Source organism: Tachypleus tridentatus, chromosome 1 (assembly GCF_004210375.1).
Source record: "Tachypleus tridentatus isolate NWPU-2018 chromosome 1, ASM421037v1, whole genome shotgun sequence".
NCBI classification, from domain to species: Eukaryota; Metazoa; Arthropoda; class Merostomata; order Xiphosura; family Limulidae; genus Tachypleus; species Tachypleus tridentatus.
In genome coordinates, this window is record NC_134825.1 from 114,738,694 (window position 1) to 114,798,130 (window position 59,437).

The 59,437-nt window shown below is 33.7% G+C and overlaps 1 protein-coding gene across 1 annotated transcript; it reads right to left on the reverse strand.

The window, feature by feature from the left end:
- Positions 1-2,626: 2,626 nt before the first annotated feature.
- Positions 2,627-27,707, reverse strand: LOC143258712 (uncharacterized). Its single transcript, XM_076518189.1, has 5 exons — positions 27,226-27,707; positions 20,881-21,111; positions 13,044-13,179; positions 9,520-9,649; positions 2,627-2,994 (listed from the first exon to the last, which is right to left on the reverse strand). Exons 1-5 carry the CDS (start codon positions 27,636-27,638, stop codon positions 2,909-2,911), a joined length of 996 nt encoding a protein of 331 aa, XP_076374304.1. The 5' UTR covers positions 27,639-27,707; the 3' UTR covers positions 2,627-2,908.
- Positions 27,708-59,437: the final 31,730 nt, after the last annotated feature.

The window sequence follows — 59,437 nt, forward strand, 5'->3', positions numbered from 1 at the left end:
TGATCTATCGCAGTCTTTTTACATAAACGAAAGTGAATTTTTAATAATACAAAATTAAAGTAAAAATGGTTTCAATACATTAATTATTCAGACAAAAATATACAAGTAATTTTGAATCGTCCATTTTCCCAAATAATAGATAGGTTGAAGACTTAAAACATTAAACATTACATAAACTACGTAACTTAAGAGATAAAAAAATAATTTTTCCAAATGTTTTTTCAATAATGTTACCTACAAAAGTGTAACTACACATTAATGAATTAATAAAACACATTAATATAGTTAGATCTTACCAAATAGTCGATACGGACATTTTAAAATATACCACAAAAACAACAACGCTATTTTGAACGGGTGTGCAATAAATTTATATTCTTGCTATAAGGGCATATTTTTATGATTAATATGAGTACATTGTAACCAATGATTTGTAATGGTGGTTTGTTATTAAACAAAAAGCTTGTTTGTTTATTTGTTTTTGAATTTCGCACAAGGCTACTCGAGGGCTATCTGTGCTAGCCGTCCCTAATTTAGTAGTGGAAGGCAGCTAGCCATCACCACCCACCGCCAACTCTTGGGCTACTCTTTTACCAACGAATAGTGGGATTGACCGTCACATTATAACGCCTCCACGGCTGAAAGGGTGAACATGTTTGGAGCGACCGGGATGCGAACCCGCGATCCTCAGATTACGAGTCGCACGCCTTAACACGCTTATCCATGCCGGGCCAAACACAAAGCTACACAATGGGGTATCTATTTTCTGCCCACTACAGATATTAAAACTGAATTTTCCATGTTACGAGCCTTCATATTTAATGGAGGCCCCGCATGGCCAAGTGGTTAGGGCGCTTGATTCGTAATCTAAGGGTCGCGGGTTCGAGTCTTTGTCACACTAAACATACCCTCCCTTTCAGCCGTGGGAGCTTTATTATGTGACGCTTAGTCAACTATTTATTGATAAAAGAATTCGCGGCGGATGGTGATGACTAGCAGCCTTCCCTCTAACTATACTGCTAAATTAGGGACGGCTAACGCAAATTGTCCTAGCGAAATCCAGAAAAGAAACAGACATATTAGACATTTAGCCTCCTATGGGACGGGCGATTTATAATGATCAATCAGTTGTTAAGTGTTAGTATTTTACACGCATCACAAACGCAATTTACAACTTAAAACACAAGTTACACACAAGTCGTGTTTGGCATACACATCTGCTTCGTACGTTAGTAACATAAAATGAACTGTTAATACAAATTTAAAACTATATTTGTAATTATTACGATAGAACAATCACATCTGAATTTATCGCATATTCTTAAATTGCTATTATTTAACAGCATTATCTGTTTATATCTACGACAAGGCTTTAAGTACTGTTATTACATAACGTGAGTGAAACCTTAGATTTTGATTTATATTTTGTACAAACACGTGTCAGGCCATTTGATACGACGTGTATATTTCAGTAGTGTATGAAGGAGAAGGAATATATAATGTGTTATTAGTTTGAGCAACAGTAAAGTTTCGAAAACACCCAGATGGATCACGAAGTGTGCAAGGACCCTAACGAAGACGTCTGAATAGGTTAGCGAGAAGTTGGCCAAACAAGTTGCAAAGGGTCTCAAAGTGTTACTAATATAATTAATTGAAGCCATGACAAAGCAGATCACTCAGTACGACGACAGCGTATGGTCTCTAAACAGTCAAACAGGTTCATGAAATGACCAGTAGTGTGCAATCTTATCTACTAAAAAACAACATGTTTTCAGTTGAGAGCGCGTGGGTTGGTCAAACAACACGTTGGCACACATCTTGTTCACAAGTGATTAACACATCACACTGTTTACAGGATCGAGTAACGGATTTAACGTCATATAGGATCAACATCCCATGTAATTTTACATAGAATAAAATTATCAGATCATGAGCCTTGAGACTGAGACCCTTCTAACCCCTACTTAAATACGCCACTGTATGTTTAGAGCATGGCCAGGACTAGATAAAACCTCATTTTTCACGAGCATGTGTAGAGTCTGTAGTAAGTATTTAATGAGATTTTGTGGACAAGAACTCAGAAGGAAGTATTTTTATATCAAGTCACATGACAGTCGCTTTATATAAAATTAAGTAAGGGTGTTAGTTACGTTGTTTGAAAACTGTAATTAAGATTTATCACAGCTGAAATACTAATTGTTATGAGCAGCGTACGTTCTTTCGTTCTTGACAAGAAAAGCTCGTTACTTATTTGAGCAGGTGATGAACTTTTTGTTTATTTTTAATATTCAAAAGTACCTCTACCTATAATTATAAGCGCACAATACCATAGTTCTGGACATGAAATTTTGTACGGTTATGTATTAAATATTATATATTTTCAGTGATTCGTTATTTTATTCATTCAAATCATCAACCATGGTTTGGTCCACCACCAATTTTAGTGAAGTATCTGCGAGGTTCAATCAACAGATTAGCCAAGTTGTGGGTTTCAGGGGGAAGTGCCTATGAAACTATATATATATATTTTTTTTAATTGAAGCTCAAAATACTTACATATTATTTTAACGAAATAGAAATGAGCTATTTTGTTGCTCCATAGTTACAAATAAATACATATAATGAATAATATTTATTTATTTATTTTCCATCTAACTAGCGCTGGCCTTAAGCACAAGCAGTATACCACTTCATATGAGAGAAAACGTAAATATACATTTCATACACGGAACAACCAGAGAAAGCGCATTTTCGCGCAACGCTTACATTTTGGAATACACTTTATATCAGCGAGTTAGTCACGATATTTAATAACTCATTAAGAAAATATACATCATCAGAGTAACAACAAAAAATCTTAAAGCTGATCCGTCGTGTGAACCAATAGCAATTCTCGTCTCATTATTGGTCAGTCGTATTCAGAACCAATAGTGATGCTCATCTCATTGCCGACGATCAAGGTTTTGTGGTACCATATGTTGGCGTCGATTACAACTAAAAACGTAGAAAAATTAAAAATGAATAAATTTTATTAGTAAGTATTCAGTATCAACAGAACACATAGACGCACATATTTATATAATCCTGCGATTATTAGTTATACATGTATCAAAGCAATGTTTTTGAGATATGCGTAACGGATTTCTTCACTTATGTTACTTTATGAAAACCTCATCTCGTCAGAAAATACTTTAACTCGATAGTTAGCTTGTTTGTTTTTAATTTCGCGTAAAGCTACACGAGGGCTATTTGCGCTAGTCGTCCCTAATTTACCAGTGTAAGACTAGATGGAAGGCAGCTAGTCATCACCACCCACTGCCAACTCTTTGGCTACTCTTTTACCAAAGAATAGTGGGGTTGACCGTCACATTATAACGCTCCCACGGCTGAAAGGGCGAGCATGTTTGGTGCGACGGGGATGCGAACCCGCGACCCTCAGATTACGAGTCGCACGCCTTAACACACGTAGCCATGCCAGGCCTTAAACCGTTAGATTCAACTGAAAGGGAAAATTTATATGCAAAAACGACGATGACCGAAGAAGGTCGAAACGTTGTTCGCTCTTCTATGTAAAATATTTTCTCAACCCAAACGAGCCGTTTTTGCATATAAATTTCTCAACAAGTGGGTTTCTCGACATCACTGAAAGGGAAAATGTACTTTCCATGCGTTAGTTAGACTTATGCGTTAAGTTGTTTTAAACCTAGTTTGATGGTTGGTCGATTAGATCATCAGAATCATCACGCTCTATAACACGTCCTTTTAGACTGTTAGAGTAAGAACCATGTTACCGAAGGATAAATAACTACATAGAACATTGGCAATATATCATCACTTCGAAAGAAGCAAACACTTGAAAAATCTCTCTCTCTCTAAATATATACTGTATTGAAAATAATTATGGAAACAGAAGACAAAGTGAATATATAATGGACATTACACATGATAAGAAAACATATTTTGTATAAAAAGTAAGTGTTGCCTAATGCGTTGTTATGTTAACATGACATAATGTGACTAGGTGTCAGACTACCAATCCAAACCACTAAAAGGTTTATATGACTACAGGTAGTAACATAGTTTTTGAGTCTGAAACTTGTGGTGAACACAATGGATTTCGTGAAGGAAATCACACACGACAAGTGTATATAAATCAAAGTTTCAGCTGAAGAAATCTACTCTAAGCCTAAAATTCTGAAGGAGGTCTGTGACACTGGCACTGTTGACAATAAAAGTGACAAAAGAAGAAAGCCAAACGATCAAGTGAGATAAAGTTCTTGAAGGTAAATTATCTATGTTACAGACGACGATCCAGATGAGATCTTGTGAATAATTTTGCTGAAAAGTACAGGTCTTCAAAAACAATAAGATACACATTTGTTCAAGATGGCCACAATGAACATAGGTGTTCGGTAACAAAATTAAAATACTAAAAGAGACATGGTAAATATCCTCTTTACATGAGAGATTAAATTTGATCTGTTTTGCAATAACCAACAGCATCTGTTTGAAGGCAGACTATCGATCGGTATAAGAGTCAGAAAACGACATCTGTAGTGGAGGTTAAGAATTACTCAATACAATTGTAGAGCTGTATCTCACTCAAGGATGTCGAGGGCTTTAATGGAAACAAAGGTGTCCTAACTGCTGACAGGTACAGGTAGGTTCTGATTCACCATGTAATTTCTTTAAGAACGTCTCATTTAAGTAAACTTTCATCTTTCAACATGAAAATGTCCACAGATATACAGCCAAAGAAGTGAAATCGTACTTGGAACGTAAATAGCACGAAGGAAACGCTCACAAAGACGCTTTGGATATTTGGAGTTACGTGGACGCTGAGAAATTTGAATGGTACTCAAGTAACTTGGATGAATTGTGGGATGTATCACAGGGCACTTGAAATAACATTTCACAATTCTTCGTGAATAAACTGCATGGGAATATAGAATCAGATTGTCAAGTTTTGTATAACGCAAAGAGCTCACATACCATATATTAATGTTCTGAACAATTTATCATTGCACATTTTATATCATCATACACTGTGTTTAAAGATTACACAAGACACTTTAAACTCTCTTACATAACGGTAATTTTGTTTTGTATAATTTGCGTTATATGCCCACTTTGTTGCACGTTTCCACGTTTATTTTTATTACTGTAGATCTAAAGGAAAATATGAAATATACGTGTACCTCAGGATTTTCATTGGATTCGTTTTTTTAAGTGTTAAAAATATATTCTAATTAATTTTTTTACCATTTTATGACGCAGAACTAATTATATTACAGTTAATTATTGTTGTTTGACCTTTGTTCCAATCTCATTAAAAACAAATGAAATGTTATAAATAAATATATATGATAATTTCTTATAAATATCAGTCTTATATTAATTTAGCACAATGTTCTCCTTCTCAAAGTATTGTTTCTCACTCTAATTCCGCTCCAACAAGAAGGATACAGTGAAATCTTCTTTACAGAAGTATCTCTAACAGGACCGGGTTAAAAAAGAGCCTATCACTTTCATCCTTTCAATGAAACTATTCAAATGATCTCTTTCTAAGAACTATTGGTACTTCAGTATTTATAAACGTTGCTCTATTAGGTATGTAATAAATAAAGGACACCACGGACGCCGAGTAAGTAAGACGTGTGTTTTCTCTCCTTTTGATTTCCCAGTATGTAGTTCTCGTTACTCGGACCTGCCGTGCCACTCACGCCTTCTGTCCCGCCGGTCATCGTCGACGGTCTACCACCTCACCTTTCGCCTTTACAAGTAGCTACGTTTATCGCCCAAGCTAATCCCGGCGCTTCCATAGACCCCTCTAGAACACGGTTCCTTCGCCGAGGAGGTATTCTCCTTCAACCGTCAACTCCTGCCGAACTTTCATACTTCTGTGAACCGTGGAACACTGTAATTAACATCAGACGCTCTCCGACAAAAAACCCAACGAGCCTTTTCACTGTTTTCTTGAGAGGTATACATCCTTCGATACATCCGTCCGAGATCAAAAACGCCATAGAAACTCAGACAAAGACTGAAACATACGCCGTGCATCGTATATTCTCAAAATCTACCAGACAACCTACTAGCTTCATGAAAATAGTAACCACCACCAAGCATGTTGCCGATACAATTCTACATAATGGTTGTTACTACCATATTTTTCATTTTAGTGCCGAACGCCCCCGACGTCGCCCAACTAATCCGAGAACACCCAAACAACATGAATACGTTTCGCAACTTATAACATCAACTAATACACCTGCCGACCGATCTGAATCAAACCACTCTGAGCCTCAGAAGACTAATAACAAGTCGTGCCAGACCACACCTCTCATTCCAAGTTCCACCACCTCGACCCAGATACAAACCACGCGACCAACAACTAAAGACGCCTCGGTTCAAACCGAATCCAAGTCCACAAACACCAAGTCGTCATAATCTCAAATTAAGGGAAGACATAAGTCCGTCCAGACCAGTGTAGAACAGCCAAGTCCAGAAACATCACTTGAAATGTCACCTGAGAGGTTACTAGAACATCAACGTATAGATATAGCTCGAGCAACAATAAGGCGCATATTTATCACAGAACGTGCTAACCCGACAGTGCCACCATACCCAAACTTTGCCTCTCATTATCATCGTGATTATTATTATTATTATTTTCCCTATGATTATTAACCTAGACTTTCATTACAGCTACCCTCGGGCACGATCTGGGTAGATTATTCGGCGCCCAGGTCGTGAAAGTGGGTTTTCTCGGGGTACTTCCGTTTCCCCCCACATCTAATTCTTAAGCATTGGATCCATTGATCCTCGCTTGGGCATTTTGATCCCTGAATTGGCCCGTTTGTTTGTTGTTCATGTTATATCCGGCCTGCTTCTCGTCGTATCTTTCCGTCTCTCTTTTTGGAAGGGGTTTTCTTGGCCTTCGCTTTGTTGCCTACCATGCTTACCAGACAAGCATTTACATTAGTAAAATCACATCCATTAATCTGTCTATCCGTGTTATACACTAACGTTAATATTTTTCTAATTTCCACCAGGTGCGGGGTTGAAGGAGGACTGTTTAGTCCCCAGGGGATTAAATCTTATACCTGAACACCAGCCGCATTTGTGTGTGTGTGTAATAAAAACAACAACAACAGATTATAGGTTATTTTGGTTATCAACAACAACAACAGATTACAGGTTATTTTAAAATTTTAGCCTAGTTGCTTCTAAGTTTCAGGACTAAAATTTACAGGGTACTCAACGTACATTCTCAATGTTCTGAAAATATTGTAATACAAATAACATGAAGGGTGAAAATACATTTTAAATATAAACACATGTATGTCTTTTTTAAATCAATAAAATGTTATAGAGATAATTATTACAAACAATCGTAACAGCTGTGCCTTTCTTATGCAAACTGTTACTCACCCTCTTTTTTTGACTACACTGTTACTTACTTACTGTGTTTCTTGTCTAAACTGTTACTTACTTACTGTCTTTCTTGTCTAAACTGTTACTTACATACTGTTTTTCTTGTCTAAACTGTTACTTACTGTCTTTCTTGTCTAAGCTGTCACTTACTTACTGTGTTTCTTGTCTAAACTGTCACTTACTTACTGTGTTTCTTGTCTAAACTGTTACTTGCTTACTGTCTTTCTTGTCTAAACTGTTACTTACTTACTGTGTTTCTTGTCTAAACTGTTACTTACTTACTGTCTTTCTTGTCTAAAGTGTTACTTACTTACTGTCTTTTTTGTCTAAAGTGTTACTTACTTACTGTGTTTCTTGTCTAAACTGTTAGTTACTTACTGTGTTTCTTGTCTAAAGTGTTACTTACTTACTGTGTTTTTTGTCTAAACTGTTACTTACTTACTGTCTTTCTTGTCTAAACTGTTACTTACTTACTGTCTTTCTTGTCTAAACTGTTACTTACTTACTGTCTTTCTTGTCTAAACTGTTACTTACTTACTGTGTTTCTTGTCTAAACTGTTACTTACTTACTCTCTTTCAAGTCTAAACTGTTACTTACTTACTCTCTTTCTTGTCTAAACTGTTACTTATTTACAGTCTTACTTGTCTAAACTGTTACTTACTTACTGTCTTTCTTTCTAAACTGTTACTTACTTACTGTCTTTCTTGTCTAAAGTGTTACTTACTTACTGTCTTTCTTGTCTAAACTGTTACTTATTTACAGTCTTTCTTGTCTAAACTGTTACTTACTTACTCTCTTTCTTGTCTAAACTGTTACTTACTGTCTTTCGTGTCTAAACTGTTACTTACTGTGTTTCTTGTCTAAAGTGTGACTTATTTATTGTCTTTCTTGTTGAAACTGTTACTTACTTACTGTCTTTCTTGTCTAAACTGTTACTTACTTACTGTGTTTTTGTCTAAACTGTTACTTTGTTGCTAAACCGGTGCGCAATTTGAAACAGAAATACACCGACAAATACTAGTCCATATTGGACTATACATTACTTGGGACTCAGCACATGAAACAAAACAGAAACTCAACATACTAAGAAACCAAATAAACACAGCCATAAAACTTTGCTCACCAGATAGAATTAACGTCAAATTAGACAAAATAAAACAATAATTTAACCACTTGAATAAGTTTCCTCCACAAACTGTAGAAAACATTATACGCACACACCTATACAAAAAGTCACCTTCACACGTTTTCCTACACTGCAAATCAAATAAACACAACATAACCGTAGAAAACACTTAAATACTAAATAAGGAAACAAACGCAAAATGAAAGAAGCCTTATACAACAACTCAAGCCCAAAATAAACCAATACAAAGGAACACCTTTATACCTATATTATAAAATATATTCAAACATCTAAGCACGCCATCTACATTCCTACACTCAGTTACACAACCCCCTTCAAACATGTGGTCAGTTAACGATCAGTTACCTCTTTCTTTCTTTGTGAACCTGACGATGACCGAAGAAGGTCGAAACGTTGTTCGCTCCTCTACTTGAAATAAAATTTCTCAACCCAAACCAGCCGCTTTTCCATATATATTTTTCTCTTCAAGTGGGTTTTCTCTTGATCATTGATTTTATTAGCTTAATTGATTTGGGTTTAGCATGCTTCTGTAAAAGCAGGAACTGTAGTCCCGCACTGGTACAGCAGTAAGTGTGCAGATTTACTACGCTGAAATCAAGGGTTCGATTCCCCTCGGTGGGCACAGCAAATGGCCCGATGTGGCTTTGTTAAAAGAAAAAAAACTCACACACCCAGAAAAACTGTAAATAGATACTATGAAATCTACACTATTACCTTTTTTTATTCTGACAAACCTTATGTTTAATTCATGACAAAAGGCTGATTTCTACGTTAATTTTACCAGCTATTGTTTGGCATCCTTTTCCTAGTCACGTGAACTTTGGGATGCATGGCTGTTGGACAGCCAAGCCGGTTTCCTAAATAATCTTTACTACGTGTACTTAAATTAAACAAAAAGAAAATTATCCGATTATTGCATCATAAAAAAACATACTTATTTCTCCCGACTCGATAGTGACTTCCAACGTCCTGCACTCAGTGAAACATTCTGGAACTGGTTCTAGCGTCCACAGCTTCCGTCCTTTAATCTGAGCTTGCCAAGAGGGGTATAGGACGTGATCGATCTTAAAACAAAATCAACAGAAAATTGTTGTTACAAATTCATGATTTTGTAACTTTAAAAACAAACAACTCTTACGCTGTCGTAAGGAGTGAAAAATATATATGGAACTTTGGCAATAGTTTCGCTTCCTTCAACGTGACTATAGAAACCTAATTAAAATAACATTAAATAAATTTGGCATTGAATTTATTAGGGGAAGTACCAAGTAGCACGTGCAATAAATACCAACTGAATACTTTCGAATTCCTTTTTTGAAATCATTTTATCCGTTGGAAAAAAAAACTAAATAGCGAATTCATGGTGTAAGTCAATAACTATTGTGATACCAAAATAAGGCTAGACATAGCCTGCTAGTTAGCGTACTCGAATTATGTCTTTGAGAACTTGTAGCTTGATTACATTCAAGCACATCTTCGGAATTTAAAGAAAATTTCTACTACAAGTTTTAGGGAATATTTATGTTTGAGTTTGAAATGTCTTTTTAACAGCGAGCTAGTGAGCTTTAACTGTTATGTTCTGTGAAGGACAACACCATTAGTTGTATAAATGTATCCTTTCACGTTTTGTTTGTTTTTGTTGAATTTCGTGCAAAGCCACACGAGGGCTGTCTGCGCGAGGGGTCAGTAATTTTGAAGTGACAGACTAAAGAAAGTTTTTTTTTTTTAATTTCGCACAAAGCTACTCGAGGGCTATCTGTGCTAGCCGTCCCTAATTTAGCAATGTAAGACTAGAGGAGAGGCAGATAGTCATCACCACCCACCGCCAACTCTTGGGCTACTCTTTTACCAACGAATAGTGGGACTGACCGTCACATTATAATTATAACGCCCCCACGGCTGAAAGGGCGAGCATGTTTGGTGCGACCAGGATTCGAACCCGCGACCCTCAGATTACGAGTCGAACGCCTTAAACCACCTGGCCACGCCCGGCCGTGACTAAAGAAAGAAAATTAGTCACTACCTCCAGACCTTGAGCTACTCTTTGTCAATTGACCATCATATTATAACGTTCCGACGTTCAAAAGAACGAGTACAAGTCGAATAACGAAACCACCAAGCCATGCCAGTTAAAAACAAAACAAATATTTTGTACAATTTATTCTATGGTAGCCTCCTCTTCAAGTCCCTAATTTTACAAAGTAAACATATTGTTGTAACTGTAAGCTGGACAAGAAATAAATAAATAGAATATTGTGTTCTTTATTATGTGAAACGACGAACAACAAAAACGAACTGCTGACGTTCGGACGAAGAATGAAACGTGAAATGTCTTTTACAAGAATATCTCCAACAGGCAGGGCCTTCGTTATTATTGTCTCTAATATTAACAATCAATCATTTTTTGTAAATTAGAAATAAAAACGTGCGAGTAAATGAGCGCAATAAAATATTCCTATATTTTCAATTTTCACTCGTCATTCATGTTATTAAGTTCAAAGAGTCCAGAATGTTCAATGCATATTTGTGTGTGTCTTCTTAGAGCAAAGCCACTTTGGGCTATCTGCTGAGTCCACCGAGGGGAATCAAACCCCTGATTTTAGCGTTGTACCAGCGGGGGACATTCAATGGATATTCTCTAACGAATCTTATATTTGCTATTTAAAAAAAACAACAATACCTAAATGTTAACGTTAACATAATATACAATCAATCTGATGATTATGAACCTAAAGTTTAACATTTATGTGATCTATTATTATTTGTGTATGTATAATAATGCTATATTGAAAAAGAGATCAGTTGAACGGTTGTAATGGAAGATTTAGAGAGAGAAGTAGTCATAAAACAGGTACGTTGGTTCTATCCGCCATCAAGAAATCATACTACAAAAATGTCCTCGACATACGAGGGCTGTTCAAAAAATACGCGGACTGACGTCATAAAACAAAATGTACTTTATTTAGAAGTTACAGGTCTGGGACTCCTTCAAAGTACTCTCCTCCCCAACGCACACACTTATCCCAACGGTGTTTCCACTTGTTGAAACAGTCCTGGTACGCTTCTTTTGTAATGTCCTCCAGCTCTTTCGTCGCATTTGCTTTAATCCCGGGAATCGACTCAAATCTTCTTCCTTTCAAGGGTCTTTTGAGTTTGGGGAACAAGAAAAAATTGTAAGGAGCAAGGTCAGGTGAGTAGGGGGGGTGGGGAAGAACAGTGATCGAGTGTTTGGCCAAAAACTCACGAGTTCTGAGGGCTGAATTTCGCAGCAACGCGGTGCATCTTCAATTTTTCGGTCAAAATCTCGTAACAAGATCCAACTGATATCCCACACTCTTCAGCAAGCTTCCTGACAGTCAGACGTCGATTTGCCCGCACCAGGGTGTTGATTTTGTCGACGTGTGGGTCGTCAGTTGACGTGGAAGGACGTCCAGGACGCTCATCATCTTCAATGGACTGTCGACAATCCTTAAAACGTTCATGTTACTTGAAACATGCCGTACGCTTCATAGCAACGTCACCGTAAGCCGTGTTAAGCATAGCAAAAGTTTCAGTCACAGATTTTCCAAGTTTAACACAAAATTTCACAGCAAGTCGTTGCTCCTTCAGGTTATTCATTCTGAAATCCGCCAAACGAAAAAATCGCACTTCACTTAAAACCGCGTAGCTAATACACAAATGAAGATATCTGCAATCGGGAAATGGCGTCGTAATCAGCTGATCTGTGCAAACCTAGCGACACCAAGCGGATTCCCCTGGAACCAACTGGAGCCGCGCAATTCAAACAGTCCGCGTATTTTTTGAAGTGCCCTCGTATGCTTAACAACTTACTTATACTTTATTAAACTTAATAGATGTTTGATTTTTTTCTTTATTAAGACAGCATGTCTCTCTATCAACCAGAAACAAAATAAGGTTTTTTTTTGGTGGCAAGCAACAAAAACAATTCCAGTAATTTTTCCGAGCAAGTTTTGCACACAAAAGTGTCAAGTCTGGAACCTGTAAGTTATTCAAATATGCAACCTATATGATAGTAATACATATATATACACATCAGAATTTATGAGTAGCCAAAGATATAAAGAATTTCGGAATGACTGTACTACCTTACCACTAACGGTCACATACACTAATTTGTTACTTCGTTTTTGACTCCTACATCTTATCATGCGACCTTTCTTTGTTGTCTGAAGATATTGTTTTTGATCTTCCAACCTGGCGGAAGGTTGCTACAGTTACTGTCCTTGTCAGAATCATATCCGATTTTAGAGTATAGCTACAGCATCTTTGGTCTAGACAGATGGACTTGCCTCAACAAGTCTTAAAAAACAAACTGTGATTGCACCCAAGACTCAGGTTTCGTGATAAACTATTATATGATTAGTTGTTGCAAGTCGTTGATGATCAGATACCAGACACTAATACAACAGAAAGAGTTGCTAGACTCAGGGTACTTACATGCATATTAGCGCCATACCCTGGTGTTCCTATAAAAATCCAGTCCAATGTACTGCCTTCCGAGTTTTCTGGCAGAAAATATGGTCTATTATAATACTTACGTAGTGTATTCGCTACGAGAGGATCACAGTTACCCCTGGAATGAAAACAAGCAATCCACTTATTTAGAAATCTTCTAGACTAGGCTTTTTCATTTTATGAGAAAATGAGTGACGATTTTAGTAAGGTACAGTTTTTTTATTTAAATACATAATAATTGTTATTTGTTATTAAACTCAAAGCTAGACAAAGGGCTATCTGTGCTCTGCCTACCACAGGTATCGAAACCCGGTTTCTAGTACTATAAGTCCACAGACATGCCGCTGTGTCACTGGGTGGGGTGGGGTGGGGTGGGGGTGTCAAGAGTGGACAACAATGAAAGTTGCTCAACAAGTTACTCTGGCCAACGAAAAATTACTCGAAAAAAAATCACTCATCAGAAGTAAAGAAATTAAAAACCTATTTTTCACATGATGAAATGTGAAATAATTATAATTATAATGTGTATAATCGATTATTTATAATGTCACCCCCCTCATAAAAGGTGTACAATTTTTATGTTCTAAAAATCCGAATGTTCTTGCTTGGGGATATTAAAATATGGTCTGTTTAGTTATTGGTAACAAAGACTGCAGATATTTATTCCTAAAACATTAAAGATAATACTTTTGTATGGAAAACATACCAATGACATGTGAAAATCAAACTATCATTAGTTCCTTCATTAGTCAGTTTAGTTGTTTTGTTTTTTCAATGCAGTATACTTTATCACCTATTCACTAAGTAATCTCATACATTCAAGTAAGCAACGTGGAACAAGTATATTTGTTAGATATAGAGAAGAAACCCACAGCCGTCTTGAGTAGATAAGAGGTATGTGTGTGTGTGTGTTTTTTGTGTTCAGATTATATGTGTGTGATTAAAGACTCTACACATCCAAGCTAATAACAGAACACGACTTGGCTGATCACATTATTCAAACAAACAGGCTACTTAAAATGCTGTAACGTAAACATTAGCTCTTATCTCGAACGAGCAGTCTGTTTGTTGTCACAAATGAAAATTTCAGGTGGACCAGTAACTCCCTCTTGGATTTTGTCTACTAACGTTACTAAGTAACGAGATAGGAGTTGATTGATTACACGTTTAAGCCTAAACCCAACTGCAAAACCACATACAAAAACTTATATCTCTGAGAGTTGAGAGAGAAGAAAAAATACTTGTTGCAACATAATTAATTAATTAACAATAATTTCAAACTAGATTGCACCAAATAACTTCGAAACAGTACAGAGAGAAACGTTGTCTAGTAGACAAGTTTGAAAAAATACACAGAAGAATATGCATTCCACACAAAAACTTGTATCCAACCAATTTCAGGGTTGAGAGAGAAAAATACTTGTTGCAACATAGCTAATTAAATAATAATAATTTCAAGCTAGATTTCACCAAATAATTTCGAAACAGTGCAAAAAGAAATGTTGTCTAATTGGCAAGCCTGCTTTTAATGAATGATATATATATACATTGAAATGAACCTAAAAGTGGCTAACGCAACTTTTTTTGCAACCTATTCAATTAAATAACAATGATATGAAGCCAGATCACATTAAATAAGTTCTACACAGCGCAAAAAGGTATGCCGGATAACAGCCAAGTCTGCTTTTAATGAATAATATATACATTGAAATGGACCCAAAAATGGTTAAAATGAGCTTATTACGACATTATAAAGATGTATCTACCCCTTCCCCGTTAAAAATGTATTATGCCTAATACTAATGTCTAATAACAAGTTCTCGGCCCGGCATAGCAAGGTGGGTTAAAGCGTGCGTAATCTGAGGGTCGCGGGTTCGCATCCCCATCGCACCGTGAGGGCGTTATTATGTGACGGTAAAAGAGTAGCCCAAGAATTGGCGGTGGATGGTGATGACTAGCTGCCTTCCCTCTAGTCTTACACTGCTACATTAGGGACGGCTAGCTTTGTGCGAAATTTAAAAAACAAACTGATGACAAGTATAATTAATTGTTATTGGGTTTGTGGCGAACGCTAGAGAGTGAGGCGTTGGAAGGATAAATTTATAATTTCTTGTAAATATTTAAATTAATATTAATTAATTTATAGAATAAAATAGAACGCTTTATTTAATAAGAGTAGATTATAAATATAGTTTGCATAAACGTAGTACAGTAATTACTACTACTAATAATATCAGCTTAGACTTAATGGTTATTTGTAAATACCAGAAGTACATCATTATTAATGTTGTGCCTTCAGTAACATTTGTTAACACCCACTTCTTTACATTAACAAGAATCCTAAATAGCTACGGCTTTTGAAATTCTGTTAGGCAAGATTAGAATAAATTTATTATTTTATTTTATTAGCTATATTTTTGTGCGCCAGTAATATCAAACATGAGGTGCGCCTATATCCGATTCGATTTTATTGAATATCAGAACATCTACCAGTTTACCCTCAAACTGAATTTTTTAAAAACCAGATTAAAGCAAATTAAGAGACCTTGGATGCGGTCATATATATCAATCAGAGGGTTTAACTTCCTGATCAAAAACTGTAATTAGATCTCAAATCGTTCAAGAGATAACAGAACTGTGAGTTATAAGGCTGTACTTTAAAAACATTCTACGAGGCGCTAAACTATGGCTATAAAACTAATAGTTATTTCTTTGAATAAAACGATGGACTGTTGTTTAGATAATTCTAATTTTTCCTTCCAAGATAAACGAGATTAAACGTTTTTCAGCCTCATTTTAATTTCCAACTAGACCTAAGCCTGTTACAGATTAAGGATGGATCAGTGTTACAGTCTTACACGTTGGGTTTTTTGAAAGCCGCTACGTATTTTCTCCAATTTAAATTAGGAAAATTTAGTCTTATATTTGGTGAAATGTAGCTTAGTGATGTAACCCAGAAGTGATGCTCTGGTGAATTATTGGCCTAGCATTCAGCAATCTTTATCATATTATTGGTATTTTTCGGGAAATTTAATTATAAAATAAAATTAATATAAAAAACAAACAAACAGAGAAGAAATATTGAAATACAAAAGTATTTTATTTTTTCGCCTATCATAGACACGCAACATTTGTGGTTACATTAGTATCTTTATTGCAACAATGCTCCTTGACATAATGGGTCGTTGATCTAAATCATGATTAAATGTATGTCCGGTTCACGTAATTCCGAGGAAGCAAACAAATACCAAATAGTAAGGTAATATATCACAACTTTCAATTTCAAAATAATAAAAAAATAATTTAAATTTCGTGCAGAGAAATCTACGAATTCACTTATCTTGGGCCTAACATCAGGTAAGCCTTTATTAAGTAAGATTTGTTTGTTTGTTTTGAATTTCGCACAAAGCTACTCGAGGGCTATCTGTGCTAGCCGTCCCTAATTTAGTAGTGTAAGACTAGAGGACCAACGAATAGTGGGATTGACCGTAATATTATAACGCCCCCACGGCTGGGAGGGCGAGCATGTTTGGCGCGACTCGGGCGCGAACCCGCGACCCTCAGATTACGAAGCGCACGTCTTAACGCGCTAGGCCATTATTAAGTAAGAGCAATAATAGATAAGGGTATAAAGATATAAACAACCTCTGTAAATTATGTGCGTTCTTAACTCTAGTTAGAGCTAAACATTACCGTGCTTAAAATTAATAGTAAATTCATTCACTAGTTAAGCTTTTACTAAGTACGGCTATATATAAAGATAAATTACGTCTGTAACTTGTGCCTGTTTCCTTTACTCTAATTTAGTTAGAGCTAAACTTTACCATAATTAAAACTAAGTAAGTTCATTTGTCATAGGCCTAATATTAATTAAGCCTTTATTAATTACGACTTATATTCAATAAAGAGATAAATTACCACTGTAACTTCTGTGTAGTCTTAAACTTTAGTTTAATTAGGGCTAAACTTTGCCGTGGTAAATGATATTAGTAAGTTCATTTGTCGTTGGCCTAATATTTGTTAAGCTTTAAGCCTTTATCAAATACGAAAGAGATAAATTACTACCATAATTTGACTAACATTGGTTAAGCCTTTGTTATGTATGGCTTATATTCGATAAAGAAATAAATTACGTCTGTAACTTGTACACGTTTTTTACTCTAGTTAGGGTTAAAGTTTACCGTAATTGAAACTATACAGGGTGGCCCTAAGTCCCTACCCATCCATATATCTTGTGTATCCATATCTTATGGATATCCTTGCGCTCATGTACCCACGTACTTGTCACAATGTATTCTTCAAGTGTAAATGGGTTTATATCGGCCATATTTCTCTGAAATAAAAGAAACAAATTTATAATACATGCGTAATTGAATATAAATATGGATGGGTAGGAACTTAGGGCCACCCTGTAAGTAAGTTCTCTTGTCTTAGGCATAACATTAGTGAAGCCATTATTAAATATGACCTTTATTCGATAAAGAGATAATTTACCATTGTAACTCGTGTATGCTTTTAACTCTAATTTAATTAAGGCTATATATTACTATGCTTAATACTCTTTAGTAAGTTCATTTGTCTTAGGCCTGACAGTAGTTAAGCTTTTATTAAGTACGGTTTATAGTTGATAAAGAAAAAATTACCCTTCTCCTTTTTGTACGTTTTCTACTTTAGTTAGGGCAAAATTGTTGCCACAGTTAATGATATTAGTAAATAAGGTAAATGTTTTTGTACAACCTGATATTGAACAAAATTACTGCGTAATATAAATATTACACTAAAGAAATGCAAGAGGGGTTCGATTCCCCTCGGTGGGCTGAGCAGATAGCCCGCTGTGGCTTTGCTATAAGAAAAACACACACACAAAACACACGAAATGCAAGAAGCTCTTAGGATTATTTACTAAAACTTCAACCTGTTATGTTTTTGATGGGACTAGCAAAGGTAATTATGAATCATAGCCAGCTACAAACTAAACAGTAATAACCACAACTGATTGCCCTAATATTTTGTTGTACTGAGGAAATGGTAGATGCTCCTGGAATTTGTTTTTATTATAAAACTATAACCTGTTATATAGTTGACAGGTATGGCAAAGCTAGTTAATCTATCAAATATATCCAGCTACAATCAAAACAGTGACAAATACATCTAATTGCTCAAAATATAATGTTTAAAATTTGCTCTTCAGTAAATCGTAATTTTTAAATGCATATCAGATAAATGTTTTTATTCAATGGAGACACTAAATTTAAAAAAAAATCAATATATATATATATATATTTCCAATTTCACTGTCTAGATATTTCATTATATACTTTCAATACATGGATATAACATAGAAACCATTGTTGAAAACGCATATCAGACAGGGGTTATTACTAGTTTTGTTCCGTGGGGGCATTATAATGTGACGGTCAATCCCACTATTCGTTGGTAAAAGAGTAGCCCAAGAGTTGGCGGAGGGTGGTAATGAATTGCTACCTTCTCTCTAATCTTATACTCCTAAATTAGGGACGGCTAGCGCAGATAGCCCTTGAGTAGCTTTGCGCGAAATTGAAAAACAAACAAACAAAAAACAAAACTACTTCGTTTTGTGTTCAGTTATGGATTATATAAGTATTACTTTATAACAAGTTACAGCTTTTACAGTAAGGAATATTTTAAAACAGGTACGACATTTCGATTACTGGTGTAATCATTCTGAAGTACACAAGTGAATGTTGTTGAATGTTTATTAATACACTAAACATTCTTTATCGTTAAAACTTGTGTAGCTGAGACTGGTCTCACTACTAATCGAAATATCGAACCATTATACCAATGACTGGAAAACTGTAGCTGTTTTAAATTATTCATTACTGTAAAATGTGCAACTTGCTATAAAATAAGTTTGATTTCATAAGAGTAATAATATATACTTATTTTATTGCTAAAAATTGGAGTAGATAAGTCACAATACTTTAATAATTACTAATATTATAGTTAGTTAGGATTTCATATTTTTATATTAGTTTTTAGGCTTATTTATATGAAATATATAAAATCTATTTTAACGATCTAAGTAGTAGTTGAAGCAACACCTCCCATTTTTTATATGTAATTTTTGTGTTATATAAAAAAGTCTATATTCAGAAAATTAGATTAGTTACATTGCTCGGGTGGTGCTAAAAAAATAAGCGATCAGATCTACTGGTAGAGACCTAATTCGCTGTTCACAGCTACAAAGTATCGAATAAAAGTAAATTTAAACGCATAAAAGCAGCAGACTGTAGCAGACGATTTCAGGCTAGCGGATAACGGACACTAATGACCTGAGCACGTGCACATTTTTCTTACTAAGAGCTGTTCACCATTTTTTTGAACTTTCAACTTTATTTAATACAACCCCTCCAGTGGCTCAGCGATATGTCTGCGGACATACAACGCTAAAATCCGGGTTTCGATACCCGTTGTGGGTAGAGCACAGATAGCCCATTGTGAAGCTTTATACTTAATTGGAAACAAACAGTTTAATACAAATTTCAAGAAGTAACTGTCACAAAAATGTTTGAAATCAATAGTTGTAAGAATTACGAATTCAAAGTGGTAAACTTAAAATATTTATAAGACCTCTAAAATCTCAAAGCCGATTCGAAATGAAATCCAAGATGGCGCAGATCACTGAGGGCGAGAAATTCAAAATTTTTATATGTTCAAAGATTTGAAATTTCTTGTACATTTATCGAGTTTTTTTCGTTGTCACTCTAGCTACGGCGGAAATATATACTTCCACAATTTGTATTCTAGCTTTCCTAGAAACGATATGACTAACAAACAGACCTACTATATAATTAGTAATTTCCTAAATATTTATGTTGTTGTTGTGCGGTCAGTTCCACGCTTCTCATGGAATATCCACGTTATACGTCCCTAGTTTTGACGTTATAAGTAGTCAACGCTGCCCGACGCCAAATCGTGGGCTACTTTAATCGAATAGTGGAATTTCATCATTATTTCATACGTTTAATGCATAAAAAAGCACGTGAATTAGTAAGCTCAGGAAGTTTGGTTTATAAATTCCCCCTACCGTTTAAAAAGTGAAAATATTTAAGGAAATAATTGAAGGGGAGCAAAGGAAAAAGTGCCAAGGTCTGTTCCAAATTCATCAAGTGTGTAATAACGGTACAAGTAATATTTACTTTTGGTATTTCGTGAGAAAAAACATTAGAAATATGATATAAAAATATGCAATAATAAAGTTAAAAGTAATAGAGATCGCTTCTTCCTTGTAGTCGAGGGTTCGAAGCTACAGACGTCGTCAATTTACGTGGAATGCGTCTTTGTTTTTTGAATTTCGCACAAAGCTACTCGAGGGCTATCTGTGCTAGCCGTTCCTAATTTAGCAGTGTAAGACTAGAGGGAAGGCAGCTAGTCATCACCACCCACCGCCAACTCTTTTACCAACGAATAGTGGGATTGACCGTAACATTATAACACCACCACGGCTGAAAGGGCGAGCATGTTTAGTGCGACCGGGATTCAAACCCGCGATCTTCGGATTACGAGTCGAACGCCTTAACACACCTGGCCATGTCGGGCCCATATTAAGCTGAAAATAGTTGATCTAATTAAAACCATCGTTGGCAAACATTTCTTAGTTGTCCTACCTATCCCAATCTGTAGCACTCTCGGCACCTCTTCTTCTTTCCATGGAAACGTATTATAAATACACCGTACATGTAATGTATCACTTAGTAAACATGGTCCATGGCAAACGCCATGTATATATATATTGACCTTATGCATTATTATTATTTATTTTTCAAAATATACTTACCAACCGACATACCATGGATTATTTTCGCCCTGCATCAAAGCACGATCCATTTCCATGGTGAAAACTTCAGAAAGATTTTTGAACTCTGTTTGGTAAGGAAAAAACTGACATTCTTGTTGCAAGCCTTCATATGAGTAGAGCGATTTAAAAAATGTAAAGTTGAATACTTCAGGGGCTGTCCAGTTGGTCATCGCGTCTGTAACAACAACTGGAATTCCTTTATATGCATATCTGGACAAAATAGAAAATAAATCCATTAGCGGAATAATCCCTATGAGGAAATGTATGTAAATACAAGTAATGTGTTTGTTTTTCAGAATTTTGTGCAAAGCTACACGACGAATATTTGCAAATAGGTGCTTATGATCGTGAAATGATATAATTTTGGTCAGAATGATCGTACATCTTGTAACAAATAAGATAATTTTTATAAAGATGAATTGCAAATACACTTAGTGCTGTAAAACTGATAAATTTATGTTATATCAAACATCTACATATGTAACTTGTATAATGAGACAGGCTCTGTGGACATCGTGAACGATTTATTACGACAGTAAATACTTTTATTACATACCTGTTAAAAGATGTGTAATTCAATATTTCACTTATCACAACAAAACCTTGCCAAACCATATATAGCAATGCGAAAATGTGTTAGGACAAGAGAATGTTTTGTTATTATTTCTATTTTCTAGTGCTAGTTCTTCTATATCATTATAGAATGTAAATTTCAACACTATAGTAATGCTTCACTGTTGATAATTGAATGAGCTAGGGTAAGGATACTTGACATTATTTACAATGTATATATACGTGTACCAAGGGCACATTGTAAGGGTTCTGTGTAAATGAAGATACTGATCAAATTTAGGGTCTAAAATAACTGTAATGTATTAACTATATATAAAAAAGAAGTAAGCATATGGTATTGATATATGCTAGAATAAATCAGTTTAAAAGCACTCAACAAATAAACCTTGATAAAAATAGTGTTTAACACGATATGTTAAGTTTTGTTGTCATACCACGGTACAAAACATGCGGAAAATTATCCGTGGACCAGCGAGTTAGCGTAAAAGCTTTACATAGTGTTGGCTGGACTCTCCAACAAAGTTCTGCAGACTTGAAATGTTCCCCACAAACATTGTTAAGTACAGTGAGACCAGGACAGGCAAATTTGAAAATAGGAAAGGAATAGATAGAACACCTAAACTCAATGATATTGATGGTAAGTATCTTCATTTGTGCAAAGCTGCCACTGATGTCAAGCATGAGACAAATGACCACGTACCAAATGACAGTAAAGTGTCCACATATACAGTATTCAGAAGTCTCAATAATAATGGAATATTTTGTTGTGTAGCAGTTTTAAAAAATCTTTACTTAGATCTTCAAATATTGTTAAGAGACAAGAAAAGGATATTATGGACAGATGAGTCCAAGTTTGAAATATTTTGGTTGTATGGCTGGCAGAAAAAAAGGTGTAAGGTACATGCTTCAATGCATAGCGCTTACTATGAAGCACAAGGGAGGCAGTGTAATGGTTTGGAGGTATTTTTCTGCTACAGCGACAAGAGATATTTGCATAGTAGATGGAATACTCGTAATGGACCAGCGCAAGTACCATCAGATACTGATTCATCATGGTATACCAAGTGGTTTGCATATTATTGGTAAAGGATTTTACTACCAAGAAAATAATGACCCCAAACATTCATTTCGCCTATGTACAAAACAGTTATCTAAGAAAGAAGCTGCTGGAGTCCATTCAAATGTTGCATTGCACCCCCACAGAAAACCAACAACTACAGACCCGATTCTAACCCAGTTGAGCATCAGGTCTGGGATTTGATAGATCAAAAACTTGACCAAATCAAACGTTACTTTCACAGAAACTTTATGGGGGTATATTAGAAAATTTGAAGTAAAATCCCAAAAGACACTTTGATTACATATGTTGCAACAATGCCTGTAAGATTGTCTGCAGTGAGAGGCACCACTGATGTTTTCCTGGAGAATATGAAGAACATTTTCCACTATGATGAATAGCTGCCCAAACATATACTGCACCACCTTCTGTGTGTTATTTGTGGGAAAGACAGTCTTCCCTCATCTGTTATCCAGGTAAACGACAAATACGAATTCTACCATCAGCTTTAACAAGCGGGAAACAGGACGCCTCTGAAAAGTGGAATACTACCAGTGCTCTGACTGTAAATTGACATGCTGTCTCGCCCAAGTAACGACGATGAATATCTGTTATATTAAGCATTTTTAAAATTGTAAAATAAAAAAAAACGATTAAAGAAAGAATGGAGCATAACTAACCTTAATTTCTTACTTTGTCACTTAAAGTATTAGGTATGTTGCATTTGTGAGTCCTACATTAAGTATATTGCATTTGTGAGTCCTACATTAGGAATATTGCATTTGTGAGTCCTACATTAGGTATATTGTATTTGTGAGTCCTACAACAACAGCTAGACGTATATGAGTTAATTTTTTTCTGAGTTTTATTTATGTTTTATAAATAAGTGAATAGTAGCCGTTTAATCTGTTATATCTCGATTCCTACTTAAACAATTGTTAACCTATCTTATTTATTAATATAACGTAATAAAAATTATTATATGAAAACTTGTAGCGTGTAACAAGGTCATGGGTAATTTATGTCCCTTTTACTTGGAAGATTTGACTTAAACTGGAAAATATGATTCATCAAACGAGATAAAATGTGAGTCAGATTATTTATATAACTGGAATATTTAAATGTCAAGGTAGAAGTTGTGGATATAATTCCAAGTGAGAAAATTTGAATTTTATGTCAAAATAGTCCAAGTGAGAAAATTTGAATTTTATGTCAAAATAGAAACTACGAATTTCTTGTTTAGTAGAAACTACAGAAGTCGTCTAAAGTGAAAAAAACAACAACAAAAAATATATATTTTAATCTAATGCTTAAATTACGTCTTTCCCCAAACCTGTAAGTCATAAGACGTAATACAAACCTTCTGTTAATCTGGCAACATAGCAATAAATTTCAATTAATTATATGAAGTAAGATGTTTGGCATTTTTTAATCAAAAGCTGAAACAGACCAAAGTCCAAGAATATTCGATAACATGGTTTCGGAAAGAATGCTGTTCTCTAACATGGGCCCCAGCATGGCCAGGTGGTTAAGGTACTCGACTTAATCCGAGGGTCGTAGGTTCGAATCCCCGTTGCACCAAACATGCTCGCCCTTTCAGCCGTGGGAGCTTTATAATGTGACGGTCAATCCCACTATTCGTTGGTAAAAGAGTAGCCCAAGAGTTGGCGGTGTGTGGTGATGACTAACTGCCTTCCTTCTAGTCTTACACCGCAAAATTAGGGACGGCTAGCGCAGATAGCCCTCGTGTAGCTTTGCGCGAAATTTCAAATAAACAAACAAATTTCTAACTTGGGTGTATTTTTTAACAAAATTATAAACCTCCCCTCTATAGAATGGATCTGTACTTTAGTTTTGTATAATGTAAATGTTTCGGAATAGGTGAAGCAGTTGCGTAGTTATTTTAATATGGGCATATAGTATGAAGTTTTGACTATTCTGTTTATTAGAACATTACGAGTTTTACACTATTTATAATTTTACATATAGTATGAAGTTTTGATGTATAACTATTCTGTTTATTAGAACATTACGAGTTTTACACTATTTATAATTTTACATATAGTATGAAGTTTTGATGTATAACTATTCTGTTTATTAGAACATTACGAGTTTTACACTATTTATAATTTTACATATAGTATGAAGTTTTGATGTATAACTATTCTGTTTATTAGAACATTACGAGTTTTACACTGTTTATAATTTTACTTTGCAAAAATATATATATGCTATAAAAGGTGCCGTATAAATGAGTAATGAAAATACTTATATGGTGAGCAGTAATTGTTAAGATGTAAATCTAGTATTTCAAACACACAGTTCTTGGTAAGTTTGTACTGGAATAAACAATGTTGTGCAACTAGAAAAGGTCATATTTCAGGTCAAGGAAAAAAGAATCCTCTTATATGCTGTTAATTACTCCCATCTTGCATTATAAGCAAACGGGAAACTAAAACAGGATTTTCAAACAACTTCTTCAACTGGTTTTTCCACTTAGATCTGAAACTAGTCACTTTACGCCCAAAGTATCACGTATTGAAAACGTAAGGACTATCCGCGATCTACGTAGAACAGAATTTGAATTTATTATGAAAGAATATTAAATAAAAGAAAAGTGTAGACGTTGTTGCATAGTTAACACTTAAGACGTAAACGTATTGCCAGTGCAACAGACAATTTCTGCACAAGACATGAATGTATTAACGTCATATTATTTTTAGGGAAACAAACGTTTTTGTACAAGACTTTAGTGTATTGGTCTAACATTTTTCTACGATTATTGCACAATACTTTAACGTATTGTTGTAATGTTTTCTTAAAATAAGCGTCTTTGGAAATGTTTTATCCAGAAAGTTGGTGAAATTTCCCTTTTAAAAACTTTAAACTGATACGTTAGGGACGTGTAGAATCACTTTCTGAATGTCATGAAAAACAACAACAAAAAACGTATTCAACACATATACTCGATTTCTGCTCAAAACTGTATTGCTGATCGCTTATCTTGAAAACTTTAGCACACTTAAAAATATTTTGAATACTACCCTAGTAGTTATAAAAAGGTCTGTATTACTTCAAAACAAAAACAAATATAAAAACTAAATTTACAAGTTTTTTTTCGTTGTGTTAAAAACCTGGAGAAGTGACAAAAACCTTACTCATATTGGCTCGGCATGGCCAGGTGGTTAAGCCACTCGACTCGTAATTTGAAGGTCGAGTGTTTGAATCCTCGTCATACCAAACATGCTCGCTCTTTCAGCCGTGGGGGCGTTATAATGTGATGGTCAACCCCACTATTCGTTGGTAAAAGAGTAGCCCAAGAGTTGGCAGTGGGTGGTGATGACTAACTGCCTTCCTTCTAGTCTTACACTGCTAAATTAGGGATGGATAGCGCAGATAGCCCTCGTGTAGCTTTGCGCGAAATTAAAACAAACAAACCTACTTGATTCGAAAACTTAGCTTACGAACTAATCGACCTATAAATATTCCGTTGAATCATGTAAATAATACAGTATTATTAGCATCATCACAACTACCACTTACTTATTAGATCAACTCCTCGATGTTAAGTTATGATACTTGTCAGTTGGAAAACATTTCACCTGTAGACCATTTTGACGCCGTGTAATTTTTACACAATGATCACCTTATCAGTATATTGCTACACTGGTTTTTTTAAAGATCAAATTCGGAGAAGAAAAACTTACTTTCCGAAAATGAACGAATTATAATTATCAATTATCATCAGATTTCTGATAGAGGTTATTATGCAATTGTAAACTATGATTTTGGTTTCGTTTGAATTTATTGCAAAGCTACTTGAGGGCTGAATCAAGTAGGAAACCTAGTAGAAATACTGATGGATACCAGGGAAGACTTCTTGAAAAATAAACTTACTGATATTAGCCTCAGCTTTTATAAGCTTTTTTAAACTCAGTAAATTAAGTTCCTTTTCATTTGACGATTTTGCTCTTTATAACTTATTACTTTATTTTATGATAATTAAAAATACAACTTTAAGTGATTTTATACAAGTCTGTTTGCTTAATATTATAGAAAAAAATTGAAATGAAAGTATTATGATCGTGTAAAAACTGTTCCGTTTGTTTGTATGTTTACAGTTAAGCACAAAACTTTACAATAAGTTATCTGTACTGTGTCCTCACGGCTATTGAAATCCGTATTTTAGAGCGAAATGTTCGCAAACTTGCAACTGACACCTAGAGGAACCGTGCAAAAACACGCAACTACATTGATAATATAAAATCTCATAATTCGTACCTAAAAAGAGAGTGTTCAATTGAAATACTAACAAATATGTCACTAATTTTTCGTTTAACATTTGAATGTTGGGGGTTCCAAAACACGTTCACCCTTTTTTGTTAGACGTTGAATAAAGTTATCAGCTTATGATCATTCACTTTCCACCTACAAAGTAAAGTGAGAACATAAACAATCCTATCTAAAAGATAAGACACACTTCTAATTATTTATTTACTATTTATTCTTAAAAGCAACTTTCACTGAAGTGATACTCCATTCAGGTATTATCTATAAATTTCCCGATATCTCTCCTACTTTCAACTTGCTTTCAACAATTTCTACTTTAACATACTTTCACGATCAAATTAAAAGCGTGAAGGTTTGTTTATAGAAAGCTAATAAATTATAATTCGCAGTTTACGGATTGTTACCTCGACTCGAATTCTAGAGGAGTCGTGTTGGATATTTTTTCCACGTGGGTCAGGTTGCGGCATATGTTACAGTCAACAGGTGGCATGAAGGCGTTCTGCACGGGCGCGGGAACATCCAGGGTGCACAGCTCGTTGCGAGGGTTGATATTTTCCACATAAAACCACAAACTGCTGAATCCTTCTCTTGTATGAAGACCGAAATAGAAGAACGTTCCCGAGGTTATCGCAGCAATTACAGCCCATACTGTCCAAATCTTCGAAACGGAAACTTTTTCCGAGTGTTTCTTTTTTGTAATAATTTCAATCGACTTCAACTTGTTTAGCTGACGAGGTGACACACCTGCAGCTAATACCCGATTTTGTATCTCCGCAAATACAGCATGAGGATCGCGCCCTTTCATAGTCTTCTCCATTACAAAAGTACAACTAGTTTTCCCTACCGGTTTGTTAATGCAACTCTTTCCCGATTGATCTCACATTTTAATGGGGTCAGCTCTACTTATAGGTGAACAGTATGCTCTGAAGAGTATGCTTGCGATGATAGCGCCCTCTATTGAGATAAAAACTTAAAGACAAGTTCCAAATTTTTATATCCTATATTCCTAGGTCATCTTCAGAAAGGTCGAAACGTTGTTCTCTGCTTATCAGTAAAAGTGTTAATACCCATACCAGCCGTTCTGAGATACCTTTTTATTTCAAGTCGGTTTCTCGTCATAAAGAAGTTACAAATTTGTTTTTGTTGTTTTAAGACATCGAATAATATATAATTTTTTTTCTTTTCCAGTTTAAGAAAGGTAAACTTAGAAATTAGAGCAACTAAACAGCGCATTTTCATCCGAACTAATGTTACTGCAAGTTTGAATAGAATTAGGTTTTTCCAAAGTTAGAGTTGAAATTTATATATGTAAAAACGGCTGGTTTGGGTTGAGAAAATTTATTTATGTAGAGGAGCGAACAACGTTTCGACCTTCTTCGGTCATCGTCAGGTTCACAAATAAAGAAAGAGGTTTGTTGTTGTTTTTTTTAGGATTTCGCGCAAAGCTACTCGAGGGCTATCTGCGCTAGCCGTCCCTAATTTAGCAGTGTAAGACTAGAGGGAAGGCAGCTAGTCATCACTACCCACCGCCGACTCTTGGGCTACTCTTTTACCAACGAATAGTGGGATTGACCGTCACCTTATAACGCCCTCACACCTGAAAGGGCGAGTATGTTTGGTGCAATCGGGATTAGAACCCGCGACCCTCAGATTACGAGTCCAACGCCTTAACACGCTTGGCCATGCCGGGCCTACTTTAATGCTAGTTTCGGCTTATGTTTTAATGAAACACTTTCCAAGAAGCTGTAAAGCGACACGTTGACTGTCCAATTAAATAAAAAAACTTCAGTTTGGTGTTAAAAGTCGTTTGTTTCTAGTAATATATTTGTTTTCGATGTGAGAGCAAGTTTATGTAATATGATGGAATATTTCACTATTAGGAAGTAGTAATATTTCTCAATAGATTTTTGTTTTGATGTTTTAAAGGAAAGAACACTGGGTGATCTGTCGTGTCTACCTCTGGGTTTGGTTTGTTTTGAATTTTGCGCAAAGCTACACGAGAGCTATCTGCGCTAGCCGTCCCTAATTTAGCAGTGTAAGACTAGAGGGAAGGCAGCTAGTCATCACCACCCACTGCCAACTGTGGGCTACACTTTTACCAACGAACAGTGGGATTGATCGTTACATTATAATGCCCCCACGAATGAAAGTGCGAGCATGTTTGGTGCGACGGGAATTCGAACCCGCGACCCTCGGTTACCTCTGGGAATCGATACCCAGATTTTAATGTTATAAGTGTTTTAATTTACGTCTGTCCCACCAGGATATATTTCGCTTAGACGTAAGACGTCTAAAGTGTGGAATCATTAAGGATTTTAAGCTTAAAAGTGATAAAGTGACGTAAGACGTCTAAAGTGTGGAATCATTAAGGATTTTAAGCTTAAAAGTGATAAAGTGACGTAAGACGTCTAAAGTGTGGAATCATTAAGGATTTTAAGCTTAAAAGTGATAAAGTGACGTAAGACGTCTAAAGTGTGGAATCATTAAGGATTTTAAGCTTAAAAGTGATAAAGTGACGTAAGACGTCTAAAGTGTGGAATCATTAAGGATTTTAAGCTTAAAAGTGATAAAGTGACGTAAGACGTCTAAAGTGTGGAATCATTAAGGATTTTAAGCTTAAAAGTGATAAAGTGACGTAAGACGTGTGTGGAAGACGTAAAGTGTGGAATCATTAAGGATTTTAAGCTTAAAAGTGATAAAGTGACGTAAGACGTCTAAAGTGTGGAATCATTAAGGATTTTAAGCTTAAAAGTGATAAAGTGACGTAAGACGTCTAAAGTGTGGAATCATTAAGGATTTTAAGCTTAAAAGACGTAAGATAAAGTGACATTAAGTTTTAAGCTTAAGTGACGTAAGACGTCTAAAGTGTGGAATCATTAAGGATTTTAAGCTTAAAAGTGATAAAGTGACGTAAGACGTCTAAAGTGTGGAATCATTAAGGATTTTAAGCTTAAAAGTGATAAAGTGACGTAAGACGTCTAAAGTGTGGAATCATTAAGGATTTTAAGCTTAAAAGTGATAAAGTGACGTAAGACGTCTAAAGTGTGGAATCATTAAGGATTTTAAGCTTAAAAGTGATAAAGTGACGTAAGACGTCTAAAGTGTGGAATCATTAAGGATTTTAAGCTTAAAAGTGATAAAGTGACGTAAGACGTCTAAAGTGTGGAATCATTAAGGATTTTAAGCTTAAAAGTGATAAAGTGACGTAAGACGTCTAAAGTGTGGAATCATTAAGGATTTTAAGCTTAAAAGTGATAAAGTGACGTAAGACGTCTAAAGTGTGGAATCATTAAGGATTTTAAGCTTAAAAGTGATAAAGTGACGTAAGACGTCTAAAGTGTGGAATCATTAAGGATTTTAAGCTTAAAAGTGATAAAGTGACGTAAGACGTCTAAAGTGTGGAATCATTAAGGATTTTAAGCTTAAAAGTGATAAAGTGACGTAAGACGTCTAAAGTGTGGAATCATTAAGGATTTTAAGCTTAAAAGTGATAAAGTGACGTAAGACGTCTAAAGTGTGGAATCATTAAGGATTTTAAGCTTAAAAGTGATAAAGTGACGTAAGACGTCTAAAGTGTGGAATCATTAAGGATTTTAAGCTTAAAAGTGATAAAGTGACGTAAGACGTCTAAAGTGTGGAATCATTAAGGATTTTAAGCTTAAAAGTGATAAAGTGACGTAAGACGTCTAAAGTGTGGAATCATTAAGGATTTTAAGCTTAAAAGTGATAAAGTGACGTAAGACGTCTAAAGTGTGGAATCATTAAGGATTTTAAGCTTAAAAAGTGATAAAGTGACGTAAGACGTCTAAAGTGTGGAATCATTAAGGATTTTAAGCTTAAAAAGTGATAAAGTGACGTAAGACGTCTAAAGTGTGGAATCATTAAGGATTTTAAGCTTAAAAGTGATAAAGTGACGTAAGACGTCTAAAGTGTGGAATCATTAAGGATTTTAAGCTTAAAAGTGATAAAGTGACGTAAGACGTCTAAAGTGTGGAATCATTAAGGATTTTAAGCTTAAAAGTGATAAAGTGACGTAAGACGTCTAAAGTGTGGAATCATTAAGGATTTTAAGCTTAAAAGTGATAAAGTGACGTAAGACGTCTAAAGTGTGGAATCATTAAGGATTTTAAGCTTAAAAGTGATAAAGTGACGTAAGACGTCTAAAGTGTGGAATCATTAAGGATTTTTAAAAGTGATAAAGTGACGTAAAAAATTTTAAGTGAATCATTAAGGATTTTAAGCTTAAAAGTGATAAAGTGACGTAAGACGTCTAAAGTGTGGAATCATTAAGGATTTTAAGCTTAAAAGTGATAAAGTGACGTAAGACGTCTAAAGTGTGGAATCATTAAGGATTTTAAGCTTAAAAGTGATAAAGTGACGTAAGACGTCTAAAGTGTGGAATCATTAAGGATTTTAAGCTTAAAAGTGATAAAGTGACGTAAGACGTCTAAAGTGTGGAATCATTAAGGATTTTAAGCTTAAAAGTGATAAAGTGACGTAAGACGTCTAAAGTGTGGAATCATTAAGGATTTTAAGCTTAAAAGTGATAAAGTGACGTAAGACGTCTAAAGTGTGGAATCATTAAGGATTTTTAAGCTTAAAAAGTGACGTAAGTGATAAAGTGACGTAAGACGTCTAAAGTGTGGAATCATTAAGGATTTTAAGCTTAAAATGTGATAAAGTGACGTAAGACGTCTAAAGTGAGGAATCATTAAGGATTTTAAGCTTAAAATGTGATAAAGTGACGTAAGACGTCTAAAGTGTGGAATCATTAAGGATTTTAAGCTTAAAAGTGATAAAGTGACGTAAGACGTCTAAAGTGTGGAATCATTAAGGATTTTAAGCTTAAAAGTGATAAAGTGACGTAAGACGTCTAAAGTGTGGAATCATTAAGGATTTTAAGCTTAAAAGTGATAAAGTGACGTAAGACGTCTAAAGTGTGGAATCATTAAGGATTTTAAGCTTAAAAGTGATAAAGTGACGTAAGACGTCTAAAGTGTGGAATCATTAAGGATTTTAAGCTTAAAAAGTGATAAAGTGACGTAAGACGTCTAAAGTGTGGAATCATTAAGGATTTTAAGCTTAAAAAGTGATAAAGTGACGTAAGACGTCTAAAGTGTGGAATCATTAAGGATTTTAAGCTTAAAAGTGATAAAGTGACGTAAGACGTCTAAAGTGTGGAATCATTAAGGATTTTAAGCTTAAAAGTGATAAAGTGACGTAAGACGTCTAAAGTGTGGAATCATTAAGGAGTTTTAAGCTTAAAAAGTGATAAAGTGACGTAAGACGTCTAAAGTGTGGAATCATTAAGGAGTTTTAAGCTTAAAAGTGATAAAGTGACGTAAGACGTCTAAAGTGAGGAATCATTAAGGATTTTAAGCTTAAAAGTGATAAAGTGACGTAAGACGTCTAAAGTGTGGAATCATTAAGGATTTTAAGCTTAAAAGTGATAAAGTGACGTAAGACGTCTAAAGTGTGGAATCATTAAGGATTTTAAGCTTAAAAGTGATAAAGTGACGTAAGACGTCTAAAGTGTGGAATCATTAAGGATTTTAAGCTTAAAAGTGATAAAGTGACGTAAGACGTCTAAAGTGTGGAATCATTAAGGATTTTAAGCTTAAAAGTGATAAAGTGACGTAAGACGTCTAAAGTGTGGAATCATTAAGGATTTTAAGCTTAAAAGTGATAAAGTGACGTAAGACGTCTAAAGTGTGGAATCATTAAGGATTTTAAGCTTAAAAGTGATAAAGTGACGTAAGACGTCTAAAGTGTGGAATCATTAAGGATTTTAAGCTTAAAAGTGATAAAGTGACGTAAGACGTCTAAAGTGTGGAATCATTAAGGATTTTAAGCTTAAAAGTGATAAAGTGACGTAAGACGTCTAAAGTGTGGAATCATTAAGGATTTTAAGCTTAAAAGTGATAAAGTGACGTAAGACGTCTAAAGTGTGGAATCATTAAGGATTTTAAGCTTAAAAGTGATAAAGTGACGTAAGACGTCTAAAGTGTGGAATCATTAAGGATTTTAAAAAGCTTAAAAGTGATAAAGTGACGTAAGACGTCTAAAGTGTAAAGGAATCATTAAGGATTTTAAGCTTAAAAGTGATAAAGTGACGTAAGACGTCTAAAGTGTGGAATCATTAAGGATTTTAAGCTTAAAAGTGATAAAGTGACGTAAGACGTCTAAAGTGTGGAATCATTAAGGATTTTAAGCTTAAAAGTGATAAAGTGACGTAAGACGTCTAAAGTGAGGAATCATTAAGGATTTTAAGCTTAAAAGTGATAAAGTGACGTAAGACGTCTAAAGTGTGGAATCATTAAGGATTTTAAGCTTAAAAGTGATAAAGTGACGTAAGACGTCTAAAGTGTGGAATCATTAAGGATTTTAAGCTTAAAAGTGATAAAGTGACGTAAGACGTCTAAAGTGTGGAATCATTAAGGATTTTAAGCTTAAAAGTGATAAAGTGACGTAAGACGTCTAAAGTGTGGAATCATTAAGGATTTTAAGCTTAAAAGTGATAAAGTGACGTAAGACGTCTAAAGTGTGGAATCATTAAGGATTTTAAGCTTAAAAGTGATAAAGTGACGTAAGACGTCTAAAGTGTGGAATCATTAAGGATTTTAAGCTTAAAAGTGATAAAGTGACGTAAGACGTCTAAAGTGTGGAATCATTAAGGATTTTAAGCTTAAAAGTGATAAAGTGACGTAAGACGTCTAAAGTGTGGAATCATTAAGGATTTTAAGCTTAAAAGTGATAAAGTGACGTAAGACGTCTAAAGTGTGGAATCATTAAGGATTTTATTAAAAGTGATAAAGTGACGTAAGACGTTAAAGTGATCATTAAGGATTTTAAGCTTAAAAGTGATAAAGTGACGTAAGACGTCTAAAGTGTGGAATCATTAAGGATTTTAAGCTTAAAAGTGATAAAGTGACGTAAGACGTCTAAAGTGTGGAATCATTAAGGATTTTAAGCTTAAAAGTGATAAAGTGACGTAAGACGTCTAAAGTGTGGAATCATTAAGGATTTTAAGCTTAAAAGTGATAAAGTGACGTAAGACGTCTAAAGTGTGGAATCATTAAGGATTTTAAGCTTAAAAGTGATAAAGTGACGTAAGACGTCTAAAGTGTGGAATCATTAAGGATTTTAAGCTTAAAAGTGATAAAGTGACGTAAGACGTCTAAAGTGTGGAATCATTAAGGATTTTAAGCTTAAAAGTGATAAAGTGACGTAAGACGTCTAAAGTGTGGAATCATTAAGGATTTTAAGCTTAAAAGTGATAAAGTGACGTAAGACGTGACGTAAGACGTCTAAAGTGTGGAATCATTAAGGATTTTAAGCTTAAAAGTGATAAAGTGACGTAAGACGTCTAAAGTGTGGAATCATTAAGGATTTTAAGCTTAAAAGTGATAAAGTGACGTAAGACGTCTAAAGTGTGGAATCATTAAGGATTTTAAGCTTAAAAGTGATAAAGTGACGTAAGACGTCTAAAGTGAGGAATCATTAAGGATTTTAAGCTTAAAAGTGATAAAGTGACGTAAGACGTCTAAAGTGTGGAATCATTAAGGATTTTAAGCTTAAAAGTGATAAAGTGACGTAAGACGTCTAAAGTGTGGAATCATTAAGGATTTTAAGCTTAAAAGTGATAAAGTGACGTAAGACGTCTAAAGTGTGGAATCATTAAGGATTTTAAGCTTAAAAGTGATAAAGTGACGTAAGACGTCTAAAGTGTGGAATCATTAAGGATTTTAAGCTTAAAAGTGATAAAGTGACGTAAGACGTCTAAAGTGTGGAATCATTAAGGATTTTAAGCTTAAAAGTGATAAAGTGACGTAAGACGTCTAAAGTGTGGAATCATTAAGGATTTTAAGCTTAAAAGTGATAAAGTGACGTAAGACGTCTAAAGTGTGGAATCATTAAGGATTTTAAGCTTAAAAGTGATAAAGTGACGTAAGACGTCTAAAGTGTGGAATCATTAAGGATTTTAAGCTTAAAAGTGATAAAGTGACGTAAGACGTCTAAAGTGTGGAATCATTAAGGATTTTAAGCTTAAAAGTGATAAAGTGACGTAAGACGTCTAAAGTGTGGAATCATTAAGGAATTTTTTTAAGCTTAAAAGTGATAAAGTGACGTAAGACGTCTAAAGTGTGGAATCATTAAGGATTTTAAGCTTAAAAGTGATAAAGTGACGTAAGACGTCTAAAGTGTGGAATCATTAAGGATTTTAAGCTTAAAAGTGATAAAGTGACGTAAGACGTCTAAAGTGTGGAATCATTAAGGATTTTAAGCTTAAAAGTGATAAAGTGACGTAAGACGTCTAAAGTGTGGAATCATTAAGGATTTTAAGCTTAAAAGTGATAAAGTGACGTAAGACGTCTAAAGTGTGGAATCATTAAGGATTTTAAGCTTAAAAGTGATAAAGTGACGTAAGACGTCTAAAGTGTGGAATCATTAAGGATTTTAAGCTTAAAAGTGATAAAGTGACGTAAGACGTCTAAAGTGTGGAATCATTAAGGATTTTAAGCTTAAAAGTGATAAAGTGACGTAAGACGTCTAAAGTGTGGAATCATTAAGGATTTTAAGCTTAAAAGTGATAAAGTGACGTAAGACGTCTAAAGTGTGGAATCATTAAGGATTTTAAGCTTAAAAGTGATAAAGTGACGTAAGACGTCTAAAGTGTGGAATCATTAAGGATTTTAAGCTTAAAAGTGATAAAGTGACGTAAGACGTCTAAAGTGTGGAATCATTAAGGATTTTAAGCTTAAAAGTGATAAAGTGACGTAAGACGTCTAAAGTGTGGAATCATTAAGGATTTTAAGCTTAAAAGTGATAAAGTGACGTAAGACGTCTAAAGTGTGGAATCATTAAGGATTTTAAGCTTAAAAGTGATAAAGTGACGTAAGACGTCTAAAGTGTGGAATCATTAAGGATTTTAAGCTTAAAAGTGATAAAGTGACGTAAGACGTCTAAAGTGTGGAATCATTAAGATTTTAAGCTTAAAAGTGATAAAGTGACGTAAGACGTCTAAAGTGTGGAATCATTAAGAATTTTTAAGCTTAAAAAGTGACAAAGTGTGGAATCATTAAGGATTTTAAGCTTAAAAAGTGATAAAGTGACGTAAGACGTCTAAAGTGTGGAATCATTAAGGATTTTAAGCTTAAAAAGTGATAAAGTGACGTAAGACGTCTAAAGTGTGGAATCATTAAGGATTTTAAGCTTAAAAGTGATAAAGTGACGTAAGACGTCTAAAGTGTGGAATCATTAAGGATTTTAAGCTTAAAAGTGATAAAGTGACGTAAGACGTCTAAAGTGTGGAATCATTAAGGATTTTAAGCTTAAAAGTGATAAAGTGACGTAAGACGTCTAAAGTGTGGAATCATTAAGGATTTTAAGCTTAAAAGTGATAAAGTGACGTAAGACGTCTAAAGTGTGGAATCATTAAGGATTTTAAGCTTAAAAGTGATAAAGTGACGTAAGACGTCTAAAGTGTGGAATCATTAAGGATTTTAAGCTTAAAAGTGATAAAGTGACGTAAGACGTCTAAAGTGTGGAATCATTAAGGATTTTAAGCTTAAAAGTGATAAAGTGACGTAAGACGTCTAAAGTGTGGAATCATTAAGGATTTTAAGCTTAAAAGTGATAAAGTGACGTAAGACGTCTAAAGTGTGGAATCATTAAGGATTTTAAGCTTAAAAGTGACGTCTAAAGTAAATTAAGTTTTAAGACGTAAGACGTCTAAAGTGTGGAATCATTAAGGATTTTAAGCTTAAAAGTGATAAAGTGACGTAAGACGTCTAAAGTGTGGAATCATTAAGGATTTTAAGCTTAAAAGTGATAAAGTGACGTAAAGACGTCTAAAGTGATAAAGTGACGGAATCATTAAGGATTTTAAGCTTAAAAGTGATAAAGTGACGTAAGACGTCTAAAGTGTGGAATCATTAAGGATTTTAAGCTTAAAAGTGATAAAGTGACGTAAGACGTCTAAAGTGTGGAATCATTAAGGATTTTAAGCTTAAAAGTGATAAAGTGACGTAAGACGTCTAAAGTGTGGAATCATTAAGGATTTTAAGCTTAAAAGTGATAAAGTGACGTAAGACGTCTAAAGTGTGGAATCATTAAGGATTTTAAGCTTAAAAGTGATAAAGTGACGTAAGACGTCTAAAGTGTGGAATCATTAAGGATTTTAAGCTTAAAAGTGATAAAGTGACGTAAGACGTCTAAAGTGTGGAATCATTAAGGATTTTAAGCTTAAAAGTGATAAAGTGACGTAAGACGTCTAAAGTGTGGAATCATTAAGGATTTTAAGCTTAAAAGTGATAAAGTGACGTAAGACGTCTAAAGTGTGGAATCATTAAGGATTTTAAGCTTAAAAGTGATAAAGTGACGTAAGACGTCTAAAGTGTGGAATCATTAAGGATTTTAAGCTTAAAAGTGATAAAGTGACGTAAGACGTCTAAAGTGTGGAATCATTAAGGATTTTAAGCTTAAAAGTGATAAAGTGACGTAAGACGTCTAAAGTGTGGAATCATTAAGGATTTTAAGCTTAAAAGTGATAAAGTGACGTAAGACGTCTAAAGTGAGGAATCATTAAGGATTTTAAGCTTAAAAGTGATAAAGTGACGTAAGACGTCTAAAGTGTGGAATCATTAAGGATTTTAAGCTTAAAAGTGATAAAGTGACGTAAGACGTCTAAAGTGTGGAATCATTAAGGATTTTAAGCTTAAAAGTGATAAAGTGACGTAAGACGTCTAAAGTGTGGAATCATTAAGGATTTTAAGCTTAAAAGTGATAAAGTGACGTAAGACGTCTAAAGTGTGGAATCATTAAGGATTTTAAGCTTAAAAGTGATAAAGTGACGTAAGACGTCTAAAGTGTGGAATCATTAAGGATTTTAAGCTTAAAAGTGATAAAGTGACGTAAGACGTCTAAAGTGTGGAATCATTAAGGATTTTAAGCTTAAAAGTGATAAAGTGACGTAAGACGTCTAAAGTGTGGAATCATTAAGGATTTTAAGCTTAAAAGTGATAAAGTGACGTAAGACGTCTAAAGTGTGGAATCATTAAGGATTTTAAGCTTAAAAGTGATAAAGTGACGTAAGACGTCTAAAGTGTGGAATCATTAAGGATTTTAAGCTTAAAAGTGATAAAGTGACGTAAGACGTCTAAAGTGTGGAATCATTAAGGATTTTAAGCTTAAAAGTGATAAAGTGACGTAAGACGTCTAAAGTGTGGAATCATTAAGGATTTTAAGCTTAAAAGTGATAAAGTGACGTAAGACGTCTAAAGTGTGGAATCATTAAGGATTTTAAGCTTAAAAGTGATAAAGTGACGTAAGACGTCTAAAGTGTGGAATCATTAAGGATTTTAAGCTTAAAAGTGATAAAGTGACGTAAGACGTCTAAATGTGGAATCATTAAGGATTTTAAGCTTAAAAGTGATAAAGTGACGTAAGACGTCTAAAGTGTGGAATCATTAAGGATTTTAAGCTTAAAAGTGATAAAGTGACGTAAGACGTCTAAAGTGTGGAATCATTAAGGATTTTAAGCTTAAAAGTGATAAAGTGACGTAAGACGTCTAAAGTGTGGAATCATTAAGGATTTTAAGCTTAAAAGTGATAAAGTGACGTAAGACGTCTAAAGTGTGGAATCATTAAGGATTTTAAGCTTAAAAGTGATAAAGTGACGTAAGACGTCTAAAGTGTGGAATCATTAAGGATTTTAAGCTTAAAAGTGATAAAGTGACGTAAGACGTCTAAAGTGTGGAATCATTAAGGATTTTAAGCTTAAAAGTGATAAAGTGACGTAAGACGTCTAAAGTGTGGAATCATTAAGGATTTTAAGCTTAAAAGTGATAAAGTGACGTAAGACGTCTAAAGTGAATCATTAAGGATTTTAAGAATCAAAGTAAGAATCATTAAGGATTTTAAGCTTAAAAGTGATAAAGTGACGTAAGACGTCTAAAGTGTGGAATCATTAAGGATTTTAAGCTTAAAAGTGATAAAGTGACGTAAGACGTCTAAAGTGTGGAATCATTAAGGATTTTAAGCTTAAAAGTGATAAAGTGACGTAAGACGTCTAAAGTGTGGAATCATTAAGGATTTTAAGCTTAAAAGTGATAAAGTGACGTAAGACGTCTAAAGTGTGGAATCATTAAGGATTTTAAGCTTAAAAGTGATAAAGTGACGTAAGACGTCTAAAGTGTGGAATCATTAAGGATTTTAAGCTTAAAAGTGATAAAGTGACGTAAGACGTCTAAAGTGTGGAATCATTAAGGATTTTAAGCTTAAAAGTGATAAAGTGACGTAAGACGTCTAAAGTGTGGAATCATTAAGGATTTTAAGCTTAAAAGTGATAAAGTGACGTAAGACGTCTAAAGTGTGGAATCATTAAGGATTTTAAGCTTAAAAGTGATAAAGTGACGTAAGACGTCTAAAGTGTGGAATCATTAAGGATTTTAAGCTTAAAAGTGATAAAGTGACGTAAGACGTCTAAAGTGTGGAATCATTAAGGATTTTAAGCTTAAAAGTGATAAAGTGACGTAAGACGTCTAAAGTGAGGAATCATTAAGGATTTTAAGCTTAAAAGTGATAAAGTGACGTAAGACGTCTAAAGTGTGGAATCATTAAGGATTTTAAGCTTAAAAGTGATAAAGTGACGTAAGACGTCTAAAGTGTGGAATCATTAAGGATTTTAAGCTTAAAAGTGATAAAGTGACGTAAGACGTCTAAAGTGTGGAATCATTAAGGATTTTAAGCTTAAAAGTGATAAAGTGACGTAAGACGTCTAAAGTGTGGAATCATTAAGGATTTTAAGCTTAAAAGTGATAAAGTGACGTAAGACGTCTAAAGTGTGGAATCATTAAGGATTTTAAGCTTAAAAGTGATAAAGTGACGTAAGACGTCTAAAGTGTGGAATCATTAAGGATTTTAAGCTTAAAAGTGATAAAGTGACGTAAGACGTCTAAAGTGTGGAATCATTAAGGATTTTAAGCTTAAAAGTGATAAAGTGACGTAAGACGTCTAAAGTGTGGAATCATTAAGGATTTTAAGCTTAAAAGTGATAAAGTGACGTAAGACGTCTAAAGTGTGGAATCATTAAGGATTTTAAGCTTAAAAGTGATAAAGTGACGTAAGACGTCTAAAGTGTGGAATCATTAAGGATTTTAAGCTTAAAAGTGATAAAGTGACGTAAGACGTCTAAAGTGTGGAATCATTAAGGATTTTAAGCTTAAAAGTGATAAAGTGACGTAAGACGTCTAAAGTGAGGAATCATTAAGGATTTTAAGCTTAAAAGTGATAAAGTGACGTAAGACGTCTAAAGTGTGGAATCATTAAGGATTTTAAGCTTAAAAGTGATAAAGTGACGTAAGACGTCTAAAGTGTGGAATCATTAAGGATTTTAAGCTTAAAAGTGATAAAGTGACGTAAGACGTCTAAAGTGTGGAATCATTAAGGATTTTAAGCTTAAAAGTGATAAAGTGACGTAAGACGTCTAAAGTGTGGAATCATTAAGGATTTTAAAGCGTAAGACGTTAAAAGTGATAAAGTGACGTAAGACGTCTAAAGTGTGGAATCATTAAGGATTTTAAGCTTAAAAAAAGTGATAAAGTGACGTAAGACGTCTAAAGTGTGGAATCATTAAGGATTTTAAGCTTAAAAGTGATAAAGTGACGTAAGACGTCTAAAGTGTGGAATCATTAAGGATTTTAAGCTTAAAAGTGATAAAGTGACGTAAGACGTCTAAAGTGTGGAATCATTAAGGATTTTAAGCTTAAAAGTGATAAAGTGACGTAAGACGTCTAAAGTGTTAAAGTCTAAAGAAATCATTAAGGATAAGCTTAAAAGTGATAAAGTGACGTAAGACGTCTAAAGTGTGGAATCATTAAGGATTTTAAGCTTAAAAGTGATAAAGTGACGTAAGACGTCTAAAGTGTGGAATCATTAAGGATTTTAAGCTTAAAAGTGATAAAGTGACGTAAGACGTCTAAAGTGAGGAATCATTAAGGATTTTAAGCTTAAAAGTGATAAAGTGACGTAAGACGTCTAAAGTGTGGAATCATTAAGGATTTTAAGCTTAAAAGTGATAAAGTGACGTAAGACGTCTAAAGTGTGGAATCATTAAGGATTTTAAGCTTAAAAGTGATAAAGTGACGTAAGACGTCTAAAGTGTGGAATCATTAAGGATTTTAAGCTTAAAAGTGATAAAGTGACGTAAGACGTCTAAAGTGTGGAATCATTAAGGATTTTAAGCTTAAAAGTGATAAAGTGACGTAAGACGTCTAAAGTGTGGAATCATTAAGGATTTTAAGCTTAAAAGTGATAAAGTGACGTAAGACGTCTAAAGTGTGGAATCATTAAGGATTTTAAGCTTAAAAGTGATAAAGTGACGTAAGACGTCTAAAGTGTGGAATCATTAAGGATTTTAAGCTTAAAAGTGATAAAGTGACGTAAGACGTCTAAAGTGTGGAATCATTAAGGATTTTAAGCTTAAAAGTGATAAAGTGACGTAAGACGTCTAAAGTGAGGAATCATTAAGGATTTTAAGCTTAAAAGTGATAAAGTGACGTAAGACGTCTAAAGTGTGGAATCATTAAGGATTTTAAGCTTAAAAGTGATAAAGTGACGTAAGACGTCTAAAGTGTGGAATCATTAAGGATTTTAAGCTTAAAAGTGATAAAGTGACGTAAGACGTCTAAAGTGTGGAATCATTAAGGATTTTAAGCTTAAAAGTGATAAAGTGACGTAAGACGTCTAAAGTGTGGAATCATTAAGGATTTTAAGCTTAAAAGTGATAAAGTGACGTAAGACGTCTAAAGTGTGGAATCATTAAGGATTTTAAGCTTAAAAGTGATAAAGTGACGTAAGACGTCTAAAGTGTGGAATCATTAAGGATTTTAAGCTTAAAAGTGATAAAGTGACGTAAGACGTCTAAAGTGTGGAATCATTAAGGATTTTAAGCTTAAAAGTGATAAAGTGACGTAAGACGTCTAAAGTGTGGAATCATTAAGGATTTTAAGCTTAAAAGTGATAAAGTGACGTAAGACGTCTAAAGTGTGGAATCATTAAGGATTTTAAGCTTAAAAGTGATAAAGTGACGTAAGACGTCTAAAGTGTGGAATCATTAAGGATTTTAAGCTTAAAAGTGATAAAGTGACGTAAGACGTCTAAAGTGTGGAATCATTAAGGATTTTAAGCTTAAAAGTGATAAAGTGACGTAAGACGTCTAAAGTGTGGAATCATTAAGGATTTTAAGCTTAAAAGTGATAAAGTGACGTAAGACGTCTAAAGTGTGGAATCATTAAGGATTTTAAGCTTAAAAGTGATAAAGTGACGTAAGACGTCTAAAGTGTGGAATCATTAAGGATTTTAAGCTTAAAAGTGATAAAGTGACGTAAGACGTCTAAAGTGTGGAATCATTAAGGATTTTAAGCTTAAAAGTGATAAAGTGACGTAAGACGTCTAAAGTGTGGAATCATTAAGGTCTATTTTTAAGCTTAAAAGTGATAAAGTGACGTAAGACGTCTAAAGTGTGGAATCATTAAGGATTTTAAGCTTAAAAGTGATAAAGTGACGTAAGACGTCTAAAGTGTGGAATCATTAAGGATTTTAAGCTTTTAAAAGTGATAAAGTGACGTAAGACGTCTAAAGTGTGGAATCATTAAGGATTTTAAGCTTAAAAGTGATAAAGTGACGTAAGACGTCTAAAGTGTGGAATCATTAAGGATTTTAAGCTTAAAAGTGATAAAGTGACGTAAGACGTCTAAAGTGTGGAATCATTAAGGATTTTAAGCTTAAAAGTGATAAAGTGACGTAAGACGTCTAAAGTGTGGAATCATTAAGGATTTTAAGCTTAAAAGTGATAAAGTGACGTAAGACGTCTAAAGTGTGGAATCATTAAGGATTTTAAGCTTAAAAGTGATAAAGTGACGTAAGACGTCTAAAGTGTGGAATCATTAAGGATTTTAAGCTTAAAAGTGATAAAGTGACGTAAGACGTCTAAAGTGTGGAATCATTAAGGATTTTAAGCTTAAAAGTGATAAAGTGACGTAAGACGTCTAAAGTGTGGAATCATTAAGGATTTTAAGCTTAAAAGTGATAAAGTGACGTAAGACGTCTAAAGTGTGGAATCATTAAGGATTTTAAGCTTAAAAGTGATAAAGTGACGTAAGACGTCTAAAGTGTGGAATCATTAAGGATTTTAAGCTTAAAAGTGATAAAGTGACGTAAGACGTCTAAAGTGTGGAATCATTAAGGATTTTAAGCTTAAAAGTGATAAAGTGACGTAAGACGTCTAAAGTGTGGAATCATTAAGGATTTTAAGCTTAAAAGTGATAAAGTGACGTAAGACGTCTAAAGTGTGGAATCATTAAGGATTTTAAGCTTAAAAGTGATAAAGTGACGTAAGACGTCTAAAGTGTGGAATCATTAAGGATTTTAAGCTTAAAAGTGATAAAGTGACGTAAGACGTCTAAAGTGTGGAATCATTAAGGATTTTAAGCTTAAAAGTGATAAAGTGACGTAAGACGTCTAAAGTGTGGAATCATTAAGGATTTTAAGCTTAAAAGTGATAAAGTGACGTAAGACGTCTAAAGTGTGGAATCATTAAGGATTTTAAGCTTAAAAGTGATAAAGTGACGTAAGACGTCTAAAGTGTGGAATCATTAAGGATTTTAAGCTTAAAAGTGATAAAGTGACGTAAGACGTCTAAAGTGTGGAATCATTAAGGATTTTAAGCTTAAAAGTGATAAAGTGACGTAAGACGTCTAAAGTGTGGAATCATTAAGGATTTTAAGCTTAAAAGTGATAAAGTGACGTAAGACGTCTAAAGTGTGGAATCATTAAGGATTTTAAGCTTAAAAGTGATAAAGTGACGTAAGACGTCTAAAGTGTGGAATCATTAAGGATTTTAAGCTTAAAAGTGATAAAGTGACGTAAGACGTCTAAAGTGTGGAATCATTAAGGATTTTAAGCTTAAAAGTGATAAAGTGACGTAAGACGTCTAAAGTGTGGAATCATTAAGGATTTTAAGCTTAAAAGTGATAAAGTGACGTAAGACGTCTAAAGTGTGGAATCATTAAGGATTTTAAGCTTAAAAGTGATAAAGTGACGTAAGACGTCTAAAGTGTGGAATCATTAAGGATTTTAAGCTTAAAAGTGATAAAGTGACGTAAGACGTCTAAAGTGTGGAATCATTAAGGATTTTAAGCTTAAAAGTGATAAAGTGACGTAAGACGTCTAAAGTGAGGAATCATTAAGGATTTTAAGCTTAAAAGTGATAAAGTGACGTAAGACGTCTAAAGTGTGGAATCATTAAGGATTTTAAGCTTAAAAGTGATAAAGTGACGTAAGACGTCTAAAGTGTGGAATCATTAAGGATTTTAAGCTTAAAAGTGATAAAGTGACGTAAGACGTCTAAAGTGTGGAATCATTAAGGATTTTAAGCTTAAAAGTGATAAAGTGACGTAAGACGTCTAAAGTGTGGAATCATTAAGGATTTTAAGCTTAAAAGTGATAAAGTGACGTAAGACGTCTAAAGTGTGGAATCATTAAGGATTTTAAGCTTAAAAGTGATAAAGTGACGTAAGACGTCTAAAGTGTGGAATCATTAAGGATTTTAAGCTTAAAAGTGATAAAGTGACGTAAGACGTCTAAAGTGTGGAATCATTAAGGATTTTAAGCTTAAAAGTGATAAAGTGACGTAAGACGTCTAAAGTGTGGAATCATTAAGGATTTTAAGCTTAAAAGTGATAAAGTGACGTAAGACGTCTAAAGTGTGGAATCATTAAGGATTTTAAGCTTAAAAGTGATAAAGTGACGTAAGACGTCTAAAGTGTGGAATCATTAAGGATTTTAAGCTTAAAAGTGATAAAGTGACGTAAGACGTCTAAAGTGTGGAATCATTAAGATTTTAAGCTTAAAAGTGATAAAGTGACGTAAGACGTCTAAAGTGTGGAATCATTAAGGATTTTAAGCTTAAAAGTGATAAAGTGACGTAAGACGTCTAAAGTGTGGAATCATTAAGGATTTTAAGCTTAAAAGTGATAAAGTGACGTAAGACGTCTAAAGTGTGGAATCATTAAGGATTTTAAGCTTAAAAGTGATAAAGTGACGTAAGACGTCTAAAGTGTGGAATCATTAAGGATTTTAAGCTTAAAAGTGATAAAGTGACGTAAGACGTCTAAAGTGTGGAATCATTAAGGATTTTAAGCTTAAAAGTGATAAAGTGACGTAAGACGTCTAAAGTGTGGAATCATTAAGGATTTTAAGCTTAAAAGTGATAAAGTGACGTAAGACGTCTAAAGTGTGGAATCATTAAGGATTTTAAGCTTAAAAGTGATAAAGTGACGTAAGACGTCTAAAGTGTGGAATCATTAAGGATTTTAAGCTTAAAAGTGATAAAGTGACGTAAGACGTCTAAAGTGTGGAATCATTAAGGATTTTAAGCTTAAAAGTGATAAAGTGACGTAAGACGTCTAAAGTGTGGAATCATTAAGGATTTTAAGCTTAAAAGTGATAAAGTGACGTAAGACGTCTAAAGTGTGGAATCATTAAGGATTTTAAGCTTAAAAGTGATAAAGTGACGTAAGACGTCTAAAGTGTGGAATCATTAAGGATTTTAAGCTTAAAAGTGATAAAGTGACGTAAGACGTCTAAAGTGTGGAATCATTAAGGATTTTAAGCTTAAAAGTGATAAAGTGACGTAAGACGTCTAAAGTGTGGAATCATTAAGGATTTTAAGTGATTAAAAGTGATAAAGTGACGTAAGACGTCTAAAGTGTGGAATCATTAAGGATTTTAAGCTTAAAAGTGATAAAGTGACGTAAGACGTCTAAAGTGTGGAATCATTAAGGATTTTAAGCTTAAAAGTGATAAAGTGACGTAAGACGTCTAAAGTGTGGAATCATTAAGGATTTTAAGCTTAAAAGTGATAAAGTGACGTAAGACGTCTAAAGTGTGGAATCATTAAGGATTTTAAAAAAGTGATAAAGTGACGTAAGACGTCTAAAGTGTGGAATCATTAAGGATTTTAAGCTTAAAAGTGATAAAGTGACGTAAGACGTCTAAAGTGTGGAATCATTAAGGATTTTAAGCTTAAAAGTGATAAAGTGACGTAAGACGTCTAAAGTGAGGAATCATTAAGGATTTTAAGCTTAAAAGTGATAAAGTGACGTAAGACGTCTAAAGTGTGGAATCATTAAGGATTTTAAGCTTAAAAGTGATAAAGTGACGTAAGACGTCTAAAGTGTGGAATCATTAAGGATTTTAAGCTTAAAAGTGATAAAGTGACGTAAGACGTCTAAAGTGTGGAATCATTAAGGATTTTAAGCTTAAAAGTGATAAAGTGACGTAAGACGTCTAAAGTGTGGAATCATTAAGGATTTTAAGCTTAAAAGTGATAAAGTGACGTAAGACGTCTAAAGTGTGGAATCATTAAGGATTTTAAGCTTAAAAGTGATAAAGTGACGTAAGACGTCTAAAGTGTGGAATCATTAAGGATTTTAAGCTTAAAAGTGATAAAGTGACGTAAGACGTCTAAAGTGTGGAATCATTAAGGATTTTAAGCTTAAAAGTGATAAAGTGACGTAAGACGTCTAAAGTGTGGAATCATTAAGGATTTTAAGCTTAAAAGTGATAAAGTGACGTAAGACGTCTAAAGTGTGGAATCATTAAGGATTTTAAGCTTAAAAGTGATAAAGTGACGTAAGACGTCTAAAGTGTGGAATCATTAAGGATTTTAAGCTTAAAAGTGATAAAGTGACGTAAGACGTCTAAAGTGTGGAATCATTAAGGATTTTAAGCTTAAAAGTGATAAAGTGACGTAAGACGTCTAAAGTGTGGAATCATTAAGGATTTTAAGCTTAAAAGTGATAAAGTGACGTAAGACGTCTAAAGTGTGGAATCATTAAGGATTTTAAGCTTAAAAGTGATAAAGTGACGTAAGACGTCTAAAGTGTGGAATCATTAAGGATTTTAAGCTTAAAAGTGATAAAGTGACGTAAGACGTCTAAAGTGTGGAATCATTAAGGATTTTAAGCTTAAAAGTGATAAAGTGACGTAAGACGTCTAAAGTGTGGAATCATTAAGGATTTTAAGCTTAAAAGTGATAAAGTGACGTAAGACGTCTAAAGATTGGAATCATTAAGGATTTTAAGCTTAAAAAGTGATAAAGTGACGTAAGACGTCTAAAGTGTGGAATCATTAAGGAGTTTTAAGCTTAAAAAAGTGATAAAGTGACGTAAGACGTCTAAAGTGTGGAATCATTAAGGATTTTAAGCTTAAAAGTGATAAAGTGACGTAAGACGTCTAAAGTGTGGAATCATTAAGGATTTTAAGCTTAAAAGTGATAAAGTGACGTAAGACGTCTAAAGTGTGGAATCATTAAGGATTTTAAGCTTAAAAGTGATAAAGTGACGTAAGACGTCTAAAGTGTGGAATCATTAAGGATTTTAAGCTTAAAAGTGATAAAGTGACGTAAGACGTCTAAAGTGTGGAATCATTAAGGATTTTAAGCTTAAAAGTGATAAAGTGACGTAAGACGTCTAAAGTGTGGAATCATTAAGGATTTTAAGCTTAAAAGTGATAAAGTGACGTAAGACGTCTAAAGTGTGGAATCATTAAGGATTTTAAGCTTAAAAGTGATAAAGTGACGTAAGACGTCTAAAGTGTGGAATCATTAAGGATTTTAAGCTTAAAAGTGATAAAGTGACGTAAGACGTCTAAAGTGTGGAATCATTAAGGATTTTAAGCTTAAAAGTGATAAAGTGACGTAAGACGTCTAAAGTGTGGAATCATTAAGGATTTTAAGCTTAAAAGTGATAAAGTGACGTAAGACGTCTAAAGTGTGGAATCATTAAGGATTTTAAGCTTAAAAGTGATAAAGTGACGTAAGACGTCTAAAGTGTGGAATCATTAAGGATTTTAAGCTTAAAAGTGATAAAGTGACGTAAGACGTCTAAAGTGTGGAATCATTAAGGATTTTAAGCTTAAAAGTGATAAAGTGACGTAAGACGTCTAAAGTGTGGAATCATTAAGGATTTTAAGCTTAAAAGTGATAAAGTGACGTAAGACGTCTAAAGTGTGGAATCATTAAGGATTTTAAGCTTAAAAGTGATAAAGTGACGTAAGACGTCTAAAGTGTGGAATCATTAAGGATTTTAAGCTTAAAAGTGATAAAGTGACGTAAGACGTCTAAAGTGTGGAATCATTAAGGATTTTAAGCTTAAAAGTGATAAAGTGACGTAAGACGTCTAAAGTGAGGAATCATTAAGGATTTTAAGCTTAAAAGTGATAAAGTGACGTAAGACGTCTAAAGTGTGGAATCATTAAGGATTTTAAGCTTAAAAGTGATAAAGTGACGTAAGACGTCTAAAGTGTGGAATCATTAAGGATTTTAAGCTTAAAAGTGATAAAGTGACGTAAGACGTCTAAAGTGTGGAATCATTAAGGATTTTAAGCTTAAAAGTGATAAAGTGACGTAAGACGTCTAAAGTGTGGAATCATTAAGGATTTTAAGCTTAAAAGTGATAAAGTGACGTAAGACGTCTAAAGTGTGGAATCATTAAGGATTTTAAGCTTAAAAGTGATAAAGTGACGTAAGACGTCTAAAGTGTGGAATCATTAAGGATTTTAAGCTTAAAAGTGATAAAGTGACGTAAGACGTCTAAAGTGTGGAATCATTAAGGATTTTAAGCTTAAAAGTGATAAAGTGACGTAAGACGTCTAAAGTGTGGAATCATTAAGGATTTTAAGCTTAAAAGTGATAAAGTGACGTAAGACGTCTAAAGTGTGGAATCATTAAGGATTTTAAGCTTAAAAGTGATAAAGTGACGTAAGACGTCTAAAGTGTGGAATCATTAAGGATTTTAAGCTTAAAAGTGATAAAGTGACGTAAGACGTCTAAAGTGTGGAATCATTAAGGATTTTAAGCTTAAAAGTGATAAAGTGACGTAAGACGTCTAAAGTGTGGAATCATTAAGGATTTTAAGCTTAAAAGTGATAAAGTGACGTAAGACGTCTAAAGTGTGGAATCATTAAGGATTTTAAGCTTAAAAGTGATAAAGTGACGTAAGACGTCTAAAGTGTGGAATCATTAAGGATTTTAAGCTTAAAAGTGATAAAGTGACGTAAGACGTCTAAAGTGTGGAATCATTAAGGATTTTAAGCTTAAAAGTGATAAAGTGACGTAAGACGTCTAAAGTGTGGAATCATTAAGGATTTTAAGCTTAAAAGTGATAAAGTGACGTAAGACGTCTAAAGTGTGGAATCATTAAGGATTTTAAGCTTAAAAGTGATAAAGTGACGTAAGACGTCTAAAGTGTGGAATCATTAAGGATTTTAAGCTTAAAAGTGATAAAGTGACGTAAGACGTCTAAAGTGTGGAATCATTAAGGATTTTAAGCTTAAAAGTGATAAAGTGACGTAAGACGTCTAAAGTGTGGAATCATTAAGGATTTTAAGCTTAAAAGTGATAAAGTGACGTAAGACGTCTAAAGTGTGGAATCATTAAGGATTTTAAGCTTAAAAGTGATAAAGTGACGTAAGACGTCTAAAGTGTGGAATCATTAAGGATTTTAAGCTTAAAAGTGATAAAGTGACGTAAGACGTCTAAAGTGTGGAATCATTAAGGATTTTAAGCTTAAAAGTGATAAAGTGACGTAAGACGTCTAAAGTGTGGAATCATTAAGGATTTTAAGCTTAAAAGTGATAAAGTGACGTAAGACGTCTAAAGTGTGGAATCATTAAGGATTTTAAGCTTAAAAGTGATAAAGTGACGTAAGACGTCTAAAGTGTGGAATCATTAAGGATTTTAAGCTTAAAAGTGATAAAGTGACGTAAGACGTCTAAAGTGTGGAATCATTAAGGATTTTAAGCTTAAAAGTGATAAAGTGACGTAAGACGTCTAAAGTGTGGAATCATTAAGGATTTTAAGCTTAAAAGTGATAAAGTGACGTAAGACGTCTAAAGTGTGGAATCATTAAGGATTTTAAGCTTAAAAGTGATAAAGTGACGTAAGACGTCTAAAGTGTGGAATCATTAAGGATTTTAAGCTTAAAAGTGATAAAGTGACGTAAGACGTCTAAAGTGTGGAATCATTAAGGATTTTAAGCTTAAAAGTGATAAAGTGACGTAAGACGTCTAAAGTGTGGAATCATTAAGGATTTTAAGCTTAAAAGTGATAAAGTGACGTAAGACGTCTAAAGTGAATCATTAAGGAATCATTAAGGATTTTAAGCTTAAAAGTGATAAAGTGACGTAAGACGTCTAAAGTGTGGAATCATTAAGGATTTTAAGCTTAAAAGTGATAAAGTGACGTAAGACGTCTAAAGTGTGGAATCATTAAGGATTTTAAGCTTAAAAGTGATAAAGTGACGTAAGACGTCTAAAGTGTGGAATCATTAAGGATTTTAAGCTTAAAAGTGATAAAGTGACGTAAGACGTCTAAAGTGTGGAATCATTAAGGATTTTAAGCTTAAAAGTGATAAAGTGACGTAAGACGTCTAAAGTGTGGAATCATTAAGGATTTTAAGCTTAAAAGTGATAAAGTGACGTAAGACGTCTAAAGTGTGGAATCATTAAGGATTTTAAGCTTAAAAGTGATAAAGTGACGTAAGACGTCTAAAGTGTGGAATCATTAAGGATTTTAAGCTTAAAAGTGATAAAGTGACGTAAGACGTCTAAAGTGTGGAATCATTAAGGATTTTAAGCTTAAAAGTGATAAAGTGACGTAAGACGTCTAAAGTGTGGAATCATTAAGGATTTTAAGCTTAAAAGTGATAAAGTGACGTAAGACGTCTAAAGTGTGGAATCATTAAGGATTTTAAGCTTAAAAGTGATAAAGTGACGTAAGACGTCTAAAGTGTGGAATCATTAAGGATTTTAAGCTTAAAAGTGATAAAGTGACGTAAGACGTCTAAAGTGTGGAATCATTAAGGATTTTAAGCTTAAAAGTGATAAAGTGACGTAAGACGTCTAAAGTGTGGAATCATTAAGGATTTAAGCTTAAAAGTGAAGCTTAAAAGTGATAAAGTGACGTAAGACGTCTAAAGTGTGGAATCATTAAGGATTTTAAGCTTAAAAGTGATAAAGTGACGTAAGACGTCTAAAGTGTGGAATCATTAAGGATTTTAAGCTTAAAAGTGATAAAGTGACGTAAGACGTCTAAAGTGTGGAATCATTAAGGATTTTAAGCTTAAAAGTGATAAAGTGACGTAAGACGTCTAAAGTGTGGAATCATTAAGGATTTTAAGCTTAAAAGTGATAAAGTGACGTAAGACGTCTAAAGTGTGGAATCATTAAGGATTTTAAGCTTAAAAGTGATAAAGTGACGTAAGACGTCTAAAGTGTGGAATCATTAAGGATTTTAAGCTTAAAAGTGATAAAGTGACGTAAGACGTCTAAAGTGTGGAATCATTAAGGATTTTAAGCTTAAAAGTGATAAAGTGACGTAAGACGTCTAAAGTGTGGAATCATTAAGGATTTTAAGCTTAAAAGTGATAAAGTGACGTAAGACGTCTAAAGTGTGGAATCATTAAGGATTTTAAGCTTAAAAGTGATAAAGTGACGTAAGACGTCTAAAGTGTGGAATCATTAAGGATTTTAAGCTTAAAAGTGATAAAGTGACGTAAGACGTCTAAAGTGTGGAATCATTAAGGATTTTAAGCTTAAAAGTGATAAAGTGACGTAAGACGTCTAAAGTGTGGAATCATTAAGGATTTTAAGCTTAAAAGTGATAAAGTGACGTAAGACGTCTAAAGTGTGGAATCATTAAGGATTTTAAGCTTAAAAGTGATAAAGTGACGTAAGACGTCTAAAGTGTGGAATCATTAAGGATTTTAAGCTTAAAAGTGATAAAGTGACGTAAGACGTCTAAAGTGTGGAATCATTAAGGATTTTAAGCTTAAAAGTGATAAAGTGACGTAAGACGTCTAAAGTGTGGAATCATTAAGGATTTTAAGCTTAAAAGTGATAAAGTGACGTAAGACGTCTAAAGTGTGGAATCATTAAGGATTTTAAGCTTAAAAGTGATAAAGTGACGTAAGACGTCTAAAGTGTGGAATCATTAAGGATTTTAAGCTTAAAAGTGATAAAGTGACGTAAGACGTCTAAAGTGTGGAATCATTAAGGATTTTAAGCTTAAAAGTGATAAAGTGACGTAAGACGTCTAAAGTGTGGAATCATTAAGGATTTTAAGCTTAAAAGTGATAAAGTGACGTAAGACGTCTAAAGTGTGGAATCATTAAGGATTTTAAGCTTAAAAGTGATAAAGTGACGTAAGACGTCTAAAGTGATGGAATCATTAAGGATTTTAAGCTTAAAAGTGATAAAGTGACGTAAGACGTCTAAAGTGTGGAATCATTAAGGATTTTAAGCTTAAAAGTGATAAAGTGACGTAAGACGTCTAAAGTGTGGAATCATTAAGGATTTTAAGCTTAAAAGTGATAAAGTGACGTAAGACGTCTAAAGTGTGGAATCATTAAGGATTTTAAGCTTAAAAGTGATAAAGTGACGTAAGACGTCTAAAGTGTGGAATCATTAAGGATTTTAAGCTTAAAAGTGATAAAGTGACGTAAGACGTCTAAAGTGTGGAATCATTAAGGATTTTAAGCTTAAAAGTGATAAAGTGACGTAAGACGTCTAAAGTGTGGAATCATTAAGGATTTTAAGCTTAAAAGTGATAAAGTGACGTAAGACGTCTAAAGTGTGGAATCATTAAGGATTTTAAGCTTAAAAGTGATAAAGTGACGTAAGACGTCTAAAGTGTGGAATCATTAAGGATTTTAAGCTTAAAAGTGATAAAGTGACGTAAGACGTCTAAAGTGTGGAATCATTAAGGATTTTAAGCTTAAAAGTGATAAAGTGACGTAAGACGTCTAAAGTGTGGAATCATTAAGGATTTTAAGCTTAAAAGTGATAAAGTGACGTAAGACGTCTAAAGTGTGGAATCATTAAGGATTTTAAGCTTAAAAGTGATAAAGTGACGTAAGACGTCGTAAAGTGTGGAATCATTAAGGATTTTAAGCTTAAAAGTGATAAAGTGACGTAAGACGTCTAAAGTGTGGAATCATTAAGGATTTTAAGCTTAAAAGTGATAAAGTGACGTAAGACGTCTAAAGTGTGGAATCATTAAGGATTTTAAGACGTCTTAAAAGTGATAAAGTGACGTAAGACGTCTAAAGTGTGGAATCATTAAGGATTTTAAGCTTAAAAGTGATAAAGTGACGTAAGACGTCTAAAGTGTGGAATCATTAAGGATTTTAAGCTTAAAAGTGATAAAGTGACGTAAGACGTCTAAAGTGTGGAATCATTAAGGATTTTAAGCTTAAAAGTGATAAAGTGACGTAAGACGTCTAAAGTGTGGAATCATTAAGGATTTTAAGCTTAAAAGTGATAAAGTGACGTAAGACGTCTAAAGTGTGGAATCATTAAGGATTTTAAGCTTAAAAGTGATAAAGTGACGTAAGACGTCTAAAGTGTGGAATCATTAAGGATTTTAAGCTTAAAAGTGATAAAGTGACGTAAGACGTCTAAAGTGTGGAATCATTAAGGATTTTAAGCTTAAAAGTGATAAAGTGACGTAAGACGTCTAAAGTGTGGAATCATTAAGGATTTTAAGCTTAAAAGTGATAAAGTGACGTAAGACGTCTAAAGTGTGGAATCATTAAGGATTTTAAGCTTAAAAGTGATAAAGTGACGTAAGACGTCTAAAGTGTGGAATCATTAAGGATTTTAAGCTTAAAAGTGATAAAGTGACGTAAGACGTCTAAAGTGTGGAATCATTAAGGATTTTAAGCTTAAAAGTGATAAAGTGACGTAAGACGTCTAAAGTGTGGAATCATTAAGGATTTTAAGCTTAAAAGTGATAAAGTGACGTAAGACGTCTAAAGTGTGGAATCATTAAGGATTTTAAGCTTAAAAGTGATAAAGTGACGTAAGACGTCTAAAGTGTGGAATCATTAAGGATTTTAAGCTTAAAAGTGATAAAGTGACGTAAGACGTCTAAAGTGTGGAATCATTAAGGATTTTAAGCTTAAAAGTGATAAAGTGACGTAAGACGTCTAAAGTGAGGAATCATTAAGGATTTTAAGCTTAAAAGTGATAAAGTGACGTAAGACGTCTAAAGTGTGGAATCATTAAGGATTTTAAGCTTAAAAGTGATAAAGTGACGTAAGACGTCTAAAGTGTGGAATCATTAAGGATTTTAAGCTTAAAAGTGATAAAGTGACGTAAGACGTCTAAAGTGTGGAATCATTAAGGATTTTAAGCTTAAAAGTGATAAAGTGACGTAAGACGTCTAAAGTGTGGAATCATTAAGGATTTTAAGCTTAAAAGTGATAAAGTGACGTAAGACGTCTAAAGTGTGGAATCATTAAGGATTTTAAGCTTAAAAGTGATAAAGTGACGTAAGACGTCTAAAGTGTGGAATCATTAAGGATTTTAAGCTTAAAAGTGATAAAGTGACGTAAGACGTCTAAAGTGTGGAATCATTAAGGATTTTAAGCTTAAAAGTGATAAAGTGACGTAAGACGTCTAAAGTGTGGAATAATTAAAAATTTTAAGCTTAAAAGTGATAAAGTGACGTAAGACGTCTAAAGTGTGGAATCATTAAGGATTTTAAGCTTAAAAAGTGATAAAGTGACGTAAGACGTCTAAAGTGTGGAATCATTAAGGATTTTAAGCTTAAAAGTGATAAAGTGACGTAAGACGTCTAAAGTGTGGAATCATTAAGGATTTTTAAGCTTAAAAGTGATAAAGTGACGTAAGACGTCTAAAGTGTGGAATCATTAAGGATTTTAAGCTTAAAAGTGATAAAGTGACGTAAGACGTCTAAAGTGTGGAATCATTAAGGATTTTAAGCTTAAAAGTGATAAAGTGACGTAAGACGTCTAAAGTGTGGAATCATTAAGGATTTTAAGCTTAAAAGTGATAAAGTGACGTAAGACGTCTAAAGTGTGGAATCATTAAGGATTTTAAGCTTAAAAGTGATAAAGTGACGTAAGACGTTTAAAGTGTGGAATAATTAAGGATTTTAAGCTTTAAAAGTGATAAAGTGACGTAAGACGTCTAAAGATTGGAATCATTAAGGATTTTAAGCTTAAAAAGTGATAAAGTGACGTAAGACGTCTAAAGTCTAGAATCATTAAGGATTTTAAGCTTAAAAGTGATAAAGTGACGTAAGACGTCTAAAGTGTGGAATCATTAAGGATTTTAAGCTTAAAAGTGATAAAGTGACGTAAGACGTCTAAAGTGTGGAATCATTAAGGATTTTAAGCTTAAAAGTGATAAAGTGACGTAAGACGTCTAAAGTGTGGAATCATTAAGGATTTTAAGCTTAAAAGTGATAAAGTGACGTAAGACGTCTAAAGTGTGGAATCATTAAGGATTTTAAGCTTAAAAGTGATAAAGTGACGTAAGACGTCTAAAGTGTGGAATCATTAAGGATTTTAAGCTTAAAAGTGATAAAGTGACGTAAGACGTCTAAAGTGTGGAATCATTAAGGATTTTAAGCTTAAAAGTGATAAAGTGACGTAAGACGTCTAAAGTGTGGAATCATTAAGGATTTTAAGCTTAAAAGTGATAAAGTGACGTAAGACGTCTAAAGTGTGGAATCATTAAGGATTTTAAGCTTAAAAGTGATAAAGTGACGTAAGACGTCTAAAGTGTGGAATCATTAAGGATTTTAAGCTTAAAAGTGTGATAAAGTGACGTAAGACGTCTAAAGTGTGGAATCATTAAGGATTTTAAGCTTAAAAGTGATAAAGTGACGTAAGACGTCTAAAGTGTGGAATCATTAAGGATTTTAAGCTTAAAAGTGATAAAGTGACGTAAGACGTCTAAAGTGTGGAATCATTAAGGATTTTAAGCTTAAAAGTGATAAAGTGACGTAAGACGTCTAAAGTGTGGAATCATTAAGGATTTTAAGCTTAAAAGTGATAAAGTGACGTAAGACGTCTAAAGTGTGGAATCATTAAGGATTTTAAGCTTAAAAGTGATAAAGTGACGTAAGACGTCTAAAGATTGGAATCATTAAGGATTTTAAGCTTAAAAAGTGATAAAGTGACGTAAGACGTCTAAAGTGTGGAATCATTAAGGAGTTTTAAGCTTAAAAAAGTGATAAAGTGACGTAAGACGTCTAAAGTGTGGAATCATTAAGGATTTTAAGCTTAAAAGTGATAAAGTGACGTAAGACGTCTAAAGTGTGAATCATTAAGGATTTTAAGCTTAAAAGTGATAAAGTAAGACGTCTAAAGTGTGGAATCATTAAGGATTTTAAGCTTAAAAGTGATAAAGGACGTAAGACGTCTAAAGTGTGGAATCATTAAGGATTTTAAGCTTAAAAGTGATAAAGTGACGTAAGACGTCTAAAGTGTGGAATCATTAAGGATTTTAAGCTTAAAATAAAGTGACGTAAGACGTAAAGTGACATTAAGGATTTTAAGCTTAAAAGATAAAGTGACGTAAGACGTCTAAAGTGTGGAATCATTAAGGATTTTAAGCTTAAAAGTGATAAAGTGACGTAAGACGTCTAAAGTGTGGAATCATTAAGGATTTTAAGCTTAAAAGTGATAAAGTGACGTAAGACGTCTAAAGTGTGGAATCATTAAGGATTTTAAGCTTAAAAGTGATAAAGTGACGTAAGACGTCTAAAGTGTGGAATCATTAAGGATTTTAAGCTTAAAAGTGATAAAGTGACGTAAGACGTCTAAAGTGTGGAATCATTAAGGATTTTAAGCTTAAAAGTGATAAAGTGACGTAAGACGTCTAAAGTGTGGAATCATTAAGGATTTTAAGCTTAAAAGTGATAAAGTGACGTAAGACGTCTAAAGTGTGGAATCATTAAGGATTTTAAGCTTAAAAGTGATAAAGTGACGTAAGACGTCTAAAGTGTGGAATCATTAAGGATTTTAAGCTTAAAAGTGATAAAGTGACGTAAGACGTCTAAAGTGTGGAATCATTAAGGATTTTAAGCTTAAAAGTGATAAAGTGACGTAAGACGTCTAAAGTGTGGAATCATTAAGGATTTTAAGCTTAAAAGTGATAAAGTGACGTAAGACGTCTAAAGTGTGGAATCATTAAGGATTTTAAGCTTAAAAGTGATAAAGTGACGTAAGACGTCTAAAGTGTGGAATCATTAAGGATTTTAAGCTTAAAAGTGATAAAGTGACGTAAGACGTCTAAAGTGTGGAATCATTAAGGATTTTAAGCTTAAAAGTGATAAAGTGACGTAAGACGTCTAAAGTGTGGAATCATTAAGGATTTTAAGCTTAAAAGTGATAAAGTGACGTAAGACGTCTAAAGTGTGGAATCATTAAGGATTTTAAGCTTAAAAGTGATAAAGTGACGTAAGACGTCTAAAGTGTGGAATCATTAAGGATTTTAAGCTTAAAAGTGATAAAGTGACGTAAGACGTCTAAAGTGTGGAATCATTAAGGATTTTAAGCTTAAAAGTGATAAAGTGACGTAAGACGTCTAAAGTGTGGAATCATTAAGGATTTTAAGCTTAAAAGTGATAAAGTGACGTAAGACGTCTAAAGTGTGGAATCATTAAGGATTTTAAGCTTAAAAGTGATAAAGTGACGTAAGACGTCTAAAGTGTGGAATCATTAAGGATTTTAAGCTTAAAAGTGATAAAGTGACGTAAGACGTCTAAAGTGTGGAATCATTAAGGATTTTAAGCTTAAAAGTGATAAAGTGACGTAAGACGTCTAAAGTGTGGAATCATTAAGGATTTTAAGCTTAAAAGTGATAAAGTGACGTAAGACGTCTAAAGTGTGGAATCATTAAGGATTTTAAGCTTAAAAGTGATAAAGTGACGTAAGACGTCTAAAGTGTGGAATCATTAAGGATTTTAAGCTTAAAAGTGATAAAGTGACGTAAGACGTCTAAAGTGTGGAATCATTAAGGATTTTAAGCTTAAAAGTGATAAAGTGACGTAAGACGTCTAAAGTGTGGAATCATTAAGGATTTTAAGCTTAAAAGTGATAAAGTGACGTAAGACGTCTAAAGTGTGGAATCATTAAGGATTTTAAGCTTAAAAGTGATAAAGTGACGTAAGACGTCTAAAGTGTGGAATCATTAAGGATTTTAAGCTTAAAAGTGATAAAGTGACGTAAGACGTCTAAAGTGTGGAATCATTAAGGATTTTAAGCTTAAAAGTGATAAAGTGACGTAAGACGTCTAAAGTGTGGAATCATTAAGGATTTTAAGCTTAAAAGTGATAAAGTGACGTAAGACGTCTAAAGTGTGGAATCATTAAGGATTTTAAGCTTAAAAGTGATAAAGTGACGTAAGACGTCTAAAGTGTGGAATCATTAAGGATTTTAAGCTTAAAAGTGATAAAGTGACGTAAGACGTCTAAAGTGTGGAATCATTAAGGATTTTAAGCTTAAAAGTGATAAAGTGACGTAAGACGTCTAAAGTGATAAAGGAATCATTAAGGATTTTAAGCTTAAAAGTGATAAAGTGACGTAAGACGTCTAAAGTGTGGAATCATTAAGGATTTTAAGCTTAAAAGTGATAAAGTGACGTAAGACGTCTAAAGTGTGGAATCATTAAGGATTTTAAGCTTAAAAGTGATAAAGTGACGTAAGACGTCTAAAGTGTGGAATCATTAAGGATTTTAAGCTTAAAAGTGATAAAGTGACGTAAGACGTCTAAAGTGTGGAATCATTAAGGATTTTAAGCTTAAAAGTGATAAAGTGACGTAAGACGTCTAAAGTGTGGAATCATTAAGGATTTTAAGCTTAAAAGTGATAAAGTGACGTAAGACGTCTAAAGTGTGGAATCATTAAGGATTTTAAGCTTAAAAGTGATAAAGTGACGTAAGACGTCTAAAGTGTGGAATCATTAAGGATTTTAAGCTTAAAAGTGATAAAGTGACGTAAGACGTCTAAAGTGTGGAATCATTAAGGATTTTAAGCTTAAAAGTGATAAAGTGACGTAAGACGTCTAAAGTGTGGAATCATTAAGGATTTTAAGCTTAAAAGTGATAAAGTGACGTAAGACGTCTAAAGTGTGAATCATTAAGGATTTTAAGCTTAAAAGTGATAAAGTGACGTAAGACGTCTAAAGTGTGGAATCATTAAGGATTTTAAGCTTAAAAGTGATAAAGTGACGTAAGACGTCTAAAGTGTGGAATCATTAAGGATTTTAAGCTTAAAAGTGATAAAGTGACGTAAGACGTCTAAAGTGTGGAATCATTAAGGATTTTAAGCTTAAAAGTGATAAAGTGACGTAAGACGTCTAAAGTGTGGAATCATTAAGGATTTTAAGCTTAAAAGTGATAAAGTGACGTAAGACGTCTAAAGTGTGGAATCATTAAGGATTTTAAGCTTAAAAGTGATAAAGTGACGTAAGACGTCTAAAGTGTGGAATCATTAAGGATTTTAAGCTTAAAAGTGATAAAGTGACGTAAGACGTCTAAAGTGTGGAATCATTAAGGATTTTAAGCTTAAAAGTGATAAAGTGACGTAAGACGTCTAAAGTGTGGAATCATTAAGGATTTTAAGCTTAAAAGTGATAAAGTGACGTAAGACGTCTAAAGTGTGGAATCATTAAGGATTTTAAGCTTAAAAGTGATAAAGTGACGTAAGACGTCTAAAGTGTGGAATCATTAAGGATTTT

Excerpts from the sequence above, each read along its gene's own strand:
- LOC143258712 (XM_076518189.1), bottom strand. The coding sequence starts at position 27,638 with ATGGAGAAGACTATGAAAGGGCGCGATCCTCATGCTGTATTTGCGGAG. Across the intron at positions 21,112-27,225 it reads CCTCTAGAATTCGAGTCGAG|ATATGCATATAAAGGAATTC; the intron begins GTAACAATCCGT and ends TATTTTGTCCAG. Across the intron at positions 2,995-9,519 it reads TATCGAGTCGGGAGAAATAA|TTGTAATCGACGCCAACATA; the intron begins GTATGTTTTTTT and ends CTACGTTTTTAG.